Source organism: Magnolia sinica, chromosome 11 (assembly GCF_029962835.1).
Source record: "Magnolia sinica isolate HGM2019 chromosome 11, MsV1, whole genome shotgun sequence".
Classification (NCBI taxonomy): domain Eukaryota; kingdom Viridiplantae; phylum Streptophyta; class Magnoliopsida; order Magnoliales; family Magnoliaceae; genus Magnolia; species Magnolia sinica.
In genome coordinates, this window is record NC_080583.1 from 69795563 (window position 1) to 69867651 (window position 72089).

Below are 72089 nucleotides of genomic sequence, written 5' to 3' on the forward strand. Positions count from 1 at the left end.
GCAACCCTAAGTCAACTCTCTCTCTCTCTGTCTCTCTCTCTCTCTCCACCCATGCCTAGTCAAGTACGCCGATCACTTCATCACTCACTCACACCCATCTCCCTCTCTCTCTTACATCCCATCCTCTCTCTTTCTCTCATTTCAAACTCATTCTCTAAGAAACCATGGGAGGTGGACGTCCAAGCTCTCCATGAGAAAGAGCTAGGTGTGGCCCACCTTCCTACCATCCAATCTTACCCTCTAAAATCAATCTTAATCATTGAAGTCCATCCATTGGAGCTCTAGCATGTTTTGGCGAAAGGAGGAGAAGATCTTAGGTGGGTGTTCATCATCTTGATTTTTTTTAATGATTTGAGGGCCCACAAATGGTGGGACCCATCTTGATGTATGCATTGTATTGAGGGGCCCATAGTGGCGGGGCCCCTCCCACAACCCATCTCTCCCTCTTCTTTTCCCTCTCTCTTTTTCTCATTTTCTTGTGGTGTTGTTGTTGCGTGTGGCCCACCCGATGCGTGCATGGCATCCATTCCGGTGGAGCCCACCTGATTTAGGTGTTTCATCCAGCTGTCCAGCCGGGTTGGTGGAGCCCACCTGATTTATTTGTTCGATCCAGCCGTCCAGCTGGGACGGTAGAGCCCACCCAGATGTATTTATTTCATCCACACCCGTTCATCTGGTGGGTGGTGTAGGGCCACCGTGACGTATGTATTTTATTCTGACCGTCCGGCCATGGACGTCCAGCAGCAGTCTGTTGGACTGTATGAATTGAAAGACAAATATCAGTTTGATACAGGCTGGTGGGCCACACGTGTGGACCCATCAGATGTATGCGTTGCATCCTTGCCATCCACCGTCGAGCCATGGATGGTGCATCCCACTTCAATATATGTGTTTTATATATATGCCGTCCATCTATTTTGCAGAGACGGGGCCCACTGCTGCTGACATCAGCACGATCCGTGGGCCACACATGTTAGATATCCCTGCTGCAGTGGGACCCACACACGTGTGGACTCCACATTGCTGTATGTATTTCTTCATCACCGTCCAAACGGTGGGCCCCACATCAGCTGTGACAGTTGCTACTTAGACGCAGCAAGTTCTGTGGGTATTATCATGGGTCTGTGTTTCATCCAAACCGTTCGTTGGACGAACGTCCAACCTCCTGGACGCTACCTCATTTCAAAATAAAATAAATAAATAAATATATATATATATATATATATATATATATATATATATATATATATATATTATAAATAATATTATTTTATATATATGTGGTGGGCCCTATGTGGGACCCACTCGATCTAGCAAGCAGATTGGCTAGAGTACCGCACCAGCTGCATAGCTGATGGTGGACGTCAGCAAGTTAGGTGGGTCCACCACTATGATGTATATCAGGGCCGTCCATCACGTGGGACCCACCTGTTTAGCACGTGTGGTGCATCCACACTATCCAAGAACGAAGCAAAACCAAATTCTGGTGGGCCACACAATGTACGTATTGCATCCACCGTCCAGCTGCTAGACGGTGGTGCACACAGTGATGTATTTGCCATCCAACTGTCTGTCCATCTTTGGGCTGCTGTGAGACCCACTCCACACGTGTTGCAATGTGGAGGTGGGGCACACAAATGTATGCATTGTGATGTATGTGGCTGGGAGGATGTGCTGTACATCCCAGCCGTCCGTCTACCACACCTGGATGCTCGAACTTGCAATATTTAAATAATATTATATACTATATATTATATATATGTTATATACATATATCTTGTATTTGGTGGGCACGCACGTGGGACCCAGCAGAGGGATTGGCTGACGTACCTATGATGTACTGACGTCACCATGGTCTGTGGACCACACATGATAGATGTGTTTTATCTCTACTGTATTGCAGCCATGGGACCCACACACATGTGGACTCCATGCTGTATGTATCTTATCCACACCATCCAAACAGGGGACGACACCTTGATGTCTTTGTTTTGATCCACACCATCCAGACAGTGTTGGACGGTGCTGTCAATGTTTGGGTGGTACTGATTTACTTAGAAAATGTTTGGATGGTCTGCCGCACACCAGTCATATAGCTGCCGTGTTGCAGTTCATGAGGCCTACCTTGTATGATGTTTGGGTCTCATCCACACCGTCCAGTGTTCTTAGATGGTGGGGACCCACCTTGGAGTATGTATTGTGTACCCACTCCGACCATCTATCGAGATGGCGTGGGCTCCACTTGTAATGTATGTTTTGTAACCACACCGTCCATTCTTGGACGGTGAGCGTGGGACCACCTTAGTTGTATGTAATGTATATCCACCACCCATCCATTCTTACGTGGCCACACCATGATATATAGTTTCATCCACACCATCTAGATATTGCTAAACAGTGCTGGATCATGTTTAGACAGTGCTGATCATCATACGTGGGCCATGTGTGCAGTGATACACGTGTTACACCTACAACTATTGAAATGATTTTTGGTACAGCCCATATGATGAGGCCCACCTTGATATATTTGTGGCCATCCATGAGGCCCACCTTGATATAATTGTGGCCCATCCCTGAGGCCCACCTCGATGAATTTGTAGCCCGCCCATGAGGCCCGACGTGTTGTATATGAGGCCCATGTAATGCGGCCCACTTGATGCTTATATGGCCCATATGGAGTATTTGAGGGCCCATGAGCAGGGCCCACCTGTTATGTATTTGTGGCCTTTGTCGAGGCCTAATATGATATTTTTATGGCCCACCTTAATATATTTGTGGCCCATCCCTAATGCCCACCTCGATATATTTGAGCGACACATTGTGATATATGTGGCCCACCGTGATACGGTCCATTGTGACGTGTATGAGGCCCGATATGTTGTATATGAGACCTATATGATGAGGCCCGATGTGCTGTATAAGTCCCATGTGTAGGACCCACATGTTATGTATTTGAGGCTCATGAGCAGGGCCCACCTGTTGTGTATATGAGGCCATGGGCCCACTATATGTTTGACCCTATGAGGACCACTCCTTGAGAGCAATGTTGGTTAAATGTCCATATTGTGACCTTTGTTAGATTGATTCCGATTGTCGAGGCCAAGTATCGAGGCCGATTCCGATTGTTGAGGCTGATTGTATAGGCCGATTCCGATTGTCAAGGCCGAGTATCGACGCCGATTGTATAGGCCGATCTCGATTGTCGAGGCCGAGTATCGAGGCCGATTCCGATCATCGAGGCCGATTATCGATCCATCCCAATGTCATGGCCGATTGCCGATTCTGATTATCGAGGCCGATTATCGATCGATTCCGATTGTCGTGGCCGACTACCGATTAGCGATTGAGGCTGATTATTGTGATCGATTGCCGATTCCAATTGTCATAGCCGATTGCCAATTCCGATTATCGAGGCTGATTATTGATCGATTCCAATTGTTGTGGCTGATTGTCGGTTCTGATCATCGAGACCGATTATTGATCGATTCTGATTGTTGTGGCCCATTGCCGATACCGATTATCGAGGCCGATTATCGATCGATTCTGATTGTTGTGGCCGATTGCTGGTTCCAATCATTGAGGCCAATTATTGATCGATTCCGATTGTTATGACCAATTACCGATACCAATTATCGAGGTCGATTATCAATCGATTCTGATTATTGTGGCCGATTGCCAGTTCCGATCATTGAAGCCGATTATTGATCGATTCCGATTGTTGCAGCCGATTCCCGATACCGATTATCGATCGATTTCGATTGTTGTGGCCGATTACTGGTTCCGATCATCGAGGCCAATTATTGATTGATTCCGATTGTTGTGGCTGATTGCCGATTTCGATTATCAAGGCCGATTATCGAGGCCGAATGTGATGTATATGCGGCCCGTATTTGAGGCCCGTTGTGATGTGTATTCAGCCCGTGTTTAAGGCCCAATGTGATGTATATGAGGCCTATGTGATAAGCCCTATTGTGATGCATTGAGGGCCAGGTGATGGAGCCCATTGTAATGTATGTTAGGCTCATGTGAAAGGCCCATTATGATGTGTATTAAGCTCTTGAGTGAGGCTCATGGTGTTGTATATTTGGCTCTTGTGTGAGGTCATGGGCCCACTATATGTTAGGCTCTATGTGGGTCATTCCTTGGGGGCAATGTTGGTTAAATGTCCACATTGTCGAGGTCGATTGTCGATGCCAGTTATTGATACCGGTTATAAGTATGTGACAGCATAGCATCATAATACATGCCCATATGCATCATCTACATGTTTTTTTATGAGATGTGGTTAACCATTGCATATGTCATTGGGCAAGTTGTTATGAGACTCCCTGACAGGCGGAGATTGTCTCATATGAGTGAACGGTATGCGCAGGATTGATGCATAACTGGATTGTATGATTCATGCATCTTGCATTATGTGCCCTAGCGACATCAGGGCCGTAGCCTCCATAGGCATATCGTGAATGGCCAAATGGGATACCAAAAATCTGTTCTAGTATACAGGCGCCATAGATGTCCCTCGGTGAAAATTCCTAAACTTTCATGGCTAGGAGACGCCCCAACGTCGAGACCAAGTGGAAATATATGAGCGCATGAGGGCCGAATACCAGGAAGCCACGTCTCCCACTGTATCGTGGTCGGTTGGGAGGGCGTGTGGCCTTACCAGCCTGAGGGTAGGGGGCATAGCTACGCTGAGTTTGACCAGCTCGTGAATGAGTCCTCTATCGACGTGCCAGGTAGATATTGGCTGACTACTGGCCAGATGGATGGTGAGGTCTCTTCCACTTGCATGGTCGTGTGTCAGTGGGGGGTGGTTGCATGTAGAGTTTACTAGACCCCGATGATTTTCTAGAGAGGAGCCATACTGATATGTGGACTTATTGAGTAGGAGTTGCATACTCATGCATTCATTTCATTCACTATCCACTCGGGCTGGTGGTACGCAACTAATGTTTTGTACCTTCACATGGCCAAGATTTAGGTTGGGCGCACGACTAACCTAAGATCAGGAGTTTACCACATTAAGTCTGACTGTCCAAATTTAGGTATGGGTCTGGTTTGGATAGAAGTCCCTTTTGATGGACCCCGTAGCCTGCGATACTACGTACTATCTTCCCGACTTCACACTCCAGCTTGGTCATTTCATTCGCATTGCATATTGCATTGCATCCTTAGCACATAATATTTGGCTTACTATCTCCGCATTGCATAGCTGATCTACATTGCTTCCTTAGTATAATATATTGGTTTATTATATTTTTGCATCACATAGCCTAAATAAGGCTGATGGGGCCTTTTAGCATGTTTTTGCATTATTCTAATATTGTATGATTTATGGGCTTGTCAGTATTTTCGTTTACTCTGATTACTTTGATATTGCTTACTTTGTACTTACCTTGTGCACATACTTTCACCACCCACTAAGCTTTCTATAAGCTTATGCACGATAGATGGATGCAGGTGGTGTTAAGTTGCAGCAGCGCTAAGCTTGGAGCATGCAGTGGACCTCAGGAACTTTGATTTTTGATATATGTATTTCCCATTCAACATTGTATTCAATTGATTATATTAGTGGATATGTGAAGATGATGTTGTCTTTGTGATTTGGGTAAACTCGTGGTTATGCTTCTTACGAGATAAATGTATGTTGAAAAATCCTCCTTATAAGATCCCAGGATTGGAATTTGGCGTATGGGCACTGGGAGCAGAGAATAGGGTATTAAGGAGGCTATCGGCATCAGATTCGGCAATCGAGATTCCTTTGAGTCCGATCTCCGGGTTTGGGGCATAACATTCCGGTTTTGATCGTTTCTGATTGAGACTCCAGATTTACGTTTTAGTTTTGGAGGAGCTTTCGGTAGGCGATGGGGTCTACTTTGCAGCTCAACACCGCTTATCATCTGCAGACAGATGGGCATACCGAAAGGATTAACCAGATCCTTGAGGATATGCTCAGAGCTTGTGTGATTGACTTTGTGGGTAACTGGGATTGGCATTTGTGCCTTGCCGAGTTCATGTGCAACAACAGTTATCAGGCGACCATTGGCATGACTCCTTTTGAGACACTATATGGAAGACCGTGCAGATCTCGTAGCTGTTGGACCAAGGTTGGAGAGCATCGTGTCCTAGGTCTCGAGCTTGTGTAGGAGACATCAGAGATTATTGATATTATCAGGCAGAAGATGTGCACAGCTCAAAGCCGGCAGAAGAGTTTTGTTGATTGTCAGCATCGACCCCTCGAGTTTGCAGTAGGGGATATGGTATATCTCAAGGTCTCGCCTATGAAGGGCGTGGTTCAGTTTGGAGTGAAGGGCAAGCTTACCCCGAGATTTATTGGACCTTTCAAGATTACCGAGAGTGTGGGCGCTGTGGCCTACAGGCTTGCCTTACCTTCAGAGTTGTTCGAGATCCATGATGTATTCCATGTATCGATGTTGCGGAAGTGTGGGTCAAGAATCATTCCAGTGATTGATTGGCAGCCCCTTGAAGTCTATGAGGATGCTTCTTACATTGAGTAACCTATTCGTATCCTTGATCGGAAGGAGCAAGTTCTTAGGACCAATGTCATTCCCCTGGTGAAGGTATCGTGGGGTCATCATTTGGAAGCCAAGGCGACTTGGGAGCGCGAAGTAGAGTTTCGAGAGCGCTATCCTTATTTGTTTACTGATTGATTGTTATATTGCTTTATCTATTGCCTTCTCCTGTGATTGTTGATGATATGATGATGATGTTTATGCATTTCCTTTTGTCCTGGTTTTGACAATTTCGAGGACGAAATTTCTTTGTTGGTGGGGAGAGCTATAAGACCCTACCCTAAGTATCCATTTCATTCCCTTAGGTCTCGCAGTCCTACCGGTCGAATTCCAGCGACCCGCGACCTGTGGATAGCGTTTGCGGTCATCCTTGAGTCGCATCATGCAGGCCCGACCCAGACGCCCCATGTGGGCTGCATGCTGGACCTTGGTCCAGCAGTATGGCCCACCTAATTCTTTGTGTCCCTTGGTATACTCTTATGTAGTGGGACCCTCTAGCCTGATTGTTAGGCCACTTGGACTTTGGTCCTAATCAGTTGAGCATTTTTTTGGGCTCCAGCAGGCCCATAATACTGGTAGAACAAAAATCCAGTAATATATTGTAAATGTACATTGCCTTTGGGCTGAGATTTTTAAGAGTGAGGCCCACCACATTATGAGGACCTTGGAGGGATTAATCCATGCCCTTAATCCCCTAAATTTAGGCTAAATTAATGCACCCTTGAGGCCCACCATAGTTGGGCTATTTGGGACCATATATGTAGTTAGATTGTTCGACTTTTTAGGCCCAAATGGGCTGGAACCTTCTTGTTAGGCCCAGTGGACTCTTGGACCATTTTTACCATAATGTTGTACTGGGTTAGTGGGCTGGATTACTTGGGCCCTTGATTACCCACCAAATCAACTATATTCTTGGGTCAGGTTGTAGGCCCAACTTACTTGACTAGAGCATGATTTTTTTTGCCCACGTGGTTTAAGAATTGGCTGCCCACTAGGCCCACCACAATATATTGAATTGGTGACCTTTATGTTAGGCCCTAATCTTCCTTATGGGCCTATAGTATTGCATGTGGGTTGGGCTATGTGTGTTGCCCTTCGACCCATGTTTTAGTAGGCCTTGGGCCATCTACTTGAGGCCCAACATGGTATGTAGGTGGAATCTTATGGCTGCCCTTCTCTTATTTATGGTGATGTGTGGGCCTTGGGCCCTGATACATGAAAGATTATTGTTTGGGATACCTTCTTGGGACAAATAGTGGTTGGATGTCCACATTTGTGGCCCTAAGGTAGGCCCACTTGCCTCTATGAGTGGTTAAAGGTCCACCATAGACCTTTGCTAGGCTCGTTTTATTTATTTAGGCCCATGTCATTGTCCTTCCTTAGCCTTGTGGGCTATCCCAGACTATTGGGCTCCCATTAGAGAATTTGTCTAAGTACCTAGAATTAGTCTCTACTTGAATAGAAGTGTACTACATCGTTCATCATCGCATGATGCATCTTATTCATCCTCATGACCCATACGCATTATGGCGTGCTTGGTTAGCATTATGTCTGGTCATAGTTGAGCCATTAGACAGATATGATGGCTTCCTAGAGGGATGGAGTTCCCCTCTTGAGCGTGTTGGATGCTTGGAGTTGGTGTATGATTGGTATACGTGATCCAAGCATCTAGCATCGCATTACATGGATATTATTCGCCCTTACTTCATCACGGCCGATGCCTCCACTAGTTTGTCATGGATGGCCATATTTAGACACTGGAAATACCTCTTGAGCATATTAGGGTACTTAGGATGTCCTTGGGTGAAAGCTCCTAAACCTTCATGGTACCAAGAAGACGCCTCAACACCGAAACTGAGTAGAAAACATGAGCGCCTCAGTGCCTTATACCGTTAGGCCGCGTCTCCCACTATAGTGTGGTTGGTTGAGATGGGGTGTGGTCTTACCCGCCTGAGAAAAGGAACAATAGCTAGGTTGAGTTTGACCAGCTCGTGAATGTGTCCGCTACCATCGAGCCTTGCTACTGATTAGCAGTCCACAGGCATGTAGTGAGGTCTCTTACACTCATTAGACTATGTGGCTAGGAGAGTGGTAGTCGACTGACAGTGTATTTGACCTCGGTGGTTTCCCTATAGTGGAACTGTATATAATTTTTGGACTTGATATGAGGACTGACATGTATTGCATTGCATTGACATTGGCTATATAGGCCTTTTGTGCATTGCCTCGGTATGGTGCCCAGTACTCATGTATTTCTTTGCATAGCCTTGGTATGGCTTGTTGCATTCATGATTGTCATAGCTTAGCCTTGGTATGGCTAGTGGCATTGATAGTGTCCATGGTTCATTCCAACTTTCTGCATTCTTTGATATTTCTTTCTGGCACTGGTATTACACACACTAACACCGCCCTCTAAAATTTCAATAAGCTTATGCACGATTGATGCATGCAAGTGATTCTCAGCAGTCGCAGTACCTGAGGAGCTTTCAGAGCATGCCGAGGACCTATTGGAGTATTCCCTTATTATGCTTATGTATTTCCTCTTTTGAGCTTGTACCTGTATAAAGCTTTTAATTCCTAGTGGATTTGTTATGTGTTCCTATGGTTACTATATGTGGTTACTATGTTATGATCTTAGGGATGTTCTTATTGGATTCAAACTTATGTTATAAATCCTCCTTGTGGGATCCCATGATCGGAACCTGGTAAATGGGTGCCAGGAGCCGAGAAGGGGGCACCACGGAGGCTGTTGCTACCGGAACCAATTATCGAGTTCCTTATGAGTCCAGTCACCGAGTCTGGGAGCGTGACAGTCATGCTGTAAGGTTCCTCCTCCGACCAGTATCTTGATAAATTTCTCAGTAGGTTTTGTAATAAGATCATCCAAAAGTCCTTTTTGCAATCGACTTGGATGCCATGGAGCATGATTTTCCAGAGAAATTTGTGGACCTCAGCATAAATTTTCTTTTTAATCTCCTGAGGTGTCCAAAGTACATATGATTCACTTGAAACAGAGAAAGTTTCAAAGTTAGCGCAACATGTTAAATCAGAAACTACGAGTAGATAAAATTCAAAGAAATTCTTAGTAGGTGATGTAGTCTCAACATATTCCGAAGTTTCAGGCTTTGGTTCAACTTTTAGCTCCTCCACCCTTAATGGTAAACATTTAAGATATGTGGAAGGAGAGACTTTAGAATAAGGGTTCTTTTGATTAGTAATAACCTCCGAGGTATTGTTTTGTAAGGCATCCATTATTTCTTTTATCATGGGATCATTTAAATCTACAAAATATGCCAAGCGATCTTTTAAAGAGTTGAGATAGTCAGTTGAGAGAGATTCATTTTCCACATTAAGGTCTGTGATGATATACCAAACAATTCCTTCATCTTCTCTTAGAATAGAGGGAAACATGTTCTCTTGCTCTTCACCTTGGCGAGAGTTAATTGTCATCATATACATCTCGTCCTGTGTCACGCCCCAAACTCGGAAACCGGGCTCACAAAATTTCCAATCGCCGAATCCAGTGCTGACAGCCTCCGCAGTACCCCATTCTCGGCTCCTAGCGCGCATGCACCAGATTCTAATCCTGGGATCCTACAAGGATGATTTTCAGTATGATTTTTTTGTATGGAGCATAATCACAAGTTTACCCAAATCACAAAGGCAACATCATCATCACATATCTACTAATATAAATATTTGAATACAATGCTGAAAGGGAAATACATATGTCGAAAATCAAAACTTCAGAAGACCGCTGCACCCTCCAAGCCCAACGCTGCTGCAACTTAATGCCACCTGCATGCATCTATCGTGCATAAACTTATAGAAAGCTTAGAGGGTGGTGAAAGTGTGTGTAAGGTAAGTGCCAAGTATATAATAAAGCCCATAAATCATACATCATCAGATAAGCAGGAATAATGACAAGATCATGAATCATACGATATTAGAGTAAGCAGAAATATACTGGTAAGTCCATGAGTGCTATTAGTCGTACCAAGGCTATGCGATGCAAAACATAATAAGGCAATAACAGATGCTGAGGATGCAATGCAATATGTAAATCCTGACGAGCCACGAATACCATCAACCTCATCTAGCCCATATAAGTACAAAAACATAGTAACCCAATATGCTAAGTATTGCGGATGCAATGTAATATGCAGTGCGAATGTAATGCTCATGTAGGAACGTGATGTCGGGATGATAATAGGTAGTATTGCAGGCTACGGGGTCCACCACAAGAGACTTCTATCCAAACCAGTCCCATACCTAAATTTGGATAGTCCAACTCAATGTGGTAAAGTCCTGATCTCAGGTTAGTCGCGCGCCCAACCGAAATCCTGGCCACGCGAAAGTACATGTAACAAATAGTTACGCACCACCAGCCCGAGTGGATAGTGAATGAATGAATGAATGGATACGCAATTCCTACTCAATAAGTCCACATATCAGTATGGTTGCTCTCTGGGGAAATCACTGGGGTCTATTACACTCCACTCCGACTGCCTCCTCCCTAGCTGCACAGCCCAGTGAGTGGAAGAGACCTCACTATCTTCCTGCCAATATTGAGCCCGGCTCATCGATAGCGGACCCATTTACAAGCTGGTCATACTCAGCCTAGCTTATAGCCCCCTCACTCGAGTGGATAAGGCCACACTCCCTTCCAACCGACCACGACACAGTGGGAGACACGACCTCATGGTATAGGCACCGACGCTCATATTCCACTCGGTCTAGACGTTGGAGCATCTCCTGGTACCAAGGAGGTTCTGAAATTTTTACCCAAGGACATCCTAAGTGCCCACAGTGCTAGAACCAAGTATTTTTGGTGTCCCATTTAGCCATCCACGATGTGCCTGTGGAGGCCACGGCCCTGATGTCGCTAGGGCGTACAATGATCAAGTCACATATATGTGAGATGCATGAGTCACACTATCCAGTCATGCATCAATCCTGCGCATACAACATGATAATGTGAGCACTTCGTCTCATAAGGAGTCCCATAAATAGTCTGCCCAATGGCGTATGCTATGATCAAACATTCCTCATATCAGGCATACATATGATGCGTATGGGCATGAATCATGGAGTTATACTAAGCATTTTATATGGTGATGAACTATCCTCACAACGAAGATGGGCCTTGATGGCCTACACACAACAAGTATGGGCCTATCAATGAGCCCTAGGGAGAATTATAATGCGGACATTTAACCAACATTATTCTTACGGTGTGGACGTCAAACCAACATCGCTCCCAAGGCACGGCCCGCCATAAATGCCATTACATAACCCATGGTGGAATCACACAATGCAATAAACCTTGTATACATCCCATTGGGCCTCAAAACATGGGTCTCATATATATCAAGGTGGGCCTCAACAACGGGCCTTGAATGCATCACAATGGGCCTCAACCCATAGGTCATAATACATCACAATGGGCCTTAACCCATGGGCCCTAATACTTCTCAATGGGCCTTAACCCATAGGTCATAATACATCACAATGGGCTTTAACCCATGGGCCTTAATACATCTCAATGGGCCTTAACCCATGGGCCCCTAATACATCACAATGGGCCACAATTATGACAAGATGGGCCTAATCTCTTGGCCTCATATATATATATATATATATATATATATATATATATATATATATATATATATATATATATATATATATAGAATAGGCTACACTAATTGGGCCTTACATACATTGCAATGGGCCATAACCCATGAGTCTTGGATGCATCACAATGGGCCTTGCCAAATGGTTGGACGGTCTGGATACAAAACATGCATCACGGTGGGTCCCATAGGGATGGACGACATAAATGAAGTACATACCTCATGGTGGAGTCCACACTAATGGAAGGTGTGGATTAAAAAACATACATCAGTGGTCCCATGTGGGGCCCACTATAACATGTATCTACCATCCAATCTATTTAATAAGGTCACACGGACCAAAAATAAATAAATATTATTTTATCAAGACTTGTGGAACCAGGGAGGTTCCAAGGGCAGACGTTCAATCCTCCATTACCTTTTGCTGTGTGGTCCACTTGATAGGTAGATCTGCCTCATTAGTCTCGAGCCTTAAGGCTAGTCCGCCATCAGGATGGACGATTTGGGTGCAACACATGCATCATGGTGGGGTCCAGGAAGCTTGCTGACATCAACGTCCAGATAATGGACGGTTAGACTATAGCAGCACCTCATGGTGGTGGCCCACAGACCCTGTTAACGTGTACAACAACTACTGGCCGTTGCTGCTGGCCGATTGCCCCTGTTGGAGGGTGACGGTATAAAACAAATACATCACGGTGGGTTCCACTGTACACCTGGACGGGTGAATAAAACACATGCATCACTGTGGGTCCCACATGGGGCCCACCATAACGTTTGTTTTCCATCCAATCCGTTGGTAAGGTCCCCCGGACCTGGATGAAAAGGAAAAACAAATTTCATCTTAATCCAAAATTGCTGTGTCAACCCAAAAGGGTTTCAAGGGCAGACGTTCAATCCCACTGATTCCTGCCGTGTGGGCCACCTGAGCTGTAGATATGGCTGATTTTTGGAGGGACCATAGCCCTAAGGGGCCCCTTCAAAATGCACGGTGTTAATGTTGATACACATAACGGTGGGGCCCACAGATGGGACCCGTGGTCGGCCAGGGACCGTCCCAGCGCAGGATGCTGCGCTGTCCTTACATCAGCAGCAGTGTCAGCTGCTGTTGTTTGCATATATATATATGGGTTTTCTTGGGGTTTTTCCTAGGTGGGGTCCACATCAGGTGAATCCACTCCACCCATTAGCTTCTATAGCTCAAGACCGACCAAGCAAGCCTAATATGCGATGTGTTTTGGCTCAAGGTGGGTCCTAGTCGATTTTTAATGGTAAACAACAATATTTTTCTATGTCATGGCCCGCCAGAAAATTGGATTAGGTTCATTTTTCAGCTCAACATCTAAAATGAAATGGGGAATGGGATAGACGGTGTAAATTAGAATCATACATCAAGGTGGGGCCTGCATGAGCAACCCACCCCAAAGGCTATAAACGAAACTAATATTTCACTTAACGTCCAGCGTCCCTGGACGTTGGACAGCTTGGGTATGCACATATATAAGGTGGGCCTGCTTAGGTGGGCCAACAAATGGTGGATGGTGTGGATACACACATATAAAGTGAGCCCCACCTACAAATGGCTTAGCGAAAATATATGTTTCATGGTGGGGTCCATCCGGGTGGGCCACACAGCCATATCATCACACACAAAAAATAAATAAATAAAAAGAGAGGGAGAGAGAAAGAGAGAGATTGAGTTTTGGAGGGACCCCGGCACTATGGGCCCTCCCTTCCATAATTTAAAACATACATCAAGGTGGGTCCCAATACATATAGGCCCACTGATCAAAATCAACGGTGGAGACCCTTTCTCCACCAAAATGTATGGTCTAGATTACCCTATTTATGCAAGGAAGATAAACATCATGATGGGGTCCATGGAGAATGGCCCCATCATGGAATGATCATGAGGATCAAGGTGGGCCATCGACCATAGCTTAGGGTCCAAAGTGAGATCCATACCATCGATCGGTAGGCCTCACTTGGCCCATCATAAAAAAATATGAAAACTAGTCTATAGAAGCACCCACTGTTCGATCTTCTTGGTTTGTTGGAAAGTCAATCTCCTTGTGCTTTACTTTGATGGAGGGTGATGAGGTTTGAAGGGCTAGGATGAAGGATTTGGGGAGAGGAAGTAGGCCACGCAAACTCACTTTTCTCTCACTTGAAAACCATGGACATCCACACTCTTTCTCTCATTTGTTGCTTGGACAATGGTGTAGAGAAAGAGAGAATGGGATGTAAGGAGAGAGAGTTATGGGTGATGGAGTGATGGATGGGTGAGGTGATGGTGTACTTGACATGAGAGTTGACTTGGTGGTTGTTTGGGGATGGGGTGAAAGGTGATGTGTACTTGACATGAACCGATTGATTGATTGGAGTGATTGATTGATTAATGGGACATGATATAGAGATTCTCTTGAGATTGCAAACGCGTGGCATTTTCTTCGAAATAAACGCCAGCCCACATCTCCTTGGTAGGATATCAGATCGGCATGCAAGACGCGGCGTTGAAATCGTGGCAACGATGCGGTCGCATTGGTACAAGTCTCAGAGTAAGCCGACTTAAATCTACAGGATATGACTTAAGGTCGAATGCAAATGTCGATCATAGGTCACAGGTTGCCGGAATTCGACGGGAAGGATCGCGGGAGTCGATGGAACAGTACAGACTAGGACACGGGTCTTACATCCTGCCCTGAATAGACAAATTGTGGATCAGTAGGCGCATTGATGTGGAGATTTTGTTCATTGCTACTACTCAGTAGAGGTAATATATCATTAAGGGTTGACAGCTCAGATGATGGCCTTAACTGAGTGGTTTCAAATTCTAGAGTCATATCGAGCAACTCGTCCATCTTCCTAATCATATTATAATCAAAATCAGGGGAGTGGTCCATACATGCCTCAAAAGAGCTGGAAGGGTCGATTGAAAGAGGCTCATCCTCCACATTTAAATTAGGTGTGTCAGATGGGTGGAGTAGATCATTATAGTTGACAACTTCCTATATCTCGTGATCACTTTCCTGAACCCTTGATTTTCATTAGGTGTGTCAGTGTTGTGCGAAGACGAGCACTGATGCTCCTCGAGCTCCAAGTTGTACAAATGGTTCAAAGGAGATCAAATTTATATGGGCCCACAGTGATGTATTTATTATATCTACACTGTTCATATATTTTTAAAGATCATTCTAGAGCATTGTCCAAAAAATGAATCATATCCAAAGATCATCGGGACCACAGCACAAATAGCAGCAGAGAATGATTTTCACTGTTAAACAATTTGTAGGGCCCACCATAACGTTTATTTTCCATCCAATCTGTTCATAAGGTTACAAAGACCTAAGTTAAGAGGCAAAACAAATTTCAAATTAATCCCAAAATTCTTTGAGACTGTGACCCCAAAAAGGGTTTGAATGGTAGACGTTCAATCCCCACTGTTTTTTTCAGTGTGGTCCACTTGATAGTTAGATCTATCTTATTTTTCATCTCAAGCCTTAAAACGAGCTCGCCAAATGGATGAACGGTTTGGATATAACACATACCCCATGATCAGACCCATAGAACTTGCCAACATCAATAGCAACTCTTTCGTGCAGAGCACGTTACAGTTGCAGCACGTCAATATAGCTAGCACCTCGAGTTCCGAGTTGTACGAACGGCTCAAATAAGATCAACGTTACATGGGCCTCACAATGATGTATTTATTATATCCACACCGTTTATCCATTTTTCGTGATTATTTTAGAGTATTAAGAAAAAAATTGAATCATATCTAAAGCTCAAATGGACCTGTAATTTCGATATGGTCCATTTGAGCTTTAGATATGATTCAATTTTTTTCCTAATACTCTAAAATAATCACGAAAAATGGATAAACGGTGTGGATATAATAAATACATCATTGTGAGGCCCATGTAACGTTGATCTTATTTGAGCCGTTCATACAACTCGGAACTCGAGGTGCTAGCTGTATTGACATGCTGCAACTGTAACGTGATCTGCACGAAAGAGTTGCTATTGACGTTGGCAAGTTCTATGGGTCTGATCATGGAGTATGTGTTATATCCAAACCATCCATCCATTTGGCGAGCTCGTTTTAAGGCTTGAGACGAAAAATAAGATAGATCTAACTATCAAGTGGACTACACTGAAAAAAGCAGTGGGGATTGAACGTCTACCATTCAAACCCTTTTTGGGGTCACAGTCTCACAGAATTTTGGAATTAATTTGAAATTTGTTTTGCCTCTTAATTTAGGTCTTTGTAACCTTATGAACAGATTGGATGGGAAATAAACGTTATGGTGGGCCCTACGAATTGTTTAACAGTGAAAATCATTCTCTGCTGCTATTTGTGGTGTGGTCCAGATGATCTTTGGATATGATTCATTTTTTGGACAATGCTCTACAATGATCTCTAAAAATATATGAACAGTGTAGATATAATAAATACATCACTGTGGGCCCATATAAATTTGATCTCCTTTGAACCATTTGTACAACTTGGAGCTCGAGGAGCGTCAGTGCTCGTCTTCGCACAACACTGACACACCTAATTTAAATTTGGGCTATAAACTCATGATTTTCATCCCAATACTCACCATCTTCTAATTCAGTGTAAATCACAAGTGGGATGGGATCGCTTTCCTCACATTTTATTTCTAGGTTGGGTTGAGGTTAGAATAAACTAGCCTCTTCCTCCTCATTGAAGCCAAGTGTATCATGTGAGTGAAGAGTGTCATTATCATCATATTTGAAAGATACCCATGTCTCTTGATCTTTACTTTGGATAGTCATCGAGATAGACTCTCTAGGAAATTGAACCATATGATCATTAACAGAATCCAATTCCTCATTCTCAATTTCAGTATTCTCCATAATCACATCACGCGAACCTAACTGTTGTTTATCTTTTATAAGTTCTTATAATCTTTGGAGTGTGTTTTACTAGATGAGCTCTAGAGTTTATGTAAAATTCTGAAGTGAATTCTCTTGGATCGTTTCTTGTTGGATCTCAGAGGTATATGACCGAAGAGAATTGTCATTATGATGCATTGTTGATTCAACTTATCAATCTTGATATTTCCACTGATCATAAGTAGGGATTTGGGAATGAAGAATTGGATTTGGTTGAGCTTGGGGTGAACTAGCCTCCATTAGCTTATCAAGGCGCGATGCAAGTGCTTCTATCATTTTTCTAATGCTAGTAAAATTGTCTGTGTAACCCTGAAATGAATCCTCTTGGATTATTTTTGGTTGGATTTTAAAGGTAGAAGACCTAAGAGAATTATCACTATGATGTATTGTTGGTTCATCTTTCCAATATTGATATTTCCACTGATTATAGTCATATGGGTCATAGGTGGGAGAATCTGATGGTTGTTGATACATATTATCACCCAAAATATAATCTCTCATTATTTAATTTTTGTCTGATGGGTGATAAAAATTCTCAGTCTCATAATTATGATAACCCTAACACTCATATACTATTTTCTTAATCCGTGGGGTGTAATTATTCTCCCACATATGATTGTAAAAGTATTTCTTAACCGGTGGAGCATTATAATCCATTTGGTTCTCGATGATGTTTCCAGAAAAATTTTTAGACGTAGGTTATTTTCTAGCATAATCATCTGACAACCCTTCACAATTTCTCACATTATCTAAAACTAGCTCAACATATTGACATTCCCACTCTTGCATATACATGGTGAAACCCTAATCCTGACCTAATCCTAACATTAAAAAAAAAGAAAGAATAAAAAAATAAAATCCTACAGCAGTATGGAAAGTAAGTAGAGGAGAAGTTAGAAAGAGTTTACCGGTTTGAAGAGTTCTATGTTAGGATCCTAAAAAACAGAAAACAATGTTAGTCTATAAAAAAAATCTAAAAAAATCCTAATATAAAAATGAAACAAAAAATTAGTCATAAAAACAAATTAGTTTCTAAAAACAAATTAAGAAAGTTTCTAAATCTAGAAATAGGAAGTTAGTTTCTAAAACAAATTAAGAAAGTTTTTAAATCTAGAAATAGAAAGAAAAGTTAGTTTCTAAAAAAAATTTAGAAAGTTTCTAAATCTAGAAATAGAAAGTTAGTTTCTAAAATAAATTAAGAAAGTTTCTAAATCTAGAAATAGAAAGAAAAGTTAGTTTCTAAATCTAGAAATAGAAAAGAAAAATTAGTTTATAAAAAAATTAAGAAAGTTTCTAAATCTAGAAATAGAAAGTTAGTTTCTAAAAAAAATAATTATAAAGAACCCTAACCTAAAAATAGAAAGTAAATAAATCGTAATCTTAACCTAATTCCAAAACTAATCAAATCGAGAAAATGCAATTGTCAATCCCCGACAACATCGCCAAAAGCTTGTTCATAACCCCAAGTATAGGGTCGCGATATAGTAATAATCTCTGTAAGATCGAGGTCGAATCCACATGACTGAAACTTGTACATTTCTGAAATTAACTAGAAGTAGAACTATAAAAAAATGTGAAACTAATTTTGAAGTATTGGAGAGAGTAATTGTGAATAGAATAATTAAAACTAAGTATTTAAAGGTGGGAACTAGGGTGTCAATGATCCACTTGTAGTGATTAGGGAGCCCTCTTGCTTGATTCAAGTAACACAATTAGAATTGGAGTCCTATCCTATCCAATTAGAAAATATATCAATAAAATCAAATTTGAACTTCTATTAACCTAATTCTCAATAAAGGAGAACTATGATAATTAGCAGGGATTCCATCACCAAACCATGCCCAGGAGACAAGACAAACAACAGGATTTACTAATCCCATAATCTCAAAGCAGAAGAATTGTGAAGATTAAGAAGGATTTCATCACCTTACTATGCTTAAGGGACGATGGTGAATAAAATGACTTACTAATTTCACAATCTCAAATCAGGAAAAGAAGATACTATAAGCTATTGCAGATCTACTATAATTTAAGTCACAATAAACCATTAAAAACTGAAATATTCATTAAATATCAAATTAGAATCCATGGAGTTTAACATAAATATGAATCAAAGCAATAGAAACATTCCATCATGCTACAAGCTTCACCTCTTAACCCTAGCTAAGAGGTTTAGCCAACTATATACATGATTGGACCAAAGTCTCTTAAGAAAAATATAAAAACAACTAAGGAAGAAGAAGAAATACTCTTGGCGATGACTTCTCTACTCTTTCGCTCAAGTCCTTAAACCCTAGAAGATGCCTAGGAACATCCTAAGGAGTCCTATTTATAGCTGTGGAACTTCACCTTTCGCACCTAGTTGGAAAACTCTAGAAACCACCTTAAATTTACGCAGTTTGGTAAAATAGACTTCACTCTACGTAGTTTTTCAAAATAGACTTTACTCTGCGCAATTTCACAAAATGACCCAGAATTTCAGAATATGCTTTTTCAAGACGATTTTAGGATTCCTTTTCTTCACTTCAAATCTTTAATTCTCTTCATTCTTCACTTGGTTTTCTTAGACCTTTAGTGTGTGAATTCTTCAATCTTGGTCTCCTAAGATCCATCCCTTGCCTTGGTGATTCTTGAGCATCAAATCCACGTTTGTAGCCCCTTTTTTAATCGAAACTCTTAAATTCACCTTGCGACACAAACATGAGTAAAATAGAACATTAAGCATTATCATGTTCATAAAACCAAGATATAAATGTGGGATAATATACAATATTTGACCCTCAACACTAATGATGAAATTGTTGATGAATTAGGGTTTGGATCATTTCCCCCAAATACTCGACACTAGGGCTGCATCTGAGTCAAAGATTTTGACTCTAAGGTAAAGATCTATCCTCAAGCTTCTACTTGACATTTTAGAATAATTCAATGCATTTATTTATTGTTTGATTGATAAAATGCTCGATGAAATGCTTGAACAACATGAAACTCTTAATATGATAAAAATCTTGGATGTTAAATAATTATAAATACTAGGATGATTGAATTGTGTTGCTGTGGTGGATCGAGCTTGGTAAATTATTTAAATATGGGGATAACCCACTTTAGGGAGGCTATCCCAGGCTTATACGGCTGACCAGAGTTGAACACGGATGATCGACAGTATTTGGAGCTACGCGGGATGCTTTGCACCTAATGCTGGTTTACCCGGGATCCTCTATAGTCGATTACATTAGTGTAATGAAAGCTCGATCATTCTTGTGCTTGGTGATTGTATAATATTTAATAGAATATGGGATACCACCGATACCATTGATTTAGTCTACTATAACCATTAGTGCGTTATGATCCCCAAAGACTTATGAGCCAAGCATGGTGGTATGTGACACCATGTTCAAGCTATTAGCTTATGCTGGGGTGAAGAACCTCCCCATAGTGACCATTGAGCACTGATAAAGGTGATAAAATGTTGTTTGAACAACCCCTGTCAAATTACTTGGCCGATGTTCCATGACAGAGTGCCATTCGAATCACCGGGCGTGAGCATAATTGGGTGAAGAGCCCATTTCCTTTGTATTTATTTATTTTTGAGTGACAATCTCACACCTCTGAATTGATGATTTATACTCGGTATTAGGTGATGACCCGTACCTTTGAAAAAGTCGAGCTAAACATCCTAGAGGGAGGGAGGGGGGTGATTAGGACCATGCCAAATTAAAAATTAAATGTGGAATTGAAAGAAAGATAATACAATCAAGTAATAAATAAGCACAAGTAAATAGCAACCTCAAATGTACTAGTCTTGAGAGGTTGATACAAACTTAGTTCTAAGGACAACCTAACACCAAAAACCAAAGGCTTATGGCAGGACAACTTTACTAAAACGTTTTTAGGTATAAAAAGCCCAAACCAATAAAGAGGTAAAGGAAATAACAAATAAAATAAACTAAGTTATTAAAACATTCTCACAAGTGCATAAAATTAATTACACCATTCACCACAAATGCTTAAAATAGATTACAACATTCACACACATAAGCATATATTAACCACAACTCTAGGAATTATAGTGGTTCGCTTGTGTGTACACCAACTGTTAGAAAATAACCACACAAGTACTCCACTTCTAATATCTACTCCCTCATAATATTAGCGTTCACTATGAAAAAGGTTTTCTAAGGTTCACCTTAAAACCTTCACAATTGTGTCTTTAGTTGGGCTTACACAATTACAAAAACCCCACACTCTGAGATTTTCTGGATCACCTCGGACAAAACCAAATAGAGATTTTTCTGGTACAACCTCAAAAACTAAAAAGAGATATACAAAATGTAAATGTACTTATCTGAAAATTCTCCTTTGAAGAAGCCTGGTAGAACTGATCCATTGTAGACAAAGATGTTCAATGTCCAGTCTCACAGATGAAAATGTTCTAATTATAAATGATTTTTAATTAAATCAACCTGGCCTAGCTTGATTTGATTTTAATCTCAAGAAAGGGGAAATCACAAATCCCTTCTCAATATAAGATTGGAATAAAGATCTCAAAATCAAATTACAAAAGCTAATTAAAGAGAATATAAAATGAGCACAATATAGCTTTAAAATATCACAAACTTATCTCTTAGAGTTGTGTCTTGATTTCTCTTTTATGAATGAATAAACTCTAAAATTCGTGCTCTATTTAAAGGGGAAAATATTGTTCACTCGACTGGTCTAAGGGTCGGTTCGATTGGTCGAAGGAAATTTTCTAGCGCGATAAGATAAGGCCGTTACTCAACTGGTTGGGTGGCTTTCTCGACTGGTCAAGTGGCTTGCACGACCGGTCGAGCACTGTTCACTCGACTGGTCGAGTGGGACCAGAAAAGTTTGTTGGACTTTAAGTCGAGCCTGCATGACCATTCGAGCATTGTTCACTCGACTGGTCGAGTGGGACCAGAAAAGTTTTTTGGACTTTAAGTCGAGCCTGCATGACCATTCGAGCATTGTTCACTCGACTGGTCAAGCAGTCCCCTGGACTGGTCGAGAGTCTAATAAAAAACTTCAAAACTTCACAACAAACCTTGGACTGGTCGAGCCAGTACTTGGACTAGTCGAACAAGGTCTAAGACTAGTTGAGAAAAAGACCTATAAACATATGAAATGACCCACATACAATATGCAATGAATATGACACAATCTAAGGTCAATCTAGGGTCATCCAAACTTATTTGTGAGTAGGAACAAATGAAACATCATTCGCTTCCAAATCTTAATATCTTGTGATACTTGAAGCTTGAGTTCGATCACTTGAACTTGAGCTTAAACTATGCTTGAGTTCTTGAATCTTCAACAAACAGTAGTTGAAATTCAAACTTGAATTAGAGTTCTTGATTTTTAGCTTGAAACCATAAACTTCAACACTCTTCACATCAACTTGAAGATATAGGGAAAGATCCAAAGAACTTTAAAATGTACAAACCTGATCATTTCAACTTAAAGCATGATACAAATACTATATGGTTTGACTCAACAAAATTTGACAACACAATAGGTGATGGATTTACACAATAGCATTTATAATCTCCCCCTTTGTCAAATTTGTGACAAAACCAAATAAGAATTATGCACAATAAAGAGTCATGCACCACTCATGCACAAATAGGAAATCATGCATCAGATATATACACATAATAAAGAATCATCCATCATTTGAGTAACAAATGATCAACAGACATAACTCCCCCTCAATCCATTACTTTTCCTCAATCTAGGAGAGGTGATTTGCAGAAGAAAATTTTCATACACATACATACCATATTCCATATTCCATATTCCACACAATCACACATCTCTCCAATTTCTCCCCCCTTTTGTCACAATATGACAAAGGAAAGATAGATAAAGATAAGAGAAGTAAAAGAAATAAAAGAGGAAATAGCAACACCATGATAATCAAAATATTAACGAAAGGCACAATAGTATGTCCACATACTAAAAAGTAAAAGCATGTCCAAGAATTATCCCAACACACATAAGAGTACATGTCCAGAATGAAATAAACAGCTAATCAGATCCAAATGAAGGAGCAGTGAGCTCAATCTTGTTACCAGACCTAGGATAGACATTAGAGATGAAAATATGATGGAGAATCTTATATCTGGGTAACATAAATTTGGAACTGAGTACATTTTTGGAATTTCATTCCGCATTCATGTTGCATAATACTCTAGTGAGCATTTTTTTTTAGACTCAGATGATTTTGCCACCAAAGTAGAAATAGGAATTCCATCATTAATTGGAAGATCCATTAATTCAGATATTAAGTGACGGTCTACATCAATAGGACCTTCTCTGGTTGTAATTGTAAAAGTTAAATTCTCAGAAGAGAAGTCAATTATGCAAGCAAACATGGTCTATGTAATGGAACGGTATGCAGGACCGCCTTAATTTAAAATGTTATCCCATCCTACAGTTCGAAGGAGGGGAACAATGTCAAAAGGTTCTATATGATTAGAATTGATTGTCTGTTCAATAATCATGTTGCGAAGACGTATATCTCGCTCATACTCGGGGTCTTCTTCGGGTGACTGAAGATGGCGCACCGTGATTGGAGTGGAACGAGAAGAAGAGGGACTACTAGAGGCTCTCTTCTTATTTCTACTTTCCATAGCAATAAGGAATATAAGGAATATCAGCAATGCAAGAAAGGAAAAATAGGTTTCAAGGAAATTAGATTTTTAGCTAGAAAACCCAATAAACTGCCATAAACCTTGAAATAAACTATAAAAACAAGAAAATGGAAGTGCAAAGAACTTAAATCCATAAGGAAATCGAAAAAGATGCACTAGACAAGAAGGAATTGAAGGTGGGTTCGACCAGTCGTGGTAGGGCTGGTTGGAGAAGATGAAACAAGTGAAGAAAAAGTGCTTTTTACACAATAAAAGGCCCCAAACCTGAGCAACTTGACTGGTTGAGTACATACTCGACCGGTCGTGCCATGACTGGTCGACCATGTACTCGACTGGTCGTGCACCTCAAAAAATTTGCAAATTTTCACTATTTTTGAAAATTAAAAATTTACAAAAATAAATAAAATAAAAACATGCAATATATTACAAATAAACACAAATATTTTAGTTCATATTGCACATACCCATATCTAATTTCAACTTAGCAAACTTGTTTCTACCAAGCGGTTTCATAATTATGTCTCCAAGTTGATTTTCAGTCTGAATATAATCCATAGAAATAATCTTATCTTCTACTAATTCATGAATATAATGATATCTAATGTTAATATGCTTAGTTCGTGAATGCTGAATTGAGTTTTTAGAAATGTTAATTAGGCTAGAATTGTCATAATACAATACCATAGAATCTTGTGCAAATTCGTAATCACTTAACATCCTTTTCATCCATATAAGCTGGGTGCATGCATTATCAGCTGCAATATACTTAGCCTCAGCTATGGAAAGTGATATGGAACTCTATTTCTTGCTACGCTATGAAACTCAACAGTTCCCAACATAAAAACATTCACTACTGGTAGACTTACGGTCATCAATATTACCAGTCCAATCAGCATCTGAATAATTGGCTAATTGAACATTAGTATCATGAGGATACCAAAGGCCACGTTTGGTCGAACTTGTGACATATCTTAAAATGCACTTTATAGCAATTAGGTGGGACTCTTTAGGGCCCGATTGATATCTAGCACAGATTCCCACGTTGAACGTAAGTGACCCACGATTGATATCTTTAGGGTCCGAGTGATATCAGGTCGACTCGCAGTTAAATATAATAAATTACCTATCATACTACGATACAACTTAAGATCTACAATTTTACCTGTTGAATCCTTAGAGAGTTTAAGTGTCGTACTCATACGAGTATCAAAATTTTTACCACTCTCAAATCCAAACTTTTAAACCAAATTTAAAGCATATTTGGTTTAAGAGAAAAAGGACCCATTAGGAAGTTGTTTTACTTGTAAACCTAGGAAATAGTTCAGTTCTCCAACCATGCTCATTTCAAATTTTAACTTTATTAAATCTGCAAACTCAACAGTCATGTTAGAACAGGTAGATCTATAGATAATGTTATCGACATATATCTGTACTATCAGTATGTGATCATTGTGTTTCTTTATAGAAAGTGTCTTATCAACACTCCCCATTATAAAGTTATGACTTAGTAAAAACTTAGTCAATTTCTCGTACCATGCCCTGAGAGCTTGTTTCAATCCATAGAGTATCTTTTTCAGGCGATAAACATGATCAGTATGCTTAGGGTCTTTAAAACCCTTAGGCTATTCAACATATACTTCCTCATGTAGATCATCATTCAAGAAAGCACTCTTAACATCCATTTGGTAAAATTTGAACTTTTTGTAACAAGTAATGGATATAAACAGTTTGATAGATTCAAGACGAGCTGCTGGAGCAAAGGTTTCATCATAATCGATGCCTTTTATCTGAGTGTACCCTTGTACAACCAGTCTAGCCTTGTTTCTTATAATATTACCAAGTTTATCACACTTATTTTTAAAGATCCATTTAGTTCCAATAACATGTTTATCATTAGGTCTAGGAACTAAGTACCATATATCATTCCTTACAAATTGATTAAGTTCATCTTGCATAGCTACTATCCAGTTTTCATCAGCAAGAGCTTCTTTTACGTTAGCCGGCTCAATCTAGGATGTGAAGCACACATAATTACAAATGTTTTCTAATTGTCTGCAAGTGCACACACCAGTGAGAAGATTCCCAAGAATTTGATCAGTTGGATGGTCTTTAACTGACCGCAATTCAGGATCATTTTGACTAGACAAAGAGTCTAGTTTATCAAATAAAGAGACTTCATCATCTTTTGAACTTGAGACGTGTGCATTCAAGTGATCATCTATAACTACATTAATGTATTCTTGAATAACACCGGTCCTCTTGTTAAGAGCACGATACGCTCGACTATTTAGCACATATCCTAGGAAAATACCCTCGTCACTTTTAGTGTCGAATTTTTCCAGATTTTCCTGGTCACGTAAAATGTAGCACTTGCTGCCAAAAACTCGAAAGTATTTAATAGTAGGCTTCTTATTGAACCATAGTTCATATGCAGTTTTATTACTCGACTTTCTAGTATAAACACAGTTAGTGATATAACACGTTGTGTTCATAGCTTCAGCCCAAAGATATTTAGGGAGTTTCATACTATTCAACATTACATTAGCCATTTCTTGAAGAACCTAATTTTTTCTTTCAATTACACCATTCTGTTGTGGTGTCTTGGGTGCGAAATACTCATGTGATATTCCGTGTTCACTACAGAACTTCTCAAAACTTCTATTATCAAATTCGGAAACATGATCACTACAGTTTTTAGAGACACGTGATTCCTTCTTAGTTTGGATACGCTTGAGTACCCTTTTCACTTCATCAAGAGTCTCAGATTTCTCTTTCATGAAAACTACACATGTATACCTGATAAAATCATCTACTATGACCAGTATATATTTCTTACCACCTTAACTCTCTGTTCTAGTAGGTCCAACAAGATCCATGTGTAGGAATTCAAGGGGTTTGGAAGTAGCACTGGAGTTCACTTTCTTATGAGCAATCCTTGTTTGTTTTCCAATCTGACGTTCGCCACAAATTTTATCTAAGTTTTTAATCTTGGATAAACCTCTTATTACTTCACTTTTGCTCAGTTTATAAAGACTATGGTAGTGTATATGTCCTAGGCGTTTATGTCATAGTTCGGTCTCATCGGTTTGGACCATGTAACACGATAACTTAGATGAGCTTGAATTACTGACTATATAGCAGTTCTTAGATGTTCTGCGACTAGTTAATATCATAGAACCATTCTCCTTAGAAATTTCACACCCTAGGTTAGTGAATTTTACGCTATGTTTATTATCACAAATTTGAGAAATGCTTAAGAGATTATGCTTAAGGCCCTCTACAAACAACACATTCTCAAATGGAGGAAGATTAAAGAGTTGAACCGTACCTTGGCCAACAATTCTATAGTTGCTACCATCACCAAATGTAACTGAGCCATTAGTCATATCTTTAAGATTGGTGAACAAATCTGTGTCTAGAGAAACCACTCTCTAAGTACCACTTTAATTGACTTGAAGCCTTGAAAGCGGTGTGGGCAACCAAAAAAGCAACCTTAGGAACCCATTTCATTACAGTTTTGGGTTTTGAAGGATAATTAGTTTTTCTATGCTTTTAGTTGTTGTATATTCTACTATTCGAGTTAGATTTTAGAAGCTCCTTGAGTAAATCCACAATTTTCTCAGCTAAGGGGTTATGATTCTGATTTATATAGTTGATATGATTGCTTTTAGGTTAAAATGTGTCACGCCCCAGACTCGCTAATCGGACTCACAAGGAACCCGATGGCCGGTTCTGGCCGCAACAGCCTCCGTAGTACCCCATTCTCGACTCCTAAGGCAGGTTCCGATCCTGAGATTCTATAAGGATGATTCCCATAACAATATAATCATTTCAGATACAAGCATACCCAAGATTACAACAAGTATATATGAGAATAACAAGGCACACATCACAAAATCCACTATGAATTTGAACTTTTACAAATATCCATAAGGTCCAAAATGACATACATGAAATAATAGGAGGAGAGGAAAGGACAGTCTGCAACACTGGATCGTCAAGCTCAATGCTACTCCAAGCTCTGCCACTACGATGCCTGTCTAGGATCTCCTGCATGCATCAATCGTGCATAAGCTTATAGAAGCTTAGAGGGTGGTGGAAGTGTATGATAATGGTGCACAGAAGAATAAGAGTTATAGGAAGAGGAACATGGATAATGACAATATTACTTGCCTTGCCAAGGCTTATCATGAATATGATGCAATGATTACTAGGCACCATACTAAGGCAATGTATAAAGGGGCTTATGCAGCCAATGCTAATGCGATGCAAAGTAATGCCAGTGCTCATATCCAATCCACATATCAAGTATATTTCCAATTATAAAGAAATTACTGGGGTCTATTACACTGCTGGATGACTGTCGTTCTATAGACCCTGCACAATCAAAGGAGCGAAAGAGACTCCACTACCCACTTGTGGACAACCAATCACCAATAGGGCTAGACGATAGCGAACCCATTTCATGAGCTGGTCAAACTCAGCCTAATAATGCCCTCCCTCATAAGCGGATAAGACCACATCCCTACCCAACTGACTACATGTCAGTGGGAGTCGCGACCTAACGGTATAAGGCCCTTGTTTGCTCATAGTTTTCACTCGGTTACGACGTTGGGGCAGTCCCTTGGTACCATGAAAGTTTTGAGAATTTCACCCATGGGCATTTTATGCACCTGGTATGCTCAAGTAATATTTCCGGTGTCCACACATACTGCCACCCACGAACATCCTTGTAGAGGCAGGGCCCTAATGAAGCAAGGGCGGTATCATCATGAAATGCGATGCCAATACATGAGTCACACATACAGATCATGCACAACCTTCAGGCACTCAACGTGCACAAGGGGAGAAACTCCATCCCTCTATGACCACCATACATTGTAATCAATTCACACAAATGATGCGTATAGGTCACAACGACGTAAGTGTGCTACCTGTAAAATGTATGTATTCCTCCTTCCCAAGGAGGGACAATGACAAGATATATATAGACAGGTACTCTAAGGAGAAATGAAGTTCTCTTAGTGGGGGCCCAATAGTTCAGATTGACCATAAGCTAGGGGAGTCCTAAGGCCTCAAAAAGGAAATGACCCTAATAAGGTCTAAAGTGGGCCTTCAACCACCTTTAAGGGCCTTATGGGCTTACCTTAGGGCCTCCAAGGAGGACATCTAACCTTAACTAGGTCCCAAAAGGTAGCCTGCTATGTATGTAAAGTAAGGTCCAAGGCCCAAGCAATGCGTGACCTAATGGGCTATACATAAAGCCCAACTCATAGGCAATATGGTGGGCCCTCAAGTAAGGTTTGGGCCCAACCATAAAGGTCATAAATTCTATTATTGTGGTGGGCTTCATGGGCAGCCCAGTAGTTCATCCTCATAGGCAAATTTCATATTTTACACAAGTGAATTGGGCCCCACCTTTTGGCCCAAGTACAGGGTCAAGTTAGTGGGCAGCCAAGGGCCCAACTACTTGCATATTATAGCCCTTAAATCCATCACAATAGATAGGAACGTATAGGCCCAAGATCAATGGGCCTATCTAAAAGGATTTAGTCCACAAGGCCTAAGGAACTAGTTTTTCAATCAGATGCAACATTCCATTAAAACTCAACTTGGGTGGGCCCCATATGAGCCATAATTACAATTAATAATACTATAGAAAAATGGTAAGATAACTAATTTAAATCCTCCTCAAATCTAGTGGGCCATACTGCCCCAAAACAAAGATATATAGGCAACAATTATTGGGCTCATTGCCAAATTCCAGCCCACCCATTTTCTAAGTTGGTTGGAATCCAAGAACAAAAAATAATTTTATAGTATATGCAATTTTTGATGGCTCACATACATAGTAGTGGGTCCCATCATATGACAGGGGGACATACAACTCATATATCAAGTGGGTCGTGCCATTGGAGTGCAGGCCCAAAGCAGCCCAAGACAGGGATGCCTCATGTGTAGGTAGCCCTATGGGCTTGGGTATTTAACCCAAAATCTCATCCAAATGGGCCCCAATTGGAAACCACTGAAGGGTAAGATGATCGAGTCCCCTAAAGACCCCACATGGATGGATGATGGGATATACAACACATTTAGGTGGGCCCACAAAGCAGGTTGGAGGGCCCAGCCTGGGCGTCCCTACCTGATGGACCACTCCAAGCCGCACCACGGGTAGTAAAAGGGCCCGATGGCTCTGAAATTTTGTAGCGTGATAATTACTTGGGTGGGCCACACCTATAAAAATTTTTATGATTTTTGGATACTCAAAAGTATTTTAATTTATTTACGGAAAATAATCTACTAAAAAATTCAGATCATCCTGGACGTCCCAACGTGGTGGGCCAGTCCGGCCCTTGCAACGGTGTGCGCAGGGGTTTATTGGCCCCAAACATTTGCAGGTGGGTCTCACCATGGGTAGGACACCTTCTTGTAAATTTTCATAATTTTTGGAAACTCAAAAGTATTTTAATAAATTTTGGAATTACAATATGTCCAGGGTGAAATATTGCTGGAAATATAATTGTCCTGAATTTAGGCCATCCAAATGGGTGGGTTTTGGGCCTCTAAAATTCCTTAAATTTGGACGTAAGGTCCCTCATCAAGCCTAAAACAAGGTGGGACCTAGAAATATGGCCCACCTTCTGAGAAAATATTTTTTAAATTTTGTATTTATGAGACTATGCTGCTGGACTGCACAGCAGAAATTTCTGGCAGTCCACTATGTTGGCCCACCCTTTTGGATGCCCAAATGGTGTCCATTGGCCCTAAAATTTTGTAGGTAGGTCCTACCATGGGTGGGACACCTCTCTACAAAATTTTAGAATTTTTAGGATAGTAAAAGTATTTTATTTAACTCATACAATTTATGGACAGCAAGGTATATTGCTGCCTAGGGCAGCCCATAAATAGAAGTCCAGCAAGAAAAATCCTCATATACATCAAGGTGGGCCACCTAGATGGGCCACACACGTCTGGAACATACTCCCAACCGATCCAGATCTTGCATGTAGAAGTGGACAACAAGATGGGTCTCCATATGTCCAACAAATGAGACATAGGGGCATCCCATCAAGTGTGGACGGTTGGATGTGCCTTGCACATCAGGTGGGCCACCATGATCAGCAACATTAGTGAGAAAAAGAGGGAGAAGGAGAATAAGAAAGAGAGATCGGCCATTCAAGAGGGATTTTGCCACTATAAATACCCTATGCATAAATACGTAATCAACCATACAATACTCATCTTATAGATCATGCATGCATGGACCTTCATAATAAAAATCTGAGGTGGGATGTCATCCTCACCATAAAACAAAGGTCTAGATGACCATAGAAGGGCTGAGATTATGAAATACATCATGATGGGGTCCATGAAGAATGGCCCCATCATGGAGTGACACATGCATAAAGGATGGCCAATGGCCTCATCCAAAGGGTTAGATGGGGCCCCCCACCATGGATTGGTGGGTCCCACATGTCCCAAGCATTAGGAAACAAAAGAAATAAGAGCGAGAAAGGAGATCAACAATTGTAAGAGCACCCACCTTAAGATTACTCCTTCCTTCTTTAAGGACAAACTCCAAAGCTTTAAGGGAAGACCTCTAACGGTGGTGATGAGGATTAGAGGTGGGATTGGGAGAGAGAAGAGGGAGAAGTTGCTGGAAAATGGGGAAGATGGTGGACGTCCCTCCTTGCAAGAGAGGGAAATGAGAGAAATGAAAGAGGAGAGAGAGGGAGGGAGAGTTGTAAAGGGGTAATCATGAGCTCTCTTGCCTCGTGTAGGAAAACTCATCATGACAAGTAGGGTGATATAAATAAAGTTGTAGACTTATAGGTTTGGGAGGTGTCTAGAATTGGTGGTGTTTGTTTCATAAAATTTGTAGTGTGTGTGGGTGGTGTGCATGAGAACTTGTGCCATGGGAGTGGTCCATATGCTTTGGTATAAAAAGTGGGCCACAAGATGAAATGTTCATAACTTTTGATCTATAAGTTGGATAAACGCACAAGATGCGTCATTGCAACCGCAACGATGATACGAACGAGATGGCATAGGTCTAGGGTCAATCCGAGTTGGGTCTATGTGACTGAACTTAAGGATGATCGCAAACACAATCAAAGGATCGCAGGTCACCGGAATTTAACCGGTAGGACTACAAGACCAAAATGAACGAGATGCATACTCACACAAATACATACATACATGGGAACTAGGGTTAGGTATCACAAAAAGTTTTAGGATTTTTGAAACTATTTTGATTCATACTTTTCCCTTTTGAGTTAGAGGACTCCCCTTTAACAAACTTAGGTGGAGTGGACTTGCTTTTAGGAGGTATATTTTTATCATAGCCTAGACCAGATCTATCGCCACATTTCCTTGATCTAGTTAGAAGTTTTTCTAACTTAGGATCACCTTGGGCATACCTCTAAGTATCCTTCATACTCAAGAGAGAAGAGACTTCTAGTTTTAGTTTTTCATTTTCAGATTTTAGGTTTTCAATTTGGAAAGTTTTGAAATCTAAATCACACTTAGCTTTTTAAAAATAATCTGAAATATGTGATTTTTTTAAGAGTAGATTATCAAAATTTTCTTTTAATTTTAAAAACTTTTCTTTTTGAACTTTTAATTTTACAGCTATCTTACAACTTTCCCTGTATAGGGCATCATGGACATCTTATAAATCTTCATCATTTTCAGGATCACTTCTTAGATTTTCTTCACTATTTGAATCACAACTGTCTGAGAAAGTGAATTTGGCTAGTCTTTAAGGCTTTAACCTCATTAGCAGACTCAGGTTCAGAATCTTCTGACTTAGAAGAGGCTTCAGACTAAGGCGATTCATCTCATGTAGCCAACATATCTTTCTTTTTAGAATTGTCCCTCTTTGGACATTTGTTTGCCAGATACCCATATTCATGGTAGTTGAAACATTGGCTGTCTTTAATAGATTTTCAAGTTTTAGATCTAGTTCTTTTCTTTTCAGAAGGTTTTTGAAAATCTACCCTCTTTTTGCTTTTGAAAATCTTATAAAACTTCTTGGCTAATAGTGTCATATCATCTTCAGAGTTTTCAAAATTATTACTAACATTTTCATAAGAAATATTTTTAGAAGACTTAAGGGTGATAAACTTACCTTTAGGAGCCTTAAAGTTTAACTCGTAGGTTTGTAAAGAACCAACTAGCTCTTCAACCCTCATATTATCCGTATCACGAAGTTCCTAAATGACAATGACCTTTGAATTAAACCTACCAGGCAATGAGCATAATATCTTTACACAAACTTTACTTTTTGGGATGTTATCACCAAGACCCCACATAAAGTTGACTATGTCATTTAACTTAGTGTAGAAGTCCATGAAAGTTTCACTTTCTTTCATATGTATCTCCTCAAACTGAGTGGTGAGAATTTGAAGTTTAGATTTCTTGACAATAGTCGTACCCTCGTGTGTCATTTATAGAATGTCCCAAGCTTGTTTTGCAAAATCACAGGATATAATTCTTTTGAATTCATCTGGTGATAGTGCGTAAGTAATTGCATTTAAAGCCTTTGCATTGGCACTACTCTCATTTTTCTGAAGTGTGGTCCAAGAAAGATAAGGAGTAACCTTCATAGATTTGGTTCCATCAGTACCCAAAACTTCAGTGGTAGGAAGGGTCTATCTAGTCACTGTGGCTTGCCACACACTCTCATCTATGGACCTTAAAAAGATCCTCATTCTGGCTTTCCAATAGGCATAATTGGAACCATCAAAAGAAGGAGGCCAAGTGATTGATAGGTTATTAAAATTTGACAACTTAAAAGCTCAGATCGGTTAACTCAGGAAATAAATCCAAATAAAAAGAGCTATTAGGCTCTGATACCACTTGAAAAGGCCGAGCTAACTGTCCTCGGGGGGGGGGGGGAGGGTGAATAGGATGATGCGAAATTAAAAATTAAATGTGGAATTGAAAGAAAGATAGTATAATCAAGTAATAAATAAGCACAAGTAAATAGCAACCTCAAATGTACTAGTCTTGAGAGGTTGATACAAACTTAGTTCTAAGGATAACCTAACACCAAAAACTAAAAACTTATGGCAGGACAACTTTACTAGAATGTGTGTAAGTATCAAAAACCCAAACCAATAAAGAGGTAAAGGAAATAGCAAATAAAATAAACTAAGTTATTACAACATTCCCATAAGTGCATAAAATAAATTATACCATTCACCACAAATGATTAAAATAGATTACAACATTCACACACATAAGCAAATTTAATCATTCACCACAACTCCAGGAATTATAGCGGTTCGCTTGTGTGTACACCAAATATTAGAAAACAACCACACAACTACTCTACTTCTAATATCCACTCCCTCGGGATATTAGCGTTTACTATGAAAAAGGTTTTCTAATGTTCACTTTAAAACCTTCACAATTGTGTCTTTAGTTGGGCTATACAAAATTACAAAAACCCCACACTCTGAGATTTTCTAGATCACCTCAGACAAAATCAAATAGAGATTTTTCTGGCACAACCTCAAAAACCAAAAAGAGATATACAAAATGTAAATGTACTTATCTGGAAATTCTCCTTTGAAGAAGCTCGACAGAACTGATCCATTGTAGACGAAGTTGTTCAATGTCCAATCTCACAGATGAAAAATTTCTAGTTTTAAATGATTTTTAATTAAATCAACCTAGGCTAGCTTGATTTGATTTTGATCTCAAGAAAGGGGAAATCACAAATCCCTTCTTAATATAAAATTGGAATAAAGATTTCAAAATCAAATTATAAAAGCTAATTAAAGAGAATATAAAATGAGCACAATATAACTTAAAAATATCACAAACTTATCTCTCAGAGTGGTGTCTTGATTTTTCTTTTATGAATGAATAAACTCTGAAATTCATGCTCTATTTATAGGTGAAAACACTATTCACTCGACCGGTCTAAGGGTCGGTTCGATTGGTCGAAGGACTAACAAAATTTCAAATTTTCTGGCGCGGTAAGATAAAACTGTTACTCGACTGATCGAGTGGCCTGCTCGACTGGTCCAGTGGGATCACAAAAGCTTGTTGGACTTTGAGTCGAGCCTGCATTACTGGTCGAGCACTGTTCACTCGACTGGTTGAGCAGTCTCATGGACTGGTCGAGAATCCAACAAAAAATTCTAAAAATTCACAACAAACATTGGACTGGTCGAGAAAACTCTTATACTGGTCGAGCCAGTACTTGGACTAGTCGAACAAAATTTAAGACTAGTCGTGAAAAAGACCTATAAACATATGAAATGACCCATATATAATATGTAATGAATATGACACAATCTAAGGTCAATCTATGGTCATCCAAACTTGTTTGTGAGTAGGAATAAATGAAATATCATTCGCTTCCAAATCTTGATATCTTGTGATACTTGAAGCTTAAGTTCGATCACTTGAACTTGAGCTGGAGTGACGCTCGAGTTATTGAGTCTTTAACGTACAGTAGTTGAAATTCAAACTTGAACTTCAGTTCTTGATTTTTAGCTTGAAACAATGAACTTCAACACTCTTCACTTCAACTTGAAGATGTAGGCAAAGATCTAGAGAACTTTAAAATGTATGAACCTGATCACTTCAACTCAAAGCATGATACAAATACTATATGGTTTGGCACAACAAAATTTGACAACACAACAGGTGATAGATTTACACAATAGCATTTACAACCTTGTTGATGCCTTAATTTGGATCAAGGGATATTGGTGAGGAGCTGCCACATGCCACAACAAACGTGATCCGGATAATGATTTGTGATATAATGGCGGTGTTGTTGCTTTGCCAACCTGTTGTATGAATTGAGACTAATAATCACTTGGTTAATCATGCATATCTTAGGATAGGTTACGATTTGGCGTTGGAGTCGCTTGTGAGAGAGTGTTGGCATTTGTAAAATAGGCGTGGAAGTCGCTTATGAGGGAGTGTCGGATTATGAGGAGCATGCATCATTTCATCATCGCATTAATATACTTACCAAATAAATTAGGAAACTGTTTGTTTATTGTGTTACCATTACTTACGCTGTTGTGTTGTTAACGTGTTTCGTAATTGTGCATTAAAAATAACATGCTTGAGTGTATAATATGTATTAATGTGTATTTGTTGTGAACCTACTAATCATTAAAATGTCCCAAGTAATAATCTTGGAGATATTTCTTCACTATGTTGGCGTTTGACGCCTCCCATTTAACATATGCAGATAACTCAGGAATAGAATTAGTTAGTGGTGTGCTCGGGGCGAGTAGATCCGAAGCTTCTTCCCGCTTGGTAGTTGTTCTTCTGTTCCTATTGTAATTGTTGTGATCTGTAAAATTTTCACATGGATAGTCGCCACTTTTAGAATTGTAACTTCTATGGATTAGCCCTATATTGTTAGATCTTGCTATCTCTACCTCGTTTTGGTTCTGCTAAATTGAAATGCATTATTCAAATTCTTTATGTGTGAAATAAATGTGAATTTGAATTACGGCACATGTGAATTTTATTAAGTTAACACCCGAAAACTTGGGATCAGAGTCTATGTACTCGGGTGCCGATTTTCGAAGTGTTACAGGATGACACAAAATATCAGCTTGATCTAGAGCTTGTGTGGGACCCACAGATCGGGGGCCTCACCATGATGTTATCAGCCATTAAACTTGTTCATAAGTTCACCCAAAACCTAGATGAAAGGGCCATTCAAATATCAGCTTGATTAGAGATCTACGGATCTCACCATGGGCCAACTTTGATTCTATATGTGATTTAAATTGTCCAAGTTGTGGACCCCATTGGGGTCCTCAAACACTTGCACACAACACACGTATTATACATATATTGTTAGTGTAAATTACAGATTTTACAATTTTTGTAAAAATAATTAAATAAACCAAAAATATAAGGACAAGATGAAGCACGTGTGATCACGCTTTCCTTAAAGCGTTATTCGCCCCATCTCAAAATGATTGAGAATGCTGATAAGTTGTAGCCAAACCGCTTCTAAGATACGGCGAGCCTGGGTGTGGTTCTACATTCAACAAATACGAAGAACCACGAGTAGAACTCTGTATATGCAATTTTGTTTGGCAGATGAACAAAAGAAAAAAAAAATCCCATATTCAAAAAGAAGATTAGAAAATTTAGAGATTTAAACCACTATGTTGGTTTGTTTCTTAAGGTTTTCTAGCTAAGGTTTCATATGAACCTTGTTGACTGATCAGAGTACACGGAGGCACTATTTATATAGGCCATGGTTGCTGACTGTTTTGGTCCATGGTCATAGCTTTACATGACCGTTATATGACTGTTGATGAGAAACTAGCCGTTTTTGGCACTTTCTCACCATTTTGCATGTGGGACAATAGCTGTCACATGCTAGCCGTTTAAATTCACTGGATAGCGGTTTTATGATTGTTGGGCTAGCCACATGCAACAATTTCTGCATAGTAGCCACACTCGTCTTATTCAAACCAATCGCCCACTCCAGTCATCTAACCCAAATTCTATGTTGGATCGCAATTTGCACTCGTGACCCATCTGCGACATTATACGCATGTGCGAAGTGCAAAGTGCGCGTTCCTCTACAACCACACTGTCTTACATGCCCACACCCTTGCACCAATCGCATGTAAATCACGGTACTCCGTGTACCAACTAAGCAAATAATGAGGCATTCTACACCTCACATATAAACATTGTTTTTTCTTCTCTCCTATTCGATACAAGAGACTATTCCCAAAAATGCCAAATATGCAAGTTTTTCAAACAAAACTTTTATTTCATATATGTATTTTTGTTATTAAAATATATTTTAATCAATAGTTTTTCACAACAGTTATACTATATATTATATTATATATAAGAAAAACTTCAGCTGACGCTGCTACTGTCAGCGTGTGGCAACGCACGCTGAGTCATGCAGCGTCAAGTTGCATTGCTGCCAACGGCTTGGGGCCATTATAGGCCTCCCACTTATTGTATGTGTTAAATCCACACTGTCTATCTATTATGCCACTTCATTTTAAGGCACAATACCAAAAATTAGACAGATCCAAATTTCAGGCGGCCGACGTACCACCTGAAACGGTGTTGAGGGTCACCACCGTTCAAGCATTCCTACGGGCTCAACATGACGCATGTGGTTAACCCATGCCGTCCATTCATTATTCTAGATCATCTTAAGGCTGGGCCCAAAAGCAAGGCAGATCCAAGGCTCGGGTGGGCCACACTACAGGAAACAATGGGAATTGAACGCTTACGGTTGAAAATTTCTATGGGCCCAGCATGATGTATTTGTTCTATCTAAGCCGTCCATCTGATTTTCCGTTTCATTTTAAGGGATGAGCCCAAGTACGGAGCAGATACAAGTTTCAGTGGGCCATGCCGCAGGAAATAGTAGTGATGAATAACCACCGTTTAACCTTCTTACGTGCCACAGTAATGATTATTTACAATCCAACCTATTGACCAGTCATCCAAACCTGCTTTTATTTTATAATATTATATTATATATATATATATATATATATATATATATATATATATATATATATATATATATATATAACAAAAGAAGTTCCAACTAGAGCTGTGAGCTGTACACGAGTCCAACGGAGCTGTGCTGGACTCGACTGGGCCACTAGCTGACCTAACTCGAACTCTGCTCAGCTCAGTCCTCGAGCTTGACTAACCAGCCCGACTCAGTTTGGTTACAGCTTAGGCCAGCTCGAGCCGAGTTCGAGCCGAGATTGAGTTGGGCGGCATTTTCTCAAGTACATCGGGTGCACTTTCAATTTCTCACGGTATGTAAAACGGCAGCAGCAATTTACATGTATTTCATCGAACACTCGTTAAGCAACATCAAATTAAAGATAAAATGGTATTTATTTCATATCTATACCTTTCTCACCACCAGCCGACACTTTGTTGAGTCATTTCATCAAACACTTGGTGAGCCGACACTTTGTTGAGTCATTTCATCAAACACTTGGTGAGCAACATACAGTGGTGACTGGACGCCTACCAATATTTAAAAAAGAAAAAGAAAAAGAAAGTCCTAGGGCTCACCATAATGTTTATTTGTCTCCTGACCAGCAGGTAGGGGGCCCGCCACGGATCCCACGTTAAGGTATATATTATTTATATTCACGCCAACTATCCACGGACCCACCATGAGATGCATGTTGGGTTGGGCTGCAGGCTCACCTTGATGTATGTGTTCTATGTACAAGGTTGGGCACATCCCGTGACAAGTGTTGGGTTGATTGATGAGCTTGTCTTATAAACAATCTAGGTCCCATTTCTGGGCCCCACCAATGCATCCACACGGGCATTAGAATAGTGAGCCGACTAGCTTGAGGCCCACCTTGGTCAAATGCCTTGTGATTCCATTAGGAACGGACTCTCTGGGCCAATAGTCCTTGTGACGTGTGTATAGGCGCTAAATGGGCCCAGTTCAGCTCCAATGAAACAGCGCTAGGTGCTACAAGACTCGCAATGAAAGGGTAAAATGGTTATTTCATGTAGTGAATATTTACTATTTTCACGGTATATCTACGCATGACATGGTCACGCGGTGCTTTTTTATTGGTACTAGATGAAGTACGTGCATGCAATGATATTCGAAATACATTCCATGTCCCCGGTAAACCTTCGTAGAAAAGCTTTTTCTACAACTCTCATTCACCATGTGGAGTAAAGGTTCCTCTGGCCAATGGCCCATTGCAAAGGTAAATGATCTGTAAGTTTCTTTATTTCATGATTATTCAAGCCAATGGCCCCATTGCAAAGAAATTAAGGATCCAAGTTTTCTATTTCATGATTACAACAACAATATCTTTTTGAAGTCAAGTGAATTTTGAGTTTATGAATCTATGAGTTGACGTGATTTGTCCCCAAATGTCTCTTCAAGAGAAGAATGCATTCGCCGGATTGTTTAGATGCTTGTATTTGAAATGCACAAATATCCAAATCATAAATATGTTGAAATTCAAATTAATTTGGAATCCTTGAATGTGTTTGGCAATATAATTAAAATAGACTACAATTCAAAATTTGTGTTTGGCAACATAAATTGTAAAACCATTGAAATTCTATAATATATTTGCTAGAGCCTGAATTGATTTGCTAAGTGAACCACATATGTATATTGAATTTGAACAATTAGACTTTTAGGGGGTGTTTGGATCGACCCTAAGTTATTTTAGATAAGCTACTTATGCTATAAATAACTTATCTTATTTCTATTTATGTAACCGATAAATATGTTTGGTAACCAACATACTTTTCAATCAAAAAGTTGAAAAGCATGTCTGGTCTCCAAATATCATAAGCAATTATCCCTTAGTCTATTTGGCCCCCCTTACATCTATTACCATCCATCATGTGGGGCTAACCTTTGATGTAGACCATTCATTGTGTGAGCCCTACCTTTGATGTGGGCCATCCATTATATAGAGCCTACCTTCGATGTGGGCCATTCATCACTATAGCTCGAGTTTTAATGTGCACCATTCATTATGTATGACCTACCTTTGATGTTGGTCATCCATCAAATGGGGTCCACCATTAATGTTATTGTCCATCATGTAGGGCCCACTTTCAATATCCACTACCTATCATGTGGAGCCCATCTTTGATGTGGACTGTACATCATATGAGTCTCACCTTTGGTTGGGCCATCCACCATCCATGATTCAGGCCTGCCTTAGATATGAGCCGCTCATCATTGGGGCTGACCTTTGATGTGGTCCGTCCATCATGTGGGGCGAACCATTATTAATTGCCCATCATGTTGATCCCACTTTTGACGTGGACTATCCATCACGTGGGACTCACCTTCAATTTTGGTTGCGTGCAGGGTTTGCCTTCGATATCAGTCCACAACACCAAATTTGCAAATTAAGAACGACTAAGTCTTTGATTTAGGAATGGTATTACGCTGTTCATAATTTGGAACGGTTTTCAACTGCTTTAAATCCATGCAGCCCATAGAAGGCTTTAATGGCGGACGTTGCTGTTCCCACTATTTTGTTGGTGTGTCTCACCTGAGTTTTGGATTTTCCTGATTTTTAGATTCCCATCCTATTGTTGTCTTTAAAAATAGATGGATGGAGTGGAATTGTCAGTCATCTTTATGGACCCCACACAGCCTCGGGCACAGAGATATCTCTTTGCCCAGGGTCACAGACAATCCGCTTCCGTTTCAGTTCACATGCATAAAGATATCTCTTCGGCTCTCTCACTCTTCTTGAAATGAGCAAGAGAGGGAGAATATTGTCTTCAAGGTCTTTTTTTCCCTAATCTCCCTGTCTGTACAATATCATTTCTTGATTTCGGTTGAAAATGCTTGCACTTTCTTTCTTTTGTTCGTGTTTGCAGGCAATTTTTAGCTCGTTTTGATGTTCTGCTCAAACCCCTTTCGGAAATCGCAATTTCTAACGGCTTCTAGCTGCAAATGCTACTTGAATCTCATTCGGTTTTGAGGCTGGAAGATGATTTTTGGTTCTTTTCAAGGTTGCTGGTCGAAATCCCTTTTGGAAATCGCTTTTCCCTGTATCCTGTGTGTTGAACAGGTTGAAATCAATTGCATGAGTGAAATGCTTGTTAAATCTCTTCCCTTTTTTTGTTAGAAAGATGACTTTTCTGACTTATTTAGTTTTTTCTCATGTACCATATCTATGGATGACGGGTGGTGATCCTTCATCCATACATATGGTACATGAGAAAGACTGTCAAACCGTCATCCATACATATGGTACATGAGAAAGACTGTCAAACCGTCTGAATAATAGTAAAGAACATGGACATTTATCATGTGTCAAATATTAAATGATATATTGATTCTATTTTTCTAATTATTGGATGGTTGGAAGTAAAATAATGACCGGTCATATTCAATGGGTGAAGTAATTATAATTATTTGATCAATTTTATTTTTGTATTTTGGTTTTTTGTGAAATAAATGTAACTTCTTTTTATTTATAAAAGTGTGAAAAACTAATATTGTAGGAAAATTAATTTTTGTGAAAAAGACAAAAGTTGAAATTTTTTTTTTTTTATTTTTTTTTAAAAGTGCACTATAAGACTTATAAACTAAATTCGTCTGAAAATATGTATAGACGGTTGGGGTAAGAAGGAATTCATTAACTAGAAAGAAAGTGCCTATAAAGGGCCCTTAAATGCTTATATATATATATATATATATATATATATTGACTTGATTATAATGCATCAAGTAATAAATATATAATAAAAGTGACATTCTTCTACTATTTCCATTCTTCTAGTCCTCTATCTTGTACCATTTCTTGTTGGTGTAAGAGTATTTGAGAGTATAAAAGGCCTTTTTACATACAATATGGTACCAGAGCTAAAGATTAATTATATCCTTCCTATGATTTTTGGTGTTATCTTCTAACCGTTTACTAGCCACCAAACAGCTAGTATAATCTAATATAGGATGTGCCTTTTGCAACACACGTGCCTGCTGAGTTCTTCATGGTGCGAGGATTTAAGGTAGGGATTGGTGAAACTCATGGATTTCAAATTTATCCAATTAGGTTTTTGTCCAGGATTTACCAAATCCACACCTTGACGAGGCAAACCCAAATCCCTCGATGGAAAGGTACTACTACTTCACGTGATTTTTGAGACAATGAAGACAGAAAATAGTCTGCATTGGAGGATTGGACAGGATCCTACGTATGCAAGATTCAGTCTATTCATCATAATGGCCTATTAAATCTGCCTTTTTGGCAAAATTACCATGGCCCACTTGGGCATGAGAAAGATGGATGGTTCATAAAATATTACAAATGGTCCATATTCAACATCGACATTGAGTCCAACAGATGGAAACTCTTTAAATATGCCATGGATTAAAAAAATAAAAATAAACATTAAAAAAAATAAAAATAAATTTAATTTAAATTTTTTTTTTTTTTTTAAAAGAAGGCAAACATCAGGTGAATATCAACTGTTGCTCGACTTTTTTCATTCTTCCCATACATGTGTAGCCCCATTGATGAGTTAACTAGCTTGATTTTATGGCCATAGCCTGTTCACTCAACACTTCTTTAACTTGATTGCTTCAATGAAATTGTTGAAATTCTTAAATGAAGATCCTCCTTCAGCGACATTCTCTTGGGCAGTTTGCTTGAGCTTTAAAGATCTTGCTCTTATATCCTCATCACCAAGTAATTCGTCAAGCTTTGCCTTCATCTCTTCTCTTGATATGATCCCACTGGAATCGGGTTTCAGTTGCAACCCAACCTTCCAAATATCGGAAATGTATGTTTGGTTATAGAACTGATCAGCAAAATAAGGCCAACACAGGAAAGGAACTCCATTGATCAGCCCCTCCATGGTCGAGTTCCACCCACAATGGGTCAGGAAGCAGGAAATCGAAGGGTGAGCCAGTACCTTTTGTTGAGGTGACCATCCAATAATTCGCCCACGACCTGCTACTCTGGCTTCAAAGCCATCCGGGTAAGCGTCTGATGATCCATCAGTGAGGTCTGGCCGCACTACCCATAGGAATGAATGGTTAGAAAGTTCAAGTCCAAGTGCCAGTTCGTGGAATTGACGATGGTCCATGATAGTAAAGCTGCCAAAGGCGATGTAGACTACTGAGCAGGCAGGCTTTTTGTCGAGCCAGCTTAGGCAAGTGGAATCTTCTGGCCAGAAGTTCCCTTCGAGCCGCCCATGCCGTGTTCCTGGAAGAAAGGGGCCGATGGGCAGAATGTTTGGAACCAAGTCAAAGGCAGACGGTTCGATCTCGTAGAATGAGTTGCAAAGAACCCAGTCGGCCAATTTGGTAGCTTGGGTGCATTCGTTTAAGAATCGGAAGATGGACTGTTGCGAGTGGCGGTCGCCGACCGTGGGCCACAGTAGGTGAGTGGTGTTGTATGCTGGCATGGTCGGGGAAAGCTTAATCATTTGCTGTTTCGTTGGAAATCCTGCAAAATATGCAATCACTGTCTGGATCCATTACATGAGACTTCATTTTCTAGGGTTTTGATGCAATTGAGCCCTCCATCATAGCTATACCATGTCCAGCCATAGTTGGAGTAATCTGAATCATACGTACATATTAGAAATTAGGGCAGTACTAAACTCATCAAAGTGTGCCACATGCACACAGAGTTAAGTGATCCACATTCGGACTTTTAGAGGGACAGGTACTCATAAATAGACCTGATCGGATGTTATTACGTGTACTATTCTAATTTCTCCACCCATTTAGAAATTGAGTTAGATTCAGGTCTGCTATTTTGAGGCTAGTTATAAAACTTACTTGGTTTATCATTTTGGACAAATTGTAACATCTATTATAGTAATTATTCTGGAGTTTGCTAATTCTTATGCATGTAAGATAGCCTATTCACAACACAAATGTATGAAAGTTGCACATGGGTGTAATCCAATCCATCCATTCAAGTTCGCCCAACCACGTAAATGTCATTATTTGATGTGGACCTAACCTGAACCTGATCATTCGAGACCAAGGTTCAAAGATATGATGGGTAGCCGACGGTTCAGATCAGTAAACAAAAAAAAGACCTGGAAGCGAAAGGACCAAGACACAACAAGACTCTAGGACTCCCAACTCTCTTGGAAACTCACTTCTGGGTCTAACTCATTTGACACTTGGGATGACTCATGGAGTCAACTCGATCACTCGAGTCAGCTAGATGCAACTATTCGGGCCTGATTTGTTTACCAAATACCATTGTATAGTAATGTATATCCCTATATCGACCGTATACATCCAACAACTACTGATTATGGTCTGGCAAAGCCGTTTTTTAACAATATTTGGATATGTCATGACTGACCTATCATTTATTTATTTATTTTTATTTTTATTTTTTTGACACACGCACCCAACACACCCCACCCACGCACACCATAGTGGGATTTTACCACCTATGGGTCTCGAACCCAAGACCTCATGTTGAAACTCCTTAGAGTCTACCACTAAGGTAAGGACTCGAACCCACCAGTGGTTGTAGACATATGTTTGGATGTAGACCGTGTACGTCATAATTAATCATGTTTGGATGTCGAATACTAATTTCTACTCTCTTTTTTTTTCTGGTGCATTTCTATGTACATAAACAACTTTATATCCGTATTTGGATATGGTCTGGACGTGAAGTAGATGAATAGCTCATTACGGCTATTGCCGCTTTGGTGGGATCTTTCTCCTTCCATCTTCTTCATCCATGGGTGAAAGGGTTGAAATGTAATTAAGAAAACTCTCTCCCTCTTCTGAAGATGGCATTGGAGATATGATGCAAGAAAGGGAGCATAGGGCTATTATTGTTTGGTAGCTAGATAAAAATACCCTTTGGTATTGAGGAATATAACAAGAATGCTGGTAGCCATTTGGGTTAACAATATAAAGGGAAAAAAAAAATGTAACTTACTAATATTTACAAAGCTAGGAATGTTTCTTGGTGGAATGGATGGAGACACCCCTCATTTTTTTTAGAAATATAACACGAAGAGAGATGCTTCAGTGCTGCTCCCATAGAGAAGAGGCAGCTAGGTGTGATGAAGGTAGTTGCCAGTGCACGGTCACCAACATGGAGGTGGAGGAGCAAAACCAGAATGGAACTCTCTCCATCTCTATAGAATATGATCCGTGAGATTAAGACAGAAAGCATCACTAATTTAATAGGAAGAGCTTGATGGATCATCTCTATTTCAATGCACATGAATGCACTAGACCCATTCAACGGTTACTTCTCTCGTAAGAGAGATACAATGGTAATTTGCGTTGGATTTAGCCAAGAGTCATTGATTTACATTGACGTGAGTAGGCTATAAACGGGTGACTCAAATTCCTTGAAATTTGCATTCCATCCAAACATGTTTAAAAAGTAATAATGACCCATTTTACTATACATTACCATGGTATTTAGTAGTCCAAACATGCCCTTAGTGACTCAATGAAGTCACTTGCTGAGCCAGCATGAATAAAACCATAATAAACTATGGTCTTACCATCAGTGTCGATGATTCTTTCCTTGATCAGCTTAGGAACATGCAACAATAAGGCATAAAGGCCCACTAGTACAGTCCAAACTGTAGCTCCTCGGATCCCCATCTTCACAACAACTTCCATAGCCCATCCCATTGTCCCATCTGCAATGATGCATGTGATCTTATCATGATCAGACTCATTGATCTTATGAATCAGTGCTTCTATTCCACGAGGCATGACATGTAAAATGTTGTAATCGGATGTCCTGAATTTGTATTTCCCACGCTGCTCGACCAGTCGAGGGAGCTGCTCGACTGGTCGAGGGGGTTGCTCGACCAGTCGAGGACAACTCGACTCGAAGTCCAACATGTTATCCTTTTAGGTGTCCGTGGTGCTCGACCAGTCGAGGCCTAGGCTCGACCGGTCGAGGTTTCCCTTTGGCCAGTCAAGGACCTGGCTCGACTAGTCGAGGATTATGCAGATTTTGTACGGATTTTGTGTGGACTGCGTAAATTTGATGCGGTTTCGCAGAGATGCGGAATGAGAGTTTCCTAAAATATAACTAGGGGTCCCTAGGATTATTCTTGGGCATGTTAAGGCTTTCTAAAGGGGTTACAAGGGTTCCTAAAAGGGTTTTAGAGTTTTTAAAGGGTGTAGGAATGGTGAGATTCGAGGTTGTTCAAATCGGGTAAGTCCTTTCTCTTTATAATTTATGCTTTCATAGTGGAATTCTGTCGCTTTGTGCCGTGGCTTTTTCCTGAAAGGGTTTTCCATGTTAAATATGTGTTTTCTCTTGTGTTTTCTTGGTGCCATTGGATTGCTATCCGAGATCTTGATTTATGTGATTCCGCAGCACAAATCCCCAACATAAAATACTTTCACATAGCTTGCCCACCGCCTTCCGGTCTTCGTCTGGTCCCATCCCATTTGGGATCGCAACAAGACGGATCTTCTTGTGCACTTCGCCCATCTTCGGCAGCGCAGCCACAACGCCGGCATGATTGAACTCGGTGTTCACGAATGTGATCCTGAACCCACGGTCCATTAAGTAATGAGAGAGCTCCATGAAGGGTATGACATGACCTTGCCCTGGGTGTGGCATGACTAGAGCGTGTGGTTTTTCCATCACCAACAACCCTCTGTAATTAAGTAGAACCTCTCATGTTCCTCATGCTACTTATCTTGGGGGTTTGGGTTTGGTAGCTGATATCTAATGCAAAGAGTGAGTGTCTACAAGTCATAGCTGACAGAGACCAAATAACTTATAATGTGTGATTGGATGCAATACCATCTCCTCTCACTATCATCAACGTCCTTGAATTGTCAAGTCCTTTTGGTTTAAATTACTGAGGATAGACCGACGAGCCCTAAGATTACACGGATTTTCACCATCTTTATTTGAGAACACTGATGTAGAGCAAGTCACAGACATTTTCATCGTCGAGATGGATAAAAAAAGACCCGGTCAACGACAGAAGTGATCCGGACCGTCAAACCTTAAATCAGACGTATCTCACAATCCGGAATGTGCTATTCGACGTACCATATATGATTTTGGGGTAGGACGAGCTACTTTAGTCACCAAACCCTACTATTCTAGGTTGCCCACACCAAATTTAGGAAATACCATCAGATCGATGGTCAAAATCCCGCTTTATTTTCGTTTTTACTATTTAGTAAGTTTTAGTTTGAGTATAACTCTTTATCCGTTGGGCTTTAGGAGTTGTGCCTAACATGAAAAGTGCTTAGAATAATTAGGAGAACATTATGGTTCAAACAAATAGGAAACTTACTATTTTTGGCGGAAAACCATGCACACTAGTAGACATCACAACTGTCTAGTAAGTCGCGATTTCTAGGAGTTTTAATTGTAGTTTGATTCTGAAACTTCTCTCATGGCTTAGTATCCCTATTTAAAGGGTCATGAACTCGTTTATTTCATTCATCAATCAAATTAAGAATTTTATAGAATTTATTTTCTATTTTCCTTGCTTTTTCTTGGTGGATTCGAGAAGTCTCTGTGAGGAGTCTAGAGAAGCTCTGTGGTTTCGAAGTAGTTATCCTTGAGGAAGATGGTGATCGACCTCATCATGTTCATCCCTGCGTCAAACACTCATCCAGTGGGCCCTGTTAATGATGGTCCATGACCCAAGTGATCCGAATTTGGATGCATCCAAAAATGGGAAATTAAGTAAATGTGTTTTGCATCATTGGGTGATGTTGTGCAATACAATTTACTCTTCACGGGGCAATGAATTGAGGCTCTGACATATTGCGAAAGTTTCAACGGTTGCGATGGATTGGAGTAATCTTGAAAAGGAAATCACAAAGGGTGCATATAAAAATGGGAAAAGACAATTTGCACCTCATGTGGTTTCGGTCGTTGGTGGACTCAACCCTTTTTTGGATGTTGTGCACTACATTTGGTCTCCAGCACAATGCAATGATTTGAGACCCTGGACAGACTGGGCTCATAGGGTCCACCGTGTTGTTTAGTGCCCACTATGTGGTCCACTTGAGCCTTGGATATGCCTTATTTTTGTGCTTACACATCTAAAATGATATGAAAGAAATGAACGGACAGTGTGGATAAAAGTTAGAAACCATGGCTGCCCCTTAAGCCCCAGCCTATCATCGGCTCGAAACAGGTAGGGGTGGTAGGTAATATTCATATTGTTATTACTGGATTACGGTGAACAAATATGATTGGTTGGAGCACTCCCTAATGGATCTGCAAGGAAATTAGAATATGTGGACATGGAGAGGAGCTGATGACGTCCATGGAGCTTCTGATGCTTAAATTAGGAGTTAAAGACTTGAGCTTGGGTTTATTTTCTTACATCATTTCATTTAAGGTGGCTATATTTATAGGGTAATGGGTGGTTCTGAAACTGACATGTCTTAATAGTTTATGCTGGAGGGTCCTTATTTGGATGAGAAAATGCACCTGAAATTGTCACCGAGCCCATCTTGGCCAGGATTAGGTCGGGCCTTACTTTTCTGGGTATGAGGGCATTATCCCCTTTGGACTACTCGTATCGCCTCGGCAGTGGTCGGTCAGGTTAGCTAGAACGTGGGGGAAGCTTGGATCCCAAGCTGTTTTCCTTGACGATGCTTTGCTTGTGATTTAAACGTTCTTGATGAGATGACTTTTCCCTTACTAAGCTATGTCCTCGGATAGCTCGAGGACTCATCTCTTCATTGAGAGAGTTTCTCACCTTGTCTCCAAGCTCTGTGCTTTGATAACTTAAGACAAAAGTCTGCGCCATGGTACTTTAGTCGCTTCACCTTTGAGGCACTCCCCTCGTGGTCGGTCGTTCTTTCAGTATGGTAGACCAGTTCGATTTTTTCCACTATAGTTGGCCCCTACTTCCGAGATCAACTTGCACATGCTTGTGAAGTAAGAGCTTAAACTGATCCGGAAGTGCAGGAATTGAAATTTAATTTTTAAGTAGCTCGTTCTTTTTTAAATTTTAAATCAAGCCCAGATTTGTCATTTGTTGGTGAAGGCGGGATATGAAAAGGCGGTGCTCGACGCGAAATTTGAAAAACCATTATTATTGTTGCAGGATATGAGGGGACATGCATTAATGGCAGATCACGGCTCAAATTTTGGACTAATAATAAGTTGACAACTGTCACCCAACCCGTCACATTTTTGCTCAGATGAATCCCATGTACGCGAGATCTCTATGTCATCCGGAAGATCAACAATGTAAGAGTTGTCATTGATCTTTCAGAGGATTAGTACAAGTCCAATTTTCTTGTTCCTCAACTTATTGTAAGTCTCGGTTGAAAATATCTCCTTGCGTAGATAAACCATAACATTGTCGCGACCTCAAACACCTTTTACCACCGATGCTTGTCGACATGCTCCTTGTACTTGTTGTTTGAAGCTTACAACTTGGCTTGGGCATCTATATGAATGCCCATGATTCAGTTCGCCGCATGTTCTGCTTTAATGCTCATGCCCAGGGGCTTGGGCAAAGGGATTAATTCAAGTGTGTGGAGGGCATTAGATCATAAACAAAATGGAATGGGGACTTCCCTATCGAGTGGTTCACCATATTGTTAAATGAAAACTTCACTTGAGATAAGGCCAAATCCCATTGCTTCATCTCGGTATTTGAAATACATCAGAGGAGTTTTCCAATGTGCAATTCATAACTTCAGTCTGCCAATCGGTATGCGGGTGGTAGGCACTACTGAACTAAAGTCGCGTATCAAACCAATTTCAAAAAGTCTGCCAAAAGTGGCTAATGAACTTTGTGTCACGGTCTGAAGCAATGGTCTTAGGAATGCCGTGTACCCGTACGACATCTCTGAAGAATAGATTTGCTACATGTGTTGCATCAATGGTGTTCTTACATGGGTTAAAGTGTGCCATATTTAAGAAACAATATACCATTACAAACATCGAATCCATGCCAAGTTGTGTTCCTAAGAAATCAAGTACGAAGTCTATAAATAAGTCCTCCTAAGGGCTGTCAAGCATAGGTAATGGGGTGTAGAGGCTCGTATTATGATACTGTCCCTTAGAGGTCTAACAAACATGACAGCACTGCACTTTTCACGTCACATACATTACGGCCAGTAATACCGTTTCTTAATAAGAGCTCGCGCTTAGTCTCTCCTAAAGTGTCCACTAAGGCCACCTCTATGTACTACTTGGATAATCTGCTCCCTCAGATAACTTTGAGGGATGCGCAATTGATTTTCTTTGAAGAAAAGACTGTCTTGCATATGTAGGTCACTGGGATGACCATCTTGGTACCTTATCCATATATTCTTGAAGTTCTCATCCTCGGCATACAATGCCTTGAGATATTTGAAGCCGACCACCTCATTGTTCATTGTAATCAGTTGTGATGCACGATGGTTAAGTTCATCAACCACCTTATTCTGCTGCCCTGACTTGTGCTTCAAAATGAACATGAATTCTTGCAAAAATACGACCCATCTAGCATGCACCAGGTCATGTTAGCTTGACTATTAATAAAGTTTTAAGCTTGATGATTACGATAGAGAATAAACACTCTCTTAATTAGAAATGTCGCCAATGTTGTAGTGCTTGAACCATTGCGTATAGATCAAGCTAATATGTCAACCATTTCGTTTGGGCTTCGTTGAGCTTCTCACTGTAGAAGGCTATTGGCATGCCTTCTCATGATAAGACTCCCCCAATTCTGACAAATGAGGTGTTACACTCAATCTCAAACAACTTCTCAAAACGGGGAAGAACCAAGATCAGTGTTTTGGACAATTGATGCTTGATTTTAGCAAAGATCTTGTCAACCTCATTGGTCCACTGAAATAACCATTTTTTCATACAATTCATAATGTGTGACACTATAGTGCTGAAATTCTACACAAATCGATGATAAAATGTCTCCAACCTGTGAAAACTCCTCACTTAATGAATGTTCATTGGAATCAACCATTCACTAATGGCTCACACCTTTTCATTCTTCACATGCATGGATGTCAGAGCAAATCCTAAGAAAAAGTTGTCGGTTAGAAAACTATACTTCTTCAAGTTGATGTACAACTTATTAACTGTGAGGACTTGTAGCGCCTGCCCGAGATGTCCCAGATGCTCTATATAACTCTGACTATATATCGGGATATCATCAAAATAAACTATCACAAACTGGCTAATAAATAACTTTAACACTTGATTTATCAGATGCATAAAAGTGCTCAGTGCGTTCAATAGACTGAAGGGTATAATCAACCACTCATACAACCCATCATTGGTCTTGAATGCCGGTTTCCACTCATCACCAGGTTGGATACAGATTTGATGGTACCCGCTCCTCAGATCTAGTTTAAAGAATACCTTGGCACCTTCTTGCATGTCATGCATGTCATCCAACCGTAGTATCAGGAAGCTATATTTAATGATAATCTTATTAATTATCCAGTTGTCTACACACATACGTAACCTCCAATTTTTCTTTGGCATTAATAAAGCTGGCATGACACATGGGATCGTGTTCTCCCTCAGAAGACCCTTGCAGATCAATTCATCCACCTACCCCTCGAATATCTCACACTCTTTCAAACTCATTTGATGGTGAGGACGATTAAGCAAGCTAGCCCCAGGGACAAGGTCTATGTGATGTTATATGTCCCGCATGTGGGGTAATCCATTAGGTAACTCTTTGGGTCAGATTTCTTTCAATTCGTTCAACAACAACCTTAAACTTAGATGAATGTTTAAGGGCTTTAATTCCTTGCCCTTTATTACCATGACGTACACCTCGCTAGTTTTCTCGCATTCCTTTACGAAATCTCAAATGGTCATGAGGGAGATCCCCTCCACTTTAGAAGCTTCAGAGTGGTTTTCTAGTGCCATAGGGGCAAGGATCATCATGCAACTATCCTTGATGAAGATATAGATATTGTCTCATCCTCGAAGGGTCGTATTACTATCCAATTCGCATGACCAACTGAGTAACATATGACGTGCTTTCATGTCAACCACGTCACATAGTACTTGATATTTGTAATTCCTACTAATTGAAAATAAGACAGTGTATTGTTCAGTTATCTTAGTTTTGTTCACCTTTTTTATCTAGCTAATTGAGTAAGGGGAATGATGCTTTTTCATAAGTATCCACAACTTGTCCACCATCACCTTCGAGATGATGTTCTCCCTACTGCCACTGTATATGATTATATTACAGACCTTTCCATTGATGGTATACCATGTGCTAATATATTATGTCACTGTGGGTGCTCCTCCTTTCATGGAGTGTATAATAATCGTCTGACGACAAATGATTTATCTTGATCCTTGGCCAACCATTCTTTGTCACCAACTCCTTTTTCAACAGCTTGTTCATTCTCATCAAATGCAGGGCCTTCTTCCTTTTTTATACATTCAGTGCGTCCATTAATGGCTAATTGGGTTGTGGGGCATTGAGGGCAGTTGTTTGATAAGTGGCCCAATTGGTCACAATGGTAACAATGGTCCAGCCTTGGTCGACCATAAGGATTTGAAATCTTGTTTGAACCCACTGTTGTGGGCATCGTATGTTGGGGCATAGATGGACTACTCCCCTTATCATGGTTTGTGGTTGTAGGAAGTTGAGGATGACCTCCTACTTGTTTCTTTCCTTTGACTAATACTGAATCTTACATGGGACCCATCATAGGGGCTCGAGTCTACATTTCTGCCCTACCTGTCAACTGAACCATTTCATCCATAGTCATGACCGGGTGGATCTAAATTTGCTCCTGAATTGTCGGTCATAAACCGCTTATGAACCATGCTACCTTCTGTGATTTGGTCTCTGACAAATCATTATGTGTTGCCAACCGCTGAAATTTTTTGGTGTAATCTGTTATAGTCCGAATCCCCTGCTAGAATTTTAGTATTTTTGAAATTTTAGTATTGTTGGAATAACAACCGCTTGTAATCACTACAGAGGAATAATGATCGAAGAAGGCATCTCATCCGTGGCCTTGATCAGATGAGCACCTTGTTCTGTCGAGCACATGTAGCTATAATTGCTCTCACTATGCAGAAACACCAGATTTCAATTTGAACTCAATTAACTTCACTTTTTTTTTGGCACGTTCATGTAATCAAAATACCTCTCTACTTCGGTTAATCAGTCAAGGAAGTCCTCTAGACGCAATAAGCCATTAAAACTAGAAAGTTCAGCCTAACCTGTATAGTCTCTTTCAGCACGATCTATTCGATTGTCTCCATGGATCAGTTGTCGAGCAACGATGCACCGACATCCTTGTTGTTGGAGCTTAACTCATGAGATAGCTCTGCGATTTGCCTTTGGAAACACTTTACAGAAAACGAGGTTATGTCATATAGCGATCACAGGAGGTTGAGCATCGCCTTGGGCTTGAGGCAGAATTAACGTATCTACAATAGAGTCGAGGGCTGTTTTTATGGTCAACTGACTCTCCCAATGGAAAACTTTCATTCTTTTTTATAAATAACGAATCATTGGATCACCATCCACAGATTTTTGGTCTATTCAGTCGTTATTTGTCATCGGTCCGAAGGGAGTCCTCGCTTTGATACCACTTGATGCAGGGAGGGAAGTGATGAGGTCGATCATTCTCTTCCTCAGGGGATAACTATTTCGAATCTATAGAGCTCTCTGGACTCCTCCTCATAAAGCTTCCTCGAATCCAAAAGAGATAAAAGCATAAATAATTTCTAATAAATTCCAAATAACTTGATTGATGATAAAAGAAAAAAGAAAAAGAAATTACAACTCTTTAAATAAGGAACTTAGACCTATGATGGAGTTTTAGACTTAGAGTCCAACTCAAACACCCCAAAAATGTAATTTACTATGAATATTAAACTTAGTATTTACGGACAACCTCTATTCCTACTAGACTTCATGGTTTTTGTCCAAAAATAGTAAGTATCTAATTTGGCCCAAACACGTTATTCTCCTAAGTTTCCTAAGCCCTTTTCATATTGGGCACGACTCCTGCAACTCAAAGTATCAAAAGCTATACTCCAACTAAAACTTACTATTTATAGTAAAATTGAAAATAAATGGGACTAGACTGTGGATTCGATGGAATCTCACAAATCTGACGTAGGCAACCTAGCGTAGCAGGGTTGGTTGGCTTATGTAGGTTCTCCTACCCAAAATCATATATAATATGTTGAAAAGCTCATCCCAAGTTTGGGAGATAGGACTGCTTTAAGGCTCTGACAGTTCGGATTCGTTGCTGCATATGATTGGCCCTTCTCTTGTCTATCTTTGCCACGAAAGTGTCTGCGACCCAATCTTCATCAAAAGTGTGCCACATGCACACACATAGATTTAAGTGATCCACATTTGGACTTTTAGAGGCACAGGTACCCAATAGAGCTGATGTGATTTTATTATGTACTATTCTAATTTCTCTGCCCATTTAGAAATTGAATTAGGTTCAGGCCTACTATTTTGAAGCCAGTTATAAAACTTACTGGGTCTACCATTTTGGAAAAATTGTAACATCTATTATAATAATTATTCTGAAGTTTACTAATTCTTATGCATGTAAGATAGACTATTCACAACACAAATGTGTCAAAGTTCCACATAGAAGTAATCCAATCCATCCATTCAAGTAGGCCCAACCATGTAAATGTCATTATTTGATGTCAAAGTTCAGTTTTAGAATTGTATTTCCACCTACTTTGTCTCCATTACATATCACCCCTCATCAGGCCGTTTTGGGCCACTATGGGCTGATGGGACGCGGATTGCGTCCTTCCCCTCCAGCTGGGAACAGGCAGGAGCTTTGAGTGGCCACCATGATGTTTGGATATTAATATCTACACTGTTCATCTAATTTTCCGTAAAATTTTACAGTGCAGGACCAAAATTTAGTCAGATCCAAGGCTCAAGTGGATCACACCAAAGGAAACAGCGGTGATAATGATTCTAGGTTGCCATCCAACCTATTCATAAAGTTACGTAGACTTGATGAAGAGAAAACACAAATATCAGCTCCATTCAAAACTTCTGTGGCACCCAGGAAGTTTTTTATGGTAAGAGTTTAATCCCACATGGTCGACATCTGTTTTGGATATGCCTCAGTTTTGGGCTTATATACTAAAATGACAGGAAAAATATGAACAAGACCCATAAATCACGGTGGCCACTCAAACCTCTTATCCGTTCCTGCTAAGATGGGCGGGGGTAGGACAAAATCTAGGTGGATTTCCTGCAAAAGCCTTTTGCAAGAAGTTACCGCGCTGAGAACTAGGTGGGACCTGCTATGATGTTTGTGAAAAATTCACCCCGGTCATCCGATTTTTGAGCTCATTTAGGACAGGAATTAATAAATGAGCCGTATCCAATGCTCAAGTGAGCCAAAATCATGAGAATCGAACTTCCACAGTTGAAATATTTGTGGGGCCAAAAAAGTTTTTAATCGGGATTATAATTTTGTTTTCAATTCATCCCAGCAGGAATGATGGTGTGAACGGTATGGATAGTATGCAAACATCACTGTTGACTCCAGTAAAATTTTAATGGTAGGAATTTCCCTACCCACCTTTTCCTCTAGTGCGGCCCACTTGATTCTTGGATCCTGATCACTTTTGGTCTCAAGTCCTAAAATAATCTCACAAAATGGATGAACGGTGTGGATTTCTCACAAACATCACGATGGCCCAAGTATTCCACCGCAAGAAGTTCCTGCAAAGGGCTTTCACAGGAAATCCGCCTCCGTCCGGGCTGATGAAACTGTGTCATTTATGGACAAACCCAATTTTCTCTAGCGGCCAACAGTTTAAACCTTGTTATTAAAAAATTGATAAAACATGTAAATTCAATAAACTCAGGCTTGATCAAGATATCTTTTTACTTAACCAAACTTGAAAATCTTGAAGAAATGAACATATGGTCTTACCATCGGCATCAATGATTCCCTCCTCTATGAGCTTAGGAACGTGACACATTAGGGCACAGACGCCCATTGGTAGGGTCGAAACTGCAGCTCCTCGGATTCCCATCTTCGCAGCAACTTCCAGAGCCCATCCACTACAAGAAAATAGGCCTTTACCGGTGGTCAAAACCGCCGGAAAATACCCAGAAAACCGCCGGCAAATATTTTGCCCGCAGTTAGCTAACAGCCGGTAAAGCCTCAGTCGGTAAAGGCTTTACCAGCGGTCAGGACCTTTCCTGACAATTGTGCTGGACGCCGCTAAATTGTCAGCTTTTTATTGAAATGCTATGAAAAGCTACGGATAAAATCCGTATTTAAATATAGCTACGGTTATAGTCCGTAGTATAACCGTAGCTATAGTTTTAAAAACATATGGCTACGAATTAAATCGGTTGCTATAGAACTCATGGCTACTAATAACCCGTAGCCATAGAGCAAATCTTTTTCATCAGCAAGACAAAAAAAAAAAAAACACAGAGAGAGAGAGAAGAAAAGGAAAGGTGACACTCATGTATCCTAGTTTTTTTTTTTCTTCTTTTTATGCTGCAAATGTTATCATCCTTTTTTTTTGCTTTTTATGCTGCCAATGTTATCATCCTTGCTCAGGCCTTCTCTTTCACTGGAGATGTTATCAAATGATGCAATGTGGTTGCTTGGACAACTATGCTTAGACCTGAACCCTGGGAGCGGATCGAACCAGTGCGCTTGAGGCTGAAATTCCTCTCATTGCCCTTATGTAGAAAACGTCGCAGTGGCCATGGAAGGACCGCCACCAAGCACAATGAATAAGGCTGGTCATGGGCCCAATGAGCATTGAATCCGTTGAAGCCTAGCAAATCTGTCCGACCTGCAGCCCACAAAATGAGAGAAGACCATAAATGAAAGGACTAAGAAAGGGAAATGGAAATCATTTAATATATTGAAATGAATAATCATATAAATGAATAATCATATTGAAAGGACTAAGACCATCCCGCACTTGAAGGGAACAAGAGAAATCCTCACAAGATATAGCAATGAAAGAAACTCTTCAGCTTCAACATCCGTAGATTTCTGCAAAATGGAGGAAGCCACATCCCTTGGGACCCTTTAAGCACAAAACATCCATTCGTGGTGATATCCAAATCCACCACCTTGCAGGCCAAATTGGGGAACTGATCTTGCAGCTTACACTCCCATAACCAGAAATCCTTCAAAAACTGAGCCCTCATCCCATTCCCCACCCAAAAACCAAGCGCTCATCCCGTTCCAAATAACCATAGTCTACACCAACAAACTACCATCCCAACTTTAAAGAGTTTGAAGTTCAAAACTGATGTAGAAATAAATACCAAAACAAAGATCGCTGTTTCTTCACAAATCATTATGAATGCTGCAACTTCCTTAGAAAAAGTGTGTGAAGAAAATTAACGGTCTTTCAACAGGATGATATTCTAGTTAAGAAAATCAGGAAATATACCAAATAGCAACAGTAAATACACATTGTAATGTTTTGTAAGCAGTGTTCAGAGTATCAGTATCATTATGTATCAATGACCGAGGATACAGAAACATGTATCAGGACATGTAAAGAGACACATGTTTAGACATGTAAAAATAAAAATATCGTAAAAGACAACTATATATAATAAGTTTCCTGCGCTTGTCCAACCTGAATCTTCCTTTGTATGTTTATTAAATCTTCGAGGCTAGAGTATGTGTTTGAGTTTTCATAATTTTCCATTTCTAGCGGTAGCTAATCCTAACAGGTTCTATAAATCTATAATGGTTAAATAAAGAAAGATATATCAAATGGAGCATGGTTTTCACAATCTAATTTCACAAAAAACCAGTCCATCCTTGCATGTGGGCCCCATCAAGCCACAATCTAATTTCACAAATCATGCCAAACCAAGTCAACAAACAAAGTTGGCAGTGAAAATCACCTTGAAACATAACAAGGCGAAGATAGTTACACATTCAACTTATCTGCACAAGGGTTAATGAGAAAAGAAAAGTAAATGGAAAAGAAATCAATGAGACTAAAACAAACAAGGGTGGTTAGCATTCAGCTAGGCAAAAGATACAGATATCGTAAAGCTCTAAAAATTACTTTGTAAAATTTCCATGGACTTAGCATTATTTGACATCCTTCTAAGAATCTGAACACTCCAAAGATAGTGATTGACCAGAAGAAACTGCAGACAAGCTGGGTATGTGACCAATTTCTATTTAATTCTAAATCAGTTTTTATTTTTTTCATAAATGAGTGGCCCACCTAATGAGTTGTCGTACTTGTTTTTGTTATGATCACATATGCATTAGAACCATCATCTGGACCGCTCGTCATGAAATCCATTATTTTGAGTACATTGTTATTGCAACATGACATCTTAAAAGACAATTTAAGGGCATGTTTCGATCAAATTTAATTACGATTACTAGTGTAATGAATGGATTTTAACTTGAAACTACCAAGCTCTGAAAGCAGGGTAAAAGCTGTTCAAGGGAAAATAAAAGATTAGACAATGGCAAAAATTACCTTTTTCTAGTGATGATGATAAATTTTAGAAACACATTGCATAAGAGAAAATAGATACTTGCCTGAACAAGGTAAGTTCATCCACATGATATTTGTAATGAGAGGTTTCCTGAGAAAACAGATAACAAACTGTTATTCATCAAAATTATAAAGAGCAAAGGCTAGGAATGATTAAAAACACTATCAATATCCTCATCCTTAATATCATATAGGCTCAGAATCTTGCAAAATGCAACACATAGAAGGCAAATTTGTCAATCTACTTCCATGAAACAACAATTTTCATCTAGCGTAGAAAAGTGAAGAAGATAACAATGATAAACAACCACAGTAGAAAGAAGTGCCGAAAAACTTCCACATGATAAGCTAAATGATCAATGCAAGTCATAGTATAGAAACTAACAAAAAGAAAACCAAATTGAGGAATGGTGCAAAGTTCCTGGACCAAAAAGATCACCAAAAATGAATTTTGCATGGACCAAAAAGTTAGAGAAAGAAAAAAAGAAAAAAAAATGAGAAAGAGCAAAACAAGCTTACCATCTCTAAAGAGTTACATTCCAATAGGGAAGCACAAGGATAGAAGCAGAATTGCCAAATCAGGTAACCATACTTGACCTGACCAATTCCAACCAGAGGGTCAGCCCAAGCCCAATCCAGCTTAAAGAGGACCTAACTGCAATTTTACATTCATAAAGAAGTAGCAAACATTAGCAGTTAAAATTAGCTCACACTCCAAATCACCATTCATTGTGTTTCAGACCACCAAACAATGATTGTTGATTTGTCGGGAAGTTGTCCCTTGCAGTTCGACTTTGCAATATGGTGAAAACAAGCTGGCTGATTCCAGAATGTGATGAGACATGTTCAGAGTCAGTTCAAAGAACACAAGAGATACAGATATTCTTATAGAATTCTCTAAATACAAAGTATCTACTACATAGCTTGTAATGATACATATCTGATAAATTACAACTTTTAGCTGTTTAGAAATCCAGATTGTCCAAATTGCTGACCCAATTGTAGATGAAGCTATACATCACTGTCAGATCTTGTGGGTTTGGTGGTATCATAGGTCCCCACAAAAGAGAAGAAAACTAAGGGAAAAGCGATAAAGCTTTTGATTACTTGCTGTCACCAACAAAGTCAGTGAAAACCACATCATCTTCAATTAAAAAACAATCAGTTGGTGGCCAAATATCAAGTTATGAGCTGACCTAGCAATATCAAGAGAGAATCTCAGAGCTTTAGAAGGCTGTAGCCGTCCTTTCTTTTGAAGGTAATTTGCCAAATCTCCCTGAAATCCACCGAAGTACAAGAATCCATATGGTTTAATGACATACATAAATGTTACCTAGACAATGCAGTCTTTTAAATAATATTTTAAGTGATGCCATATGTATTATCAACATCAATGTAAATATAGAAATAAATAAGACAGGCCACAACAAGTGCCACCTGATGTCCAGTAAAATCGCAACTTGTTAACAGCTTGTAATATGGCTGAAATATGTACTGGCAAAGCCTTATGTAATAGAAGGTGACGAAGAACCTGTGTATATGTTCCAATCTAGGGTGAGCCTTTTTATATCAGACAAAGCAAATTATAAATCTAATCATGCAATAAAATAAGCACCTTAAAAATGATAAGAATAACAGTTGTTTGTTCTTCAAGAGCTGCTTTGTTCAACCATGTCGCTAAAATCATCATACCACCTTTGGTCAAAAACCTAAAAAATAAATTTTAGAATGACTACATTCAGATAAGGGAACCAACTTTCTAACATCATCAACTAAAGCTCAGAAACAAGGGATGTAAGTACAATGGAAGAAAATCTCAAGCATAAATGCAGTGGTAAAAGTGTTGGAACTGGCCTTAAAGGTAAATGACTCCATGCACTCTGTTTGGAATTTTGCCCTTCTATATACTAGTAATATCCTTGTAATTTATTGTCTGATTGTGCATCTGGATTTTTGCATATGCATGTGGATTAAGTCAGCGAAAGTTAGCATCATTTCCACTATGGTAGCTCACATGTACGACACATGTTCAAATGCACATGCATATGACCATATGGGGCCCTTTAGTGATGTGGAAAACCTAATTACACTCAAACCCAAACCCACTGGCAATAAAATCAAACCAGAAGATGATAATCCAAACACCAAATTCAAAATTGGATCTGTTTCCTATAGTGTGGTCCGCCTGCGAATTGGATCTACTTCATTTTTAGGCTAATACGCTAAAATTATCTGGCAAAACGGATGGACGGCGTAGATTTACAATAAATATATCAAAGTGGGCCCCACAGTAAGGACCGAACCTAATCCGCTCACTATATCCACCTTTTTTTATGGATATGGGTCCGAATCCGAAAAAGTGCGAGTGTGGGTCATGGTAGAGGAGGACTACCAAAATAAATACTCTTGCATATGCAGGCATCTCAAAATGCAGAAAGCACCCCATACACCGAACCGAAATTGCATAAAATAAATAAAATAAAATAAAATAAAAACAGAGATTCAACACTAACACTCCGAAATCTCAGTGTATGATGGGTTTGAATCCGAAAAATTAAGATAGGAGAAGGTCATGTCAGAAGTGGACTACCAATGTACATAGTCATGCGCATACAAAAACCAAATTACACAAAATACCCCTTACTACAGAACCGAGATTCACGCACATACACCGAAAATTCAGTGTACATATCAGCACCTTAGATGGAAATGAGGTTTGGATAGCAAGAACGCCGTCCGATGATGAAATCTCAGCTGCAATCTCTCATCGCTCTGCTGTCTTAGATCTGCAAACGGAGAGAGAGACTGAGAGAGACAGAGATTGCAGAGGGAGGGAGAGTGTCGGTGATGAGTTCGAGAGTGGAGAGGGAGGGAGAGAGGTAGAGAGAGATCGAGTGGAGACGGAGAGGTGCAGAGAGAGAGCGGAGAGTGAGATCAGGCACAGAGAGAGAGAGAGAGAGAGAGAGAGAGAGAGAGAGAGAGAGAGAGAAATGAGGCGGCCGGTTAGGGAATTTGTGATTTTGATCAGGGCATTTGTGATTTTAATTAAATAGGAACACTTTGCCTGCAGTCGGCTTTGATTCCCGCGGGCAAAGGGTTCCACCAAGTGTCGGTTCTGCCCTCCTTTCTTGTAGTGATCCCATGCACCAGTCCGTAATGATGCATGTGATCGTATCGTGATCGGACTCATTCATCTTACGAATCAGCGCTTCTAAACCACAGGGCATGAAATGTCAAATACTGTAACATAGCTTGCCCACATCATTCCGTTCTTCACCTGGTGCCATCCCATCTGGGATCGTGACTAGACGGATCTGCCCGTTCACACCACCCGTCTTGGGTAGTGCAGCCACAACGCGGGCATGATTGAACTCGGTGTTCACGAACGTGATCCTGAACCCACGGTCGATCAAGCAATGAGAGAGCTCCATGAAAGGTATGACTTGGCCTTGCGCTGGGTACGGTATCACTAGAGCGTGTGGGTTTTCCATGGCCAATACCCCTTACAACGTGTCTTTGTGCTTTCCCTCCTATGCTCTACTTATATTGGGATTATTGGGGAAGCGGATTGGCTGGTGTACCACACACCAACCGTATAGCTGGTGTATTGACGTCAGCTAGTTCTGTAAGTCCCATCATGAGGCATGTGTTATATACAAACAGTCTATCTATTTGGCGAGCTCGTCTTAAGGCTTGCGCTAAGAAATAAGATAGATCTAAAGATCAATTGGACCACACTGCAAAAAGCAGTGGGAGATTGAACGTCTACCATTGAAATCCTTTTGGGGTCACAGAAGTTTGGGATCAATATGAAATTTGTTTTTCCTATTCATCCATGTATTTGTGACCTTATTAACAGATTGGATGGAAAATAGACGTTATGGTGGGCCCTACGAATTTTTTAACGGTGAAAATCATTATCCACCTACTATTTTTGCTATGGTCCATTTGAGATTTGGATATTATTCATTTATTGTGTTATACTGTAAAATGATCTCAAAAAATGGATGAATTGTGTGGATATAATAAATACATCATTGTGGGGCCATGTAACTTTGATCTCCTTTGAACCGTTCGTACAACTCGGAGCTCGAGGTGCGTCGGCCCTCGTCTTTGCACGACACGTATCTACACAGCTATATATAGGGGGTGTACATCGAGTCGAACCAAGTTGAGCTGGCCTCAGCTCAGCTTGGCTCAGCCACTAATTGACCTCAGCTCGAACTCGGTTCGGCACAGTTCGGTCAACAGCTCAGTCCAGTTCGAGCCGAGTTTGCCATTACAACATTTTCACAAACACCTGGATTGCACCTTCAAAATCTCACTATATTTAAGAAAATAGCAATGGTTTTACGAGCATTTTATCAAACGCCTTCTAAGCAACATAAAAATCAAGAAAAAAAGGGTGTTGGTTTCTAATACATACCTTCCTTGCCACCAGCCACACTTCTTTGAGTCATTTCATCAAACACTTGGTGAGCAACATCAATATAAAAGTAATCAAGTCACCGAACTGGTTCGATCCGAGATCGATTCGAGTTGGGTTCGATCTGAGTCGAGTCAAGCTTCAGATCGACTCGGCTCGAACTTAGCTTTGAACCAAGTCAAATCGAGCTTTTTCGGGTGGAGTCGAGCGAGCTAACCTCTAGCTATATAGTTGATGTGTGGTACATCAGCCAATCCGCTTCCGTTTTTGGGTTGGTTGGCAGAGTAAATGTGAAGAGTTTGGAAATGGATTAGCTACTCCCCCTGCCACCAGCCCGGTGGCGGGTGGTCGGTGCTTTGTGGGCCCCACCATGATGTATGTGTTTCATCCATTTCGTTCATCTAAATTTACAGATTATTTTAGTATTTGATCCAAAAAATGAGAGGGATATAAATCTCAATGGACCACACCATCAGAAAACAATGGGGATTGGATATTCACCATTAAAATCCTCCTAAGGCCCACTGTACTGTTTATTTGACATCTAATCTGTTGATTAGGTCATACAGACTGTAGACACCCCACCTAAAACAAGGACACGACATTCTTTGAGCTTCAACTTGACTTCAATCAATTATCTCCTGCTGACTTGGAAATCATTGAATACCCAAACGGATCATGCTAGAAGCATACTCGGTACGCGCCGAAAACAACCAATGGACTGGATTTGCTGACACAAGAATCTAGTAGCAATTCGGTCACGGCCGAGCGTCTAAACTCTAAAACCCTTGAAACTCTCTGTATCATGCAACCGACATGTAAAAAATGGATAAAACAAATACTCTCTACCCATGGATCACTTTTTGTATCATTCAGTCCTTCTGTATAGTGTTGTGTTGAGGTTAAAAGGTCATATCTTCAAAATCAAGGAAAAGTGTAGTCGTCCTGATATATAAAATGACCATGGTATTATTGGAGGCAAATCCTTATCGATTAGGATGATTTATGATTCATTGGAAAGATGGTTAAATGATATTCCTAACAAATTTAAGTTTCGTCTAATCCGAATCATGAAGAGGAAGATTCGACCTGTTTATCAAAACCACGCATTACCGATTGAATAAAATCGAAAAAACTTTGGCAGTGCTTTAAACTAGTCAAATAGGATCTAATTAAGATAAATCCAGTTGCAATGAAAATCTTATTAGACAAAGTTTCCAATGATCATAATATCATCAAAGGCAGACCATTGGTCAAATTGCAAACAAACAATTTCATATATTAGACGGACGTATTTTCGGCACATCAAACGAGGTCCGATTGAAGTGATTCTAGTCTTGTTAGAAAGCTTACCTAATTATCTTTCCAATAAGATAAAGATTACAAAAAACAGACAAATAAAGAAGATATGAGCATTTGAACATTTGAAAAAAAAAAGGGATAAAAAGTAAAAATTACTTTTCTATATATACGTGTGTGTGTGTGTGTGTGTGTGTGTGTGTGTATAAGGTAATCATTACCTTTTAACTTATATATATATAAATATAAATATATTTATATATATATAAAAACATTAATCATTACTTTTACCTTATATATATATAATATTATAAAAAATATACATTCAAACGTCCTTGACATGGCCCACAAGTCAGTGCGGGCGCCCGTAACATGACCCAAGGCAATAGGTCGTTCATAACAGAGGCCGATGCCTATATAAGGCACCCAGGCCACACAGGAGGGACGGAGGCTAAATTAAAGATAAAGAGAGAAGCTAAGGTAGATAATTTAAACAAAAACAAGGACAGAGAGAGGAGAAAAAAATAAAGGGTAGAAAAGAGAGAGAAAATACAGAGAGGGTTTGAGGGTTGGAGTTCGTCTGGAGGTACTACCCAAAGTGCCTAAAAGATTTCCAACGTGCCAATATGCTGCCCAACACAGGAGACAAAATGGCCATCGAAGGAATAAAAAAATCTAAGAATTTGTCCATTTCTATTTAATTTACATTTCACTCCACACATTTCAATTGCATTAATTATTTCCATAATTTATTCTCTATTATCTTCCATCTTCCATTTTCCACTTTATTTGCCTGCCCAGGATCTTAAATCATGTGAAGTAAGGCTAATTAGCATTTTATCTTATTAACTGTTTTTACTTTATTTGCCTATCCAAAGCCACTTGGCTAGGTGATGTAAGGCTAGATAACTTTTTTTTTTCTTATCTCTACCTACCTGGATCACCTGAGTTATGTGAAGCATGGCCAAGCATAAAATGCCGAAATTCCATTAAATCCCTAAAAATTGTAAATCTTGTGAAGTAGAGACTGTATATTGTGCAGGAGGAAAATGGTGCTTAAACCCTTCATTTTTCGTCACCGAGGCCCATACTTAGAATCTACAGCCATAAACCAATCGCGGGAGTCACTTGAGTTGGAAAATCGTGAGATTTCCTAACTTCTAAGTGATTCTATGGTTCCTAGTCATTCTTAGATTTTATTCTTCATTTGGCTAGTGGCGACTCCAAATCAAATGCAATTTTACACCGGAGTTAATAACACACATTGTCCATAATAATAAAATCATTATGAAAGCCAACAAAGTGAGGGCACCGCCACGCATGAGCGTGCGTGTGGGGGGAGGCATTCACAAAATGGCGACTCCTCTGGGGATTATGCTAGTTATTAGCCTAGGCCTAACTTGAATTACATGATTTTTCAATTTATGAGGATTTTATCAATTCGACATATTTACTTTCCTGTACGCCAGTGAATACTGGTCTTATTTACTTTCCGTATCATGCTTTCTAACATTCCAGTAAATACCGGTCTCCTACTAACATACTAATTAACTAATTGTCTAGTGTATACTGGTCCATTTACTTTCCTGCCTGCATCCTGCATTTCAGTCTATACTAGTCCACTTTACTTTCATGCTTGCATTCTGCATTCTAGTCTATACTGGTCCACTTTACTTTCTTGCCTGCATCTTGCATTCCAGTCTATACTGGTCTCTTTTACTTTCTCGCAAGCATACTACATTCCTGTCTATACTGGTCCACTTTACTTTCCTGCCTGCCTTAAGCATTCCAGTTGCCACTGGTCCCTTTTATTTTTCTGCAATCCAATTCTCACTTGTCCATTTACCTTTCTGTTAATCTAGTGTGCACTAGTCCTCCTATATTTTCCTGACATTTACGTTCTGTTATACGTTTGCCTTTATAAAAAGAAAAGAAAAAGCATAAAAAATCAGGAAAAAAAAGACAAAAAAAAAAGAGAAAAAGAAAATACTAAAAAAAAAAAGTGATTGCAAGTTATACCCATTGCAAGGAAGTAGCGGGCCATTCTGCAACCATTGTGCCCAGAAATCAATTACGAGTTCGTCACCCTGCACAATCATCACGTACCTACCAAAGCATCATTCGAACCCATGCACAAGCAGCAATGTCAACTCAAGATGACAATCCTCTAACTCCTCTAGAATCGCGAAGACCACAAGTCTCTCAATCGGCCGCATCCACTCCCTCGACAACCGATCTCGCCTGCGGCTTAAACAGGTTAGAGAATATTGTGAACTGCATTCACGCAAAAATGACACCACTCATTCATAACATGCGTTCACCAAGCATCCATGTAGGTCTATCAGACCCAACTGTCAATCAATTTCAATCCATTCCCCTTAACGGAAATCGAGTTCACTTTCAAAACTCACTAGTCACAGCAATTCAAACTTCAACACATCCTCCCCCTAATGGGAGTCAACCAGCACATTCTAGTCAATCACAGTCTGGTCAATTCAAACAACCTTCTCCTAGTGAAAATTTATTTCAATTTTCACTCAGTCAACCACATCAAATACCTATTGTTCATGGATATCTATCCATCCACGCTCACCCTCTTGGCGGGACCACATCCCAATTCCCTCACCACACCATGCACTCTATCCCTCTGACCGAGGAACACAGGAACATCGAAGAAGTCAACCATTATAAAGAAGAGGCTAATCGAATGCCAGAAGGACCACGACCTCTTTTGTCCCAACCAAATGAATTTGTTCAACTTCGGGAACACTTCGAGAACCAGCTAAGGGCCATACAAAATGAATTTTAAAAAAAAATGGGGTGGAACTCCCATCCACAAAATTCAGAGATCTTTGCCCATTCCCCAATGCTAGGGTACCTGCAAACTTTGAGGTACCCAAGTTTCAACGATACGATGGCACGGGATGTCCAATTGCACATTTAAAGGCTATTTGTGGTGAACTTGATGCCATGGTAGAAGATGATGGAACATTGATCCATCTGTTCCAAAAATTCCTAAGGGGTGATGCATTAGATTAGCACACATCTCTGGACTACAACAAGATTAGAACATGGGAATAATTGTCCCAAGCCTTTATAGATTGTTTCGCTTACAATCTAAATGTAGCACCTCAAAGGTCAGACTTGGCAGCCCTTAGGCAAAGGAGCGATGAAACACTGTCTGCATACGTGGGGCGATGGAGAGCCATGGCCGCACGAATGATAACACTAATCGATGAAGAAGAACAAATCTCTATAATTGTCCATTCGGCCAATCCAAATATATCGGGATATTTGATTTCATACCCGTATGCCAATTTTATTCAACTAATTCGTGCAGAGGAATAGGTGGAGGCCGGAATAAGAACTGACACAATTACACCATGGCCCCACCAGTCTACCTCGGTACAAAAAGTGAAACTTGAAGAAAAGACAGGAAAATACGAAGTACGAAATAGAGATATAGCCACTCCTCGTCTACCGGAAACTAACAATATCATTGCCTCCACAGAATGAATGCTAAGAAATCCTCTGCAGGAACAAGGATACCACCCTTAGCAGCAGCAACATAGGTGGAATCTGTGATACAAAAACCAAAACAGGAAAATGGATTCGGCACAGGTGTCTAGGTAATTTACACCATTAGCCCAATCATACACGGATATTCTGGCCACACTCATCCAAAGGCAGCTTTTGGCACCTCTCCAACCTAGACCACCGCCAAACTCATTGCCTCCAAATTACAAAGAAAATGAGTATTGTGCATTCCATCAAGGGCAGGGTCATACCATGGAACGTTTTTTCTACTTGAAACATGCAGTCCAAAATTTAATCGATCAGAAAAAGATCACGGTCACGCCCCCTGAAACAGCTGCTGCTAACAGTAATAACATACTCCAAAATCCTCTGCCGTAGCATCAAGCATGCCCTAACACTTCCAGCACTCCCATCATCAATGCCATCAAGGGAGAATATTCCCCCCATGTTTTCCAAGCATCTCAGTCAAAAGCTATGACATTGAGATTCCTCCACTCATTCTGCAAGGGGCATTACCATCTCCTCTGTTGGTCCTTCAAGGGAAGGCCCTTAAACCTCATCCTAGTCCTCCTCATCACGTAAAACAAATATGGGATCAACCATTGGTCCTACAAGGAAGAGCCCCTACGTCAACACAAGCCAACTCCCACCAGTCAGGAACCCACCAGCCAGTCATCCATATGGGGAAGGCTCCATCACCCATGCCTAGCCATGTCTCATACCATCAACCCATTGTTGTACAAGAACGAAGTCCTCCCCTGTTCTACATGCCACACGAACTAGCTAGATCTGATTGGACAATCCAGGAAGGCCCTCCTTCACAACCCCTAGTACTCTTAGGGGCACCGGTGGCTTCGCCATTGAAACACACATCGGTTATCTTTAGCACTCTATCTTCTCTAGAATCTTCACCTCCTCTGACTCTTCAAGGAGAGATGAAATTGGTCTCAAACAACAAGGCAATCCCCTGGCATTACCCAGAATGCTCTGAGGTGGGAAACATGCATCCTAATGGGAGATGCTTTCGAAAAAAAGGACTCAGAGGAGATCCCAAGGGACCTTTGGCGGAAACAGCACACAAGGCTGACACTGCATATGATATAGCAACCTTGCTTAAAACCATCTCGGCTCAAATATCCGTTTGAGAACTCCTCTATACATCGCAAGCACACTGGGAGATTTTCGTTAAAACTTTGAATGATGCGCATATCTCCCAAGAAGTTGCACTTGAAATGGTTGCGCACATGATAGGGTAACTCCTTGCACCCCGAGTCATAACTTTCTTAGATGATGAGTTGCCACCAGAAGGCTGCGACCATGCGACGTTATTAAATGTAACTGTCCGTCATAAGGACAATAACATCCCACTAGTACTGATTGATAACGGTTCAAGTTTAAATGTTTTCCCACTTCGGATTGCCTTGTATTTGGGACTAGATCCATCTATGTTCAGGCCAATTAAGCAATATGAATGTGAGAGTATTCGACAATTCACGAAAACAAGCACAAGGAGTGGTTGATCTTGAACTATAAATTGGCCCGGATACATCCACCATCTCTTTTCAGGTGTTGGATATCCCTTCATCATTCAGCCCTCCTCGGTTGACCTTAGCTTCATGAAGTTGGGGCCATACCTTCAACTCTCCACCAGAGGGTCAAGTACATCCATGGAAATAAGGTGCTCTGCATTCTGGCAGATCCTGAACCACTTTTCTCCACTGAAACAAATCTTCATGGAGAGCCTAACATCCCAGTTATTAACGCATGGAAACCAGACAAAGACAAACCATATTACAGCTTCTAATTTGAAGCAGTGGATCATGTTCCATTACTATGTCCTTTAAAATCAAACTATATTTTCACTCCAGTCGAGCGTCAAATCCTGAACTACCACCTTGAACACCAAGATACCGCCAAGGTAATTTAGGTTCAAGAAAGAGTAGAAAAGGCAGGACTGTGATTTGAGTCTCCTCTACTAGAAAAACTAGAGAAGGCAGATACAGAGAAGAGGCGAAAGGGCCAAGAGATGAGCTATCCTTCCCATTTCACACCAATCGAATTTGTTAGCACCAGAGTCATCCATCCAAGTCAAAATCCAGATTTTGATCCACTGGTCATGACAATAGTCTCACCCTCACTGAGTTGCCCAAGCAATAACTGGGCAAGGGGCAGGAGCTACCCTATCTTGATTGGACCACAACGATGGTCCCATCAGAGCTACAACAACCTGAAGAGCTCCATGACACAGGAAATGAAGGAAGGTCCTATGAATCTGACACAGAGTCAGAACCTAGCCCTCGCTACATCATGATGATTGGATATAATAGAGAAAATCAGCCCACTACATCTCAAACCTTGCCTCTCGAGGGGAGAGAGAGCAGGGCTCTACCTAGTTCACCACCCCCAAGACACTTCAATCAGTCGGTCAATCTTCTTAGAGTGTCGGTCTGGAAAAAATCCTTGTAAATAGACATTTGCATCCCTGGCAAGACCAGGATAAACACTGGTTCGAAATGCCTACTTGTTTAGTGTTCGATAAAATTAAAACACCAAAAAATCTGAAAAACCTTCAAATACCAAAAGCAATAGAAAATCCTCAAAAACTAAAAACAATAGAAAACCCTCTAAACCCAAAATTAATAGAAAACCCTCAAAAGCAAAAAAACAATAGAAAATCCACAAAACCCAAAAACAAAAGAAAATTTACAAAAAAAAAATAAAATAAAATTCAAAATACCAAAAAATCAAAAAACTTTTCAAAAACCACAAGTAATAAAGTGCCAGACTCATTTGAAGAGTTGCATGAAGTTGAAGTTGACATCTATGACTTTGACATAGAGCTAAACTTTGAACTCATGGGTTTAGAAGAGGTCAAGGACAAGGGAAATGATGATCCGACTCTCGAACTTGAGCATCTCCTCAATAAGTTTGATTCAAAAGCCAACATTGCACCTGACGATTTCAAGGTGGTTAATCTCGGAACCCTCGAGAATCCTTAGAAAGTACGCATTGGAAAATCTTTATCTCCAAGCGGAAGGAAGAGGATGATTGAGTTTTTGAAACCATGGTTATTAAACTTTGCCTTCTCCTACAAAAATATGCCTGGACTCGATGAAGATCTGGTGCTACATCGTTTACCCACGAAGCTCGAAATCAAGTCGGTTAAATAAAAGTTAAGGAGAATGCGACCCGAGTGGATCCTGAAAATACGAGAGGAAGTAATCAAACAATACAACGCCTATTTCCTAGTAGTGTCCAACTATCCGGAATGGCTGGCCAACTTCATTCCTGTTCCCAAGAAAGATGGCATGGTTCGGATGTGCACCGACTTCTGCGACCTCAATAAAGCCAGTTCATGACCTCAATAAAGCTACTTCAAAAGATGACTTCCCACTGCTCGACATTGACACTCTAGTCAACAATACGATAGGTTATAAAATCTTCTCTTTCATGGATGGTTTCTCTGGCTACAACCAAATCAAAATGGCCATAGAAGATCGTGAAAAGACATCATTCATCACGCTATGGGGAACCTTTTGCTACCAAGTCATGCCATTTTGGTTGAAAAATATCGGAGCAACATACCAGCGAGCCATGATGGCACTATTCCAAGACATGATGAACAAAGAGCTAGAAGTCTATGTGGATGATATGATCGTCAAGTCTCAAAGCATTGAGGGGCATTTCAAGGGCCTTAAAAAACTCTTTGACTGATTGGAAATGTTTAAGCTCCACCTCAATCTGTAAAAGTGTCTTTAGGGCAACCAGTGGCAAATTTCTCGATTTCATTGTCAGTTAAGATGGCATTCGAGTCGACGAATCAAAGACAAAAGCAATTCTAAAGATGCCAACTCCAAAAAATGAGAAGAAATTTAGGGTTTCTTAGGCAAAATCCAGTATATTAGTCACTTCATTGCCCAGCTTACGCCCATATGTGATCCTATATTCAAGCTGCTTCGTAAAAGCATGCCAAAAGAATGGAATGAAGACTGTTAAGAAGCCTTCGACAGAATCAAAAAGTATTTGCTAGACCCACCAGTACTAGTCTCACCGGTGCCCGGACAGCCCCTACTACTCTATATCTTAGTCGTCGTAGACGTCATCGG

The 72089-nt window shown here is 40.1% G+C and overlaps 1 protein-coding gene and 1 long non-coding RNA gene across 2 annotated transcripts; both read right to left on the minus strand.

Moving 5' to 3' along the window:
- Positions 1-42717: 42717 nt before the first annotated feature.
- LOC131218427 (UDP-glycosyltransferase 83A1-like) lies at positions 42718-56270 on the minus strand. Its single transcript, XM_058213003.1, has 2 exons — positions 56147-56270; positions 42718-43721 (listed from the first exon to the last, which is right to left on the minus strand). Exons 1-2 carry the CDS (start codon positions 56247-56249, stop codon positions 42829-42831), a joined length of 996 nt encoding a protein of 331 aa, XP_058068986.1. The 5' UTR covers positions 56250-56270; the 3' UTR covers positions 42718-42828.
- A 1777-nt stretch (positions 56271-58047) lies between these two features.
- On the minus strand, positions 58048-61542 carry LOC131218428 (uncharacterized). Its single transcript, XR_009157729.1, has 5 exons — positions 61420-61542; positions 60337-60430; positions 59918-59997; positions 59241-59318; positions 58048-58812 (listed from the first exon to the last, which is right to left on the minus strand). It is a non-coding gene; the product is annotated as an uncharacterized LOC131218428 (long non-coding RNA).
- Positions 61543-72089: the final 10547 nt, after the last annotated feature.

Bases quoted from the DNA above. Each gene is read 5' to 3' on its own strand.
- LOC131218427 (XM_058213003.1), bottom strand. From the start codon at position 56,249: ATGGGAATCCGAGGAGCTGCAGTTTCGACCCTACCAATGGGCGTCTGT. The intron at 43,722-56,146 runs GTAAGACCATAT...CATATTTTGCAG, and splicing joins GGGAATCATTGATGCCGATG to GATTTCCAACGAAACAGCAA.